This window comes from Gambusia affinis, linkage group LG12, assembly GCF_019740435.1.
Source record: "Gambusia affinis linkage group LG12, SWU_Gaff_1.0, whole genome shotgun sequence".
Taxonomy (NCBI): Eukaryota; Metazoa; Chordata; class Actinopteri; order Cyprinodontiformes; family Poeciliidae; genus Gambusia; species Gambusia affinis.
Genome location: NC_057879.1, coordinates 27,149,257 through 27,206,460, shown reverse-complemented (window position 1 = coordinate 27,206,460; position 57,204 = coordinate 27,149,257). Strand labels below are relative to the sequence as shown.

General features: G+C 41.7%; 5 protein-coding genes and 1 long non-coding RNA gene across 9 annotated transcripts; 3 read left to right on the top strand and 3 right to left on the bottom strand.

Moving 5' to 3' along the window:
- Positions 1-3,619: 3,619 nt before the first annotated feature.
- ift57 (intraflagellar transport 57 homolog (Chlamydomonas)) lies at positions 3,620-7,295 on the top strand. The gene is made up of 11 exons (XM_044135270.1): positions 3,620-4,124; positions 5,014-5,188; positions 5,289-5,407; positions 5,488-5,578; positions 5,679-5,747; positions 5,828-5,950; positions 6,034-6,105; positions 6,348-6,479; positions 6,548-6,610; positions 6,808-6,874; positions 6,958-7,295. The coding sequence occupies exons 1-11, from the start codon at positions 3,970-3,972 to the stop codon at positions 7,137-7,139; spliced, it is 1,248 nt and encodes a 415-aa protein (XP_043991205.1). The 5' UTR covers positions 3,620-3,969; the 3' UTR covers positions 7,140-7,295.
- Positions 7,296-11,852: 4,557 nt separating this feature from the next.
- On the top strand, positions 11,853-17,290 carry tmem71 (transmembrane protein 71). Its single transcript, XM_044135327.1, has 8 exons — positions 11,853-11,943; positions 12,400-12,609; positions 13,537-13,790; positions 13,868-14,080; positions 14,173-14,239; positions 14,550-14,611; positions 14,871-14,920; positions 14,994-17,290. Exons 3-8 carry the CDS (start codon positions 13,640-13,642, stop codon positions 15,015-15,017), a joined length of 567 nt encoding a protein of 188 aa, XP_043991262.1. The 5' UTR covers positions 11,853-11,943; positions 12,400-12,609; positions 13,537-13,639; the 3' UTR covers positions 15,018-17,290.
- A 76-nt stretch (positions 17,291-17,366) lies between these two features.
- Positions 17,367-20,988, bottom strand: LOC122841721 (zinc finger protein 135-like). 2 transcript variants are annotated; one of them, XM_044135280.1, is made up of 5 exons: positions 20,537-20,988; positions 19,982-20,076; positions 19,652-19,730; positions 18,792-19,573; positions 17,367-18,742 (listed from the first exon to the last, which is right to left on the bottom strand). In XM_044135280.1, the coding sequence occupies exons 1-4, from the start codon at positions 20,844-20,846 to the stop codon at positions 18,834-18,836; spliced, it is 1,224 nt and encodes a 407-aa protein (XP_043991215.1). In that variant the 5' UTR covers positions 20,847-20,988; the 3' UTR covers positions 17,367-18,742; positions 18,792-18,833. The 2 variants fall into 2 exon arrangements, with proteins under 2 accessions (XP_043991215.1, XP_043991214.1); XM_044135279.1 differs by having other exon boundaries at positions 17,367-19,573.
- Positions 20,989-24,010: 3,022 nt separating this feature from the next.
- Positions 24,011-33,208, bottom strand: si:dkey-7l6.3 (B-cell lymphoma/leukemia 11A). The gene is made up of 7 exons (XM_044134691.1): positions 32,750-33,208; positions 31,273-31,346; positions 31,086-31,197; positions 29,636-30,321; positions 27,276-27,656; positions 25,628-25,688; positions 24,011-24,963 (listed from the first exon to the last, which is right to left on the bottom strand). The coding sequence occupies exons 1-7, from the start codon at positions 32,982-32,984 to the stop codon at positions 24,011-24,013; spliced, it is 2,502 nt and encodes an 833-aa protein (XP_043990626.1). The 5' UTR covers positions 32,985-33,208.
- A 1,103-nt stretch (positions 33,209-34,311) lies between these two features.
- On the top strand, positions 34,312-54,802 carry dnaaf11 (dynein axonemal assembly factor 11). 2 transcript variants are annotated; one of them, XM_044135250.1, is made up of 15 exons: positions 34,312-34,372; positions 34,830-34,997; positions 35,643-35,720; positions 35,791-35,963; positions 36,499-36,659; positions 36,797-36,934; positions 43,590-43,667; positions 43,803-43,868; positions 44,104-44,173; positions 45,097-45,192; positions 45,609-45,694; positions 47,845-47,982; positions 51,818-51,965; positions 53,325-53,452; positions 54,242-54,802. In XM_044135250.1, the coding sequence occupies exons 1-14, from the start codon at positions 34,363-34,365 to the stop codon at positions 53,331-53,333; spliced, it is 1,419 nt and encodes a 472-aa protein (XP_043991185.1). In that variant the 5' UTR covers positions 34,312-34,362; the 3' UTR covers positions 53,334-53,452; positions 54,242-54,802. The 2 variants fall into 2 exon arrangements, with proteins under 2 accessions (XP_043991185.1, XP_043991186.1); XM_044135251.1 differs by lacking the exons at positions 47,845-47,982; positions 51,818-51,965; positions 53,325-53,452; positions 54,242-54,802 and having other exon boundaries at positions 44,104-44,168.
- Positions 37,314-47,075, bottom strand: LOC122841800. Of its 2 annotated transcripts, XR_006372453.1 has the most exons (4): positions 46,097-47,075; positions 45,874-45,990; positions 41,565-41,648; positions 37,314-37,546 (listed from the first exon to the last, which is right to left on the bottom strand). It is a non-coding gene; the product is annotated as an uncharacterized LOC122841800 (long non-coding RNA). The 2 variants fall into 2 exon arrangements; XR_006372452.1 differs by lacking the exon at positions 37,314-37,546 and having other exon boundaries at positions 41,377-41,648.
- Positions 54,803-57,204: the final 2,402 nt, after the last annotated feature.

Below are 57,204 nucleotides of genomic sequence, written 5' to 3'. Positions count from 1 at the left end.
CTACAGGAACTGGGAATCTTGCAGTCACAAGGTGAACGATTAAAACCAAAATATTCTAGAGTCAAACATGAATCCATCCGATAACAGAAACCTGGTTTCTGTGTGGCAGTATTGGAGCCAAAATTAAGACTGTAGCGCCCCCAGTGGTCGCTACAGTCCAGCATCGGTAACTGATCAGCCGGCGCTGGCAAACGAGAAGAGAACTCTCTTGGATTAGCATTGCACCACTGAATTGCCTTCATCTTCTGCTGTCCATTAGCATGGATATAATAACATTAGTCTTGGATAGGCTAGCTTTAGCATTAGATATGTTAGCATTACCCTTGGATAGGGTAACAACTATAATGCCTAGGCTGACTCATACGGTTTTATAATATTTTTTGGTTGTTTGTTTTGTTTTTTTTGAAGAAGAAATTGGTTATATCTGTAAGTGACCTACATTAAATTTTTCTTGATAAAGATGTGGGTGACCAGACTAGGCATGCTAATTGTTAGCCGACTCAATGCTAACACTAGCATATCTAAGGCTTGGACAGGCTAGGCTTGTGAATAATCTCCTTCTCATTTACCAGCACTGGTTGGCACCAAAAAAACCTAATAGGCACAATTCTGTCCAAATTTAATCAGGGGATGATTGATGAGAAATGAATGACACTAATTAATTGCTTTTAATTTCCGGTCACATGAATTTCCAATTTCAGGTGCAATCAGGTCCATCATGTGGCCTGATTGGACCCCTCCCCCAATCAGGCCACATCATGCCTCCAACCCCCAGGCTGTCTCATGACTTCAGCACACTAACACTGATTGAAGAAAATTACATGATCTTACCACAATAAAGATTTGAGTAAAGAGCTCATATTCTATTGTTTCTCAAAATCAATGTGCATAAAGGTTTAATATACAGCCTCCTGCAATGATAAAGAATTGATTTCCTGAAGACCTTATATTTCAATTGCCCACTGTGGGGATTGAACCCTTCACCTTGGCATTATAAGCCACCTACTCTGACAAGCTGAAAACCACACCTTGTCCAGCTGAGCTAACATCAGCTGGACAGAGATTTCCTAAGTACAAGGTTACTCATAATGTTGAGTTTCCATGGATTTAAAAAAACTTACATGATCTTACCACGATGAAGATTTGAGTAAGCAGCTCATATTCTACTGTTTTTCAAAATCAATGTGCATAATGGTTAAATATACAGCCTCCTGCTATTTTGAAGAGTTGATTTTGTTAAAACTTAAAGTTTCAGATGGTCAGTGTAGGGATCGAACCCATGACCTTGGCTTTATGAGTGCCACACTCTAACCAACTGAGCTAAGCAGCCACACATAATCTTACATCTTCGTCAATATTATAAAAACTTACATGATCTTTCTACAATGAAGATTTGAAGAAATGCTGTAACGTTTTTCAAAATCAAGATGCTTAAAGGTGTATTTTCCGGCAAAATTTTATCTTGAAGTATTGATTTTATTTTACACCATTTTTTTATTTTCCACCTTTTTTGATTTTGAAGTGTTGATTTCATTTTCCAACCTTTTTTATTTTGAAGTATTTCTTTTATTATACAACCTTTTTGATTTTTAAGTGTTAAATTTGTTTTTCACCCTTTTTAATTTTGAAGTTTTGTTTGTCTGAAAGACTTTAGAGTTCCTTGACCGGTATGGGAATTGAACCACTGACCTCAGCGTTATTAGCACCACACCTAGGAAAACTGTCCAGCTGAGGTTAGCTCATGGTAACTCATTTTGTTGAGTTTCCATGGATTCAAGAAAACTTACATGATCTTACCTCAATAAATATTTGAGTAAAGAGCTCATATTTTATTGTTTTTCAAAATCAATTCTTTACCTCTTGCAATGATAAAGAATTAATTTCCTGAAGACCTTATATTTCAATTGCCCACTGTGGGGATTGAACCCTTCACCTTGGCATTATAAGCAACCTACTCTGACCAGCTGAGTTAACCAGCCACACAAAATGTTGAGTTTTCATTAATGTAAGAAAAACTTACACAATCTTGACAAAAAATGGGAAATTCTAAAGTTTTTTTTTTAAAAACAAACAAACAAAAAAACATGATTAACAGTTTAATTTAAAGTCTCCTGCTATTTTGAAGAGTTGACCTTATGAAACACTAATTGGCCAGTGTGGGGATGGAACCCATGACATTGGGATTCTTAGCAAGAAGGTCTGACCAGTTGAGCTAACCAGTCTTACATAATGCCCTATCGGCAATTTATTTAAAAGTAAACACATAGAAATTTTTATTGTGAAGTTAAAGAAATATATTGTATATATTTTTTTACAATTTATCAGTAAAACTGAAAAGTTCTCCATTTGTGTACTGTGCACTTGGATCGATAAGCTGTCAAATTATTTTGCTGTTAGTGTTTACCTTATGGCTTCAACATCAATGCAGATCTAGAGACTACACTTGCCCATTCTTCATTACAAAATAACTGTAGTTGAAGTGCTTATATAGTTTTTTTTTGGCACCACTCAGTTACTGGTGCCAACCTACCATGATCTGCTGTTAGCTTCAGATTGGCTATAGCCTCCTGCCACAAGGATATATCCGCAGCTGGGTGCGCAAAAGTCTTAATTTTGTCCCTAATACCACACCATAGACTCATATGGCTGACATTCTCTCTCCAAAACGTCTTAGTTGAACAAAAACAGTTTCCTGATGTAGCTTGGGCTTCAAGCTGGTTATAACTCTCCCCAGTAGGGGGCAGTGTTTTCACTGAGCTCCAGAATTTTAGGTTAGATTTGTTTAATCAATCATTTTTACTGCGTCCAGTAAAAATGCAGGACCCTGGGATAATTTTTCTCTTTTTGTGTGTGTCTCATCATCACCCCGCTGGGTGAGGCTGCAGCTCAGTAGGCGTTGTCAGCGAGGCGGCGCTGCTGTCGGGGAGCCTGTCAATAAAAGCTCAGACAAGCAGGCAGGGAGCAGCGAACAGATAAAACAAACACCCCCTCCCTCCTTCTGCACACCTCCTGCTGCACCGCCAGGGGAGGAGGCATGAATTATTCACCGACACACACGTGAACACACACACTGAAGGAGTGAGGAATCACTGGAGAATACTTTATAGAAGGAGAACGGTGATGCTGCAGAATAAAAAAACAACAGAAATAGAAATAATAAAAATTTGAAATCCAGACATAGTATGAAAAATAACAACAGTTAAGGCAAATTTTACAACAGACAAAAACATGAAAATGAATGAACAAAATCGAGTGTTTTGATAGAATTAAAATTACTTGCAGTCAAATTTCAATCTCCTTTCATCTCCTTTCTGAATTTTAGCATGCAGTGATTAGCAAAATAATATCATATAACTTTATTATGTACCCTTCCAATTAGTTATAAAACTGTATTGTGAAGCATTCAGACATTTTAACATTTTTTATTTCTAGTGTAATATCAATATGAGATAATCTATGGAACAGTTGCAATGTTTTTTAATAGGACAAGTTTTTATTTTTTCTTTAGCTCTTTATTGTTATTAAAGTGAAATTTTACTCTTAAAAGATTAAGGACTGTCGTTGCACACTCCTGCACAGCAGGCGGCGATGTGCAGCTTCAGTTTTTGCAACCCGGCAGTAAAACAAGAGAAGAAGAAAAAGGAAGATTGTTTACTTTCTCCGCCGTGTCAAACTGGTGTCTTTAAACGATTCTGAGTCTATTATTAGGAACACATATATACTGTTTAGACTTTTAAACATTTTCAAAACAAAAATATTTAATATATATATTTAAAATTAGACCGAAATATTAAAACGGGTAGCAGCTAACTGCTAGCAGCTAACATTAGCCACATCCACAGCTGCGTCGGTTAGAGCTCTGTTGCCCTGGCAACGGATAAGAATAGCATCAAGGAGGCCACGAACCGACTCTCCGGATCTCATTTAGCTGTTTTTACCATTATTATTTTTTAAACAAAAGTCTCCGGGATGGCTGAAGAGGGAAGACGCGGAGAGGAAGAGGACCGGGGCCCCGGAGCGGCTCACCGGGTGTTTGTGATGATGGAGAATCTTCTGGAGAAGCTGAAGCTGCTCAACTACGAGGAGGAAGTTCTGGTGAAACACAACATGAAGAGCCTCACCAGGTGAGACGGACAGGTGTACAACAGCTGATGAAGAGCAAGTTTCTTTTTATTTCAGGAGTAAATAAGCAGATAAAAGGTGTAGATGAGAGAAAAAACATGGAGAACTGGAGAGCATAATGACATTTAAATATTAATAAACATGAAGCAGCTCTGTTTTTAGGTTCGTTAGAACATTAAAACATGATCCAGAAAGAGATCCTGTATCTACCACTTTGGAAAACATTTTGATTTGTGATCTTCTCAATTTGTCACTGAATTATCGATGATTCGTGGATTTTCTTCTTTTTTTGTTTTTGTTGCAAATGACTATATTGTCAGAAAATGTCTTTAGTTTTATATTATAATTTTTAGGCATAAATGAAGACGTTAACAAGCAGCTCACTAAATTAACATTTTCTTTCAGACGTTTTCTCTTTTTTTACATCTGTTGTCATTGTTACTTGGCCTGTTGCAATAACCAATAAATCAATTAATCACATGAAGATGTGATAATAAGTGAAGATGAACTTATTCCAATTTGCATAATTTATTGTTTTTTTCTTTTCTCTACCGAAAACTGGATGACAAAAGTCTTCAGTCTCTCTGTTTTGTTTTTTTAATATGTAACATGCTAACAAATAAGATGCACTATTATATTATAAATATGTGAAATTAATTTGGAAATTTCTGAGATTTTTTGCATAAATTTACTCCTCTGTGTCTACATAATTTAATTTTTTGTTCTGTGATCTACATTAACCCTAAATTTAGAAAGACTAAGAAAATTGTGTGAAGAAGTTCTGGTTCTGGACTGAATTTGGAAATGATTGTTATCATGTTAATGTGAAGCTCCAGGCTCTGTTTCAGTTTCCTTCGGTTTTAATCGTGTTCGGTTCGTCCGTCCTGCCAGGCATTACTTCGTCTCCAGTCCCTACCTGGCGTCCAACACAGGTGAGCAGTTCTACATGTTCACCATCATCGCCGCCTGGCTCATCAACGTGGCGGGACGGCGGTTCACCGAGCCGCAGGAGTACGACGAGCCCAACGCCACCGTGTCCCACATCCTGGCAGAACTCAGAGCCTTCGTAAGTCCAGCAGATTTAAACGATGGGTTTTGAAAATGATCGGTCCGGGTTTGTTTTTGTTGCCGATTTGAAGAGGTTTTGGACTCTCTGTGTCCATCAGGGCGTGAAGGTGGACTTCCCTCCCTCCAAGCTGAAGTCGGGCTCCGGTGAGTTCGTCTGCTTTGTGTTGGACCGTCTGGCTGAGGAGGCGCTGAAGAACAGAGGCTTCACCTTCAGACGGTACCGACCGGTCCTGAAATCCACCAAACCTTTGACCCGACAGGATGTGGAAGGGTTTCATTTCCTGTTTTCTGTTTCAGGCCAAACTACCCTGCAGAAAACACAGAGGAAGAGTCGGTGATGGACGACGACGCGGAGCTGACGCTCAGCAAGGTGGAGGAGGAGATGATTGTAGGTTTATTCACCAAATGGTTCTGATGAGTCAGAACCCAGTACTGCGGCAGGTTCTGTCAGGAGGGTCCGACGGGTCTGACTGTGTCTCTGACCTCAGGAGGAAGCCGACGATGAGGAGGAGAACGTGATGGACCTGGAGACGTTGAAGCTGCGCAATGCTCACGCTGTGAGACCAGAGAAGAAGAAGAGTTTCCTGTCAGTCTGAACCCGACTTCCTCCCTCTGATCCGGTTCTGTGTTCTGGCAGGAAGCAGAACCGAGCTCCAAGCCGGACGACATCCTGGAGTCCACGGTGGATGCCGCCGAGTGGAGGCTGGAGGTGGAGCGGGTTCTGCCGCAACTCAAGGTCACCATCAGGACCGACAACAAGGTCAGAACTCATCTGAACTCACCTGAGCCGCAGCCGACCCGTTCGGTTCTGGTGCTGGTTCTGACTGTGCTCCGCTTCTCCAGGACTGGAGGATCCATCTGGACCAGATGCATCAGCACCGAGACGGGATCACGTCGTCACTCAAAGACACCAAGGTGGGTTGATCCAAACGGACCCGACTGGTTCTGGACAGATTCAGCTGGTTCTGGACAGATTCAGCTGGTTGGACTGTCAAGCTGGTTCTGGCCGGTCCAGCTGGTTCTGGTTGGACTCAGCTGGTTCTGGGCGGTCCAGCTGGTTCTGGACAGACTCAGCTGGTTCTGGACGGTCCGGCTGGTTCTGGACAGTCCGGCTGGTTCTGGTCGGACTCTCACCCCGCCGTGTTTTGCCTCTGCAGAGCTACCTGGACAAGCTGCAGGAGGACATCGGGAAAACGCTGGAGAAGGTGAGCAGCAGAGAGAAGTACATCAACAACCAGCTGGAGGCGCTGATCCAGGAATACCGCAACGCTCAGGCCCAGCTCAGCGAGGTGAGACCCACAAACACAAACCAGAAACCGTCAGCGGTACCGGAACTGATCGGACTGTCCTCCACCAGGCGAAGGAGAGCTACAGGCAGGCGAGTGTAGGAGTGATGGCGAGGACCAGAGTCCTGGCTGAGGTCAGTGAACACACCGTCAGTCAGTGAACACACCGTCAGTCAGTGAACACACCACCATCAGTCAGTGAACACACCATCAGTCAGTGAACACACCACCATCAGTCAGTGAACACACCACCATCAGTCAGTGAACACACCATCAGTCAGTGAACACACCATCAGTCAGTGAACACACCACCATGTTTTGTCTGTTTCAGATCAGTGAGGAGTTGGAGAAGGTGAAGCAGGAGATGGAGGACAAAGGCAGCAGCATGTCTGATGGAGGTGAGGCTTAGGCAGCCGTTTCCCTCCCCAACATGTCCGACTCATTTCCTTCCTGTGTCTCTGTGTCTCTGTCTGGTCTGCAGCTCCGGTGGTGAAGATCAAGCAGAGCCTCACCAAGCTGAAGCAGGAAGTGGTGCAGATGGATGTGAGGATCGGCGTGGTGGAGCACACGCTGCTGCAGGCCAAGCTCAAGGAGAAGTCCAACATGACGCGGGACATGCACGCCACCAACATCCCTGATTCCACTGCCGGAACCTTTACCTAGAACCGCTGAGGTTCTGCTACTCACAGCGGCACTGGGAGTCCCAACAGCTCATCTGTCAAATACGTATTTTATTGCATACATACAGATATTTATTGAATTGCTTTATATATTTGATACTTTTTTTGTTTAAATAAACTGAAACATCTTTTTTCTAAATGGCTAAGCTAGTTATTATACAATATGTCCATTAGATGTCACTGTTGCTGCTTCCAAATCAATATTTCAACCTGATAAAAGCTGAAAACAAAGGAATGAGAAAATTTCCTCAATATTTCAGCTGGTATTGTATCGGAAAGTCAACCAAATCTCCTCAAGACTCCTCAGTTACTGCCAAAAGAGGATGCTGACACCTTCAAAATAAAACACCTGCTCCACCAAAGTAAGAAATAGTTGTGGGAGATTTTAAAGATACACATTTTTATGAGAAAAACATTATGTAAAATGATGTCTACAAAAATATGCTTTAAATAATAAAATTTGTATGTAATGAGAGTTTGAGATTTGAGCAGTATATAAGTAGAAATATCTTCTTTGTCTTGGTGTGAAACCTGATTTAAATATAAATATAAGCATGCAGATTCAAACTGCATTAAGGAAAAACAAAAAAATAAAAGCAGGAGGCTGGACTATAGGAGCAAATTTGTAACATAAGAAAATAAGTAATTTATTCAAACGTTTTAAGGACATAGCACTCATAGAAAATTCTCTGGGCTTTTACTCTGAAGATTCTGACCGGAAGCTGGATTTGTTTTTCTATGAGCATCTTCTGTTTCCGGTGAGGCGAGGCAGCGACAGTCAAGCAGACAGACTTCTGCTCGGTTTGATAAAACCGAAACCTGGTTAAACATCATAAAAACCAAATAAAACAACAAAGGAAACAAAGGGAGGAGGTTTTTACGGAAGGAAGAGGATTTATTTGAACTTCCGGTGAGGAACCGAGAGGAAAAACAAACCGGTGAGTTCAGCAGAGTCCCGTTATTTTCTCTTTTGTCTCGATTTGAGCAGCAAATTCAACAAAAAAATACTGAAAAAATCATGAAAACAATTAAAATACATTTAAATAAGTACTCTTTAATTTTTATTAAACAGAAACCGCCTTCAATAACTTTAATTACTTTAAAGAGTTATATATTTTCACAATTATTGCTTGAATAACAGCCTGATCTTCCCCTTTATCTTCAAAACCCCCCCCAAATATATTTTTTTTCTTTATATTTCCGAAAGGAACATTATTGTAAACTATATTTACAAAACAAATACCAAAAAGACTTTATCATGGAAATACTGACAGATGCAGCTAAAAATAGCTTCAAACCATGATTATTATATTATCCTATATACAAAATATAGGAGTATAAAATATTTTAGATGATGCACTTAAACATAAAAACTATAAAAAGCAGAAAAATCATCTTAATTTCATCAGTTTGTTTAAAAAACATTAACAAAGTGTAAATAAATAATTAAAGATTCGTTAATCTAACAGTAAACACGTTAAATGATCAGCCTCGTTTATTCTGAAGCTCCAGAGTTCGAATGGACGCCGGTTCTGGTGGGAACTGGAATGGTTCGGTCCAGCTCTGGGTTTCCTGCTACGCGTTTTCCTCCAGCATCAGCAGCTCCCAGCCTGATGCTGCTGCAAGGCATGCTGGGAAGCTGCGATGGGAACAGTCCAATGTGAAGCACAGAGGAAAACGAGCTGAACAAGAGAAACTGCAGAAAATCAGAGTTCCGACCGAATGTGGGTCAAACGTTCATGTTTGACTCCTGAATGATGAAGAACTCAGAGTTTAATCCTGATGCACGTTTGAACTCCTGACTGTTCGGTTCTGTTTGCTTTACCGGTCCAAACCCAGAGCAGAGGACAGAGCTGCTCTGAAAACAGGAAACGGGATTCAGTTGGTGAGGAAGTTTAGCGTTTCACAAGGAAGATGAGAAAAAAACCATTCAGGGTTTTTCCTCCTTGCTTTTAATAATCTGACAAGGAAGACAGAAAAAACTCAGAAACTTTGAAAACAATCAGGAATTTTGCGTTATTTTTTATTTCATGATATGCAGAACCACAGTGACTTTTACTTTAAAGGAAACTTTAAACTGGACTGAATGCAGCAAGTCTAAAAATGTTTTTAAAAGAAAAAAACATTTTAATGTAAAAATTAATTTCAAAATTTAATGATTTTATTTTAATAAAGTAAATGTGAGAAATATTTTTAAAGCTTTAGATCTGCAGTGATTATCACATTCCACTATTTGTTTAGTTTATTTGGTTAGTTTATTTGGTTAGTTTATTATTACGTTTTAAAAAAATCACAATTTTACCATTTTAAAAAACTCTGCTTTCTTTTCATTGATGATTTTGAGCCACATAAAAAACGTTTGGACTTCACTCCTTCAGAGCTTCTTCAAAACAACAAAAATAAAAAAATGAAATAATTTTCCAGTTGGGCTCTGAGCTGAAGGTTCATTTCAGTTTTCTGAGGAATCTGAGTTTCATTTTAACATCGAAACACAGACTGGACTGAACTTACTACTAAATCAGTCTTACTGTAAAACTTTTACTCTTTTTGTGAATCAACAGAAAAAGCTGCATCTACTGCATTAGGACTTCTTTAAATGAAGTTATTAAACTGAATTAATAACTAGTATTAATTCAGTTTTATCTGTAAGCTACAGATTTTGAGGAAAGTCTGAATTAAACTGAATTACTCAGCTTTTACCGTTTAAACTTTTAACCTAGTTGTAAAAAGATAAATGGGTATTAGAAAAACACAAAACCTAAAATTTTACCTTATTTTCTTCTCCTGAAACAAGAGTGTTGCTATAAGTATCTAATATAAAGATGAAATGTATAACTGTCAGTTTCCATGCAAGGGTTAACGTGACGAAGCCGATCTGTTTGCATCTCTCAACATTCTGAATCTTCAGAGTTAGTATTTATTTCACCGGCCCAGACGAAACTCTGCTGGAGGTTCATCAGAGTGTCTGTAGCTTTGTTGGAGTCAGAGAAACGAGTTTGTGACTTTTGTTCCCGGCTGATTTTGTTCCCGGCTGGTTAACAGGAAACATGAGCTCAGAGTCACGGCCTCCTTCTGTTTCTCTGCTTGTTTTTCTGCAGCTTCGCCTCTGCAGGATGTGAGAGAACCGCAGCAGATAAACTTCTTCCTTCTCAGCCTCAAGGTAAAAACAAACTTTTTAAGAATAAGCAGCTATTTAAAAAGCTCCTGTGACGGACTTGGAGTAGATTCTGTTAATCCCTGCAGCTCTTAGTCTGATCAGATCTGCACAGATTAGCTCATCTGTCAGAGAGGGAAGAAACTAAAGACTGTCCTGCTGCAACTCACTGCAGATCTGGGCTTCATTTATTCCCACTGAATCATTTCTGCTGAACATCCATTAGTCTGAGCCTGAATGTTCACCTGTTCACACTGAATCTGAGAGGAAACAGAAGATTTTCTGTTCCCTGGCTGATAAACGGTTCAGGAAACATCTCTCAGAGTCACGGCCTCCTTCTGTTTCTCTGCTTGTTTTTCTGCAGCTTCAATCTGCAGGATGTGAGAGAACCGCAGCAGATAAACTTCTGTTCCTTCTCAGCCTCAAGTAAAAACACACACACACACACACACAGATACACACACAGACAGACAGAGACACACACACACACACACACACACACACACAGACACACACACAGACAGACAGAGACACACACACACACCAACCATTCACATTGTTGTAAACAGACTCCGGCGTGTTGGTGGGTTAAATTCAATCCCCTCATCCTTTACCTGAGATGCTGCCTGATTCATAAAACCCCATTTCATGGTGCTGCCACCACCGTGCTTTACAGTGAGAGTTTTATTTGTAATTAACATTTTAATTCTGATAAAATCTACCATTTATTGCTGACAGACGAAAATAAAATGAGTGAAATCTGTTGTGAATCCGCCCACACCATAATCCTTCCTCCTCCGTGCTTTACATTGTAGAAAATGATCCTTTAGCAGAATTTATAGCTGATTAAAGACAGAAGGATATAAATTATCTGGAAACATCTGAATGTGATCACAGGAAACTCTGAGCCATGTTTACATTTTCACTCTCAGCTGGATCTGTATGGAGTTATTATTGATCTGTATGGAGTTATTATTGATCTGTATGGAGTTATTATTGATCTGTATGGAGTTATTATTGATCTGTATGGAGTTATTATTGATTTGTATGGAGTTATTATTGATCTGTATGGAGTTATTATTGATCTGTATGGAGTTATTATTGATCTGTATGGAGTTATTATTGATCTGTATGGAGTTATTATTGATCTGTATGGAGTTATTATTGATCTGTGTGGAGTTATTATTGATCTGTATGGAGTTATTATTGATCTGTGTGGAGTTATTATTGATCTGTATGGAGTTATTATTGATCTGTGTGGAGTTATTATTGATCTGTATGGAGTTATTATTGATCTGTGTGGAGTTATTATTGATCTGTATGGAGTTATTATTGATCTGTATTATTGATCTAAACCTGCCTGTGAGTGAAGCTCCTGAGTCGACCTGCTGATATTAGTTCAGTTTTATCTGCTGGTCGTTTCTGTAGGAATGTTTTTCTTCCCACTGTCACCAGGTTCTTAACCAGATGGTTCAGCATTAGTGCTAAATTATTAATGATTTAAGGTTTGTTTTAACTTCCCTGAACTGTTCAGCTGATTAAAACCTGCTGGTTCCTGAATGTAACCGAAGCTCTTCTGTTGTTCAGGTTCCCCGATAAAACGGCGGCTGCGTGGGAATCCCTCCGGCCACAGGTCAGACAGTTTCCTGTAAACACACCGGACTTTAAAACGAGTTCAGCTGGACGATAAACCGTCTCATTAGTTATCAGGATTAAAGATAATGTTGTTGCTTTGAGACCATTTTCTAGATCTACAATGCAAGAACTCATTCACAACTTTAAGTTCTAACAAACATTTAGTACTGCAACTGGAAACATCCTAAATAAACAAACAACAAATAAAATTAGTTATAAAGCCTCTGAAAACCAACGAGTTGAGTCCAAATCACCAGACTGAAAACTTTTACATCCAGTAAATCTGTGCTTGTTGCGACAGATCTACCTCTGAATATTTAAACAGTTTTCTGAGCCCAGAAGGGAAACAGAAACAAAATGTTTCTACTTGTTGGAAGTTAAATCCGGTTTTCTTCTGTTCAGACTTCAAATTGAATAAATAAAATTAAACTCCAGACATTTCGTCCCCCTGCAGCCCGGACGTCTCCCTCCTGTCCCCCGACTCGTCCTACGTCTGCTACCCGTCTGCGCACGCCGGCGCCCCCTGCTGCTGCCGCCGCTCGCCGCGCCTCCTCACCAACGGTTACTATGACGTCACAGAGGACAGCTTCTGCCTGGACCAGGACGGAAACGTGTCTCTGACCGACTGCAGGACCAGCGTGTCCTACAAGGAGAACCTGGTCAGGTGAGGTGTGACATCATCACACAGGTGAGGACAGGTGGGCCGGTTCCTGGCCTGCAGGGAAACAGCAGCAGCCAATCAGAGCAGGTTTCACTCAGCTGTAAATTCTTCCTCAGTGACTTCAGCGGTGATGTCGCTGACGGCTGTTGCTAGGCGACCGTCAGTGTTATGGGATGTTTGTGGTTGTTTCAGAGCTGCTGGCCTGAGTGAAGGCAGTGCTGCCCCCTGCTGGAGGCTTTTCCACCTCTGATGCTGCTGATGTTTTTATGAAACTTGTTTGGTTTCATTTTGTTTCCTTCATTTCAAAGTTCTTTTTGTTTTGAAAGCAATAAGGTGTGTATTGAAGATAACAACTTGGTGTAAGGGTTTAGAAAGATAAACCAGCATAAAATGGGAAAATGTATAGGTAAATATTAGTAACTGTTACTTCTGACTTCTGGTTTTGATGCCAGCTGTCACCTTGACGTCTCTGGGGTCTCTAGATAATTTGTGTTTGTTGAGGATTCCTGTTAAAACTGAAGGAGCATCAAGATGTTCTTTTTATTTGCTTCTTGGTTGCTTTGTCTTCTCTTTTATTCATTTTCTAATTTTTCTTCTTTCTAAAGATTTTTAACTTCGTAGTTTTTGTTGTGAAGCTTCGTTTTGTCATTTTATATCCAGATGTTGACAGTTTTTCATCTTATTATGGATGTTTGGCGCCACCTTGTGGCCACTTTATCATCCTCTTCATCATTTTTGAATGTTTTTTTGTGTCTTGCAGCTTTTTTCATCCTTTCAGAGGATTTCTCTCTCATTTTTTTCAGTTTTTTCCTCTCTGATGGTTATAGATGTGTAGAAACTCCTCTGTTGGATCCTTTTCCTGACAGCTGTTGACCTCCAGGCGTTGCCTAGCGACAGTGCGGTGACCTCGGCGTCTCTTTGCGTCCTCAGAGTTTTCCGGCGCAGGCGGAAACCTCGCAGCGCTCTGGTCTCCCTGCTGAGCGGCGTTTCAGAGAGCTGCCAGTCATGGCTGGACCAGAAGGTGTTCAGAGGCATGCTGGGAACCGGACTCAACCAGGACCCGGACCCGGACCCGGACCCGGACTGGGCCCTGGTCGGCCAGGGGGCGTCTCCGTGTCGATTGGACGAGTCTCTGTGGGCGGGGCTAAACTCCGATCTGGACGACGGACGAAGCTTCACCTACGGTGAGTCTGCAGAGCGGCCCGGTCCAACGCTGCCATCATGAGCCGCTGAGATCACATGACTCTACTTCCTGGTTTAGATCCCACTGAAGCCCCGCCTCCTCCAGACAAAGAAGCCCCGCCTCCTCCTGATGAATTAGCTCCGCCTCCTGGGAAGCTGCTGATCCAGGAGGAAATCTGCTCTGAGATCAGTCAGTCCACGCAGCGCTTCACCCAATCACTGAGCGGCCTCTCTGAAGTCCCGCCCCCTCAGGCCTTCTACAGCTGCTGCCAGGCGGCGCCTGAACCTCCAGGTGAGCCGGGAACACCTGGGCTACACGTGTGACCCAAACCGTCCGGTTCTGACTCTCTGAGACGCTCAGGTTCCTGAAACTTTTTATTTCAGGGCTGACGATGAAGGCTCTCCTCATCCTCATCTTCAGCATCTTCATCATCAGCGTTCTCTACTCAGGGTGAGACTTCAAACCAGTTAAACCAGTAAAACCAGTTAAACCAGTAAAACAATTTAAACCAGTAAAACAATTTAAACCAGTAAAACAATTTAAACCAGTAAAACCAGTAAAACAATTTAAACCAGTAAAACCAGTAAAACAATTTAAACCAGTTAAACCAGTAAAACAATTTAAACCAGTTAAACCAGTAAAACAATTTAAACCAGTCAAACTGTTTAAACCAGTTAAACCAGTTAAACCAGTTTGTTTTACCATTCATGATGATCTGAAGATCAAACCAGATGATGAAAACGTTTCTTCCTTCCTGCAGCTCCTGCTGGTGTGGCGCCATGGTAACGGCCGCCATGTTGGCGACGATCTCAGCCGTGATGTGTGAGTATGACTGGGCTGCTGCGGTTCTGGTTCTGGTTCTGGTTCTGGTCTGGATTGTTTCATTATTGTTTAGAATTAATTTGTTCATGATGAGTTTATTTAGTTTTCAGAGTAATAATTACATTTTTGGAAATCAGAACAATAATAAAACTTTATTTTTTAATTTTTTTTCAGAATAAAGACTAAAGAAATGAATTTATAGTAAAATAAGAAAGACTTTAATACTTCTGATTGTTAAATGAAATGTTTCATGTTCCAGTCGTGACGAAGTCGGGTCCGATGGGCGAGTGGAGGAGAGCGAAGACGGAGGTGAGTCCGATCTGAACGGGTCGCCGATGAGCTGCAGAGAAAACGACTCTAACGTTTCTCTTCTGTCCCTCAGGACATCACATCCAGGAACGAGTAGGAACCCGGACAGAACCAGAACCTGAACAGAACCAGACAGGATTCTGTAGAAACCTTCCTGCTGGTTTTTACCTCGGTGTTTGAATCCAGCTGGACAAAAAGGTGAAACTGGTTCTGAGCTCTGGAGGCTTTTAAAGCGAACCGGGTTTGAATTCACAGAAAGAAAAAAATCATGGCTGACAAGAGAGGAAAGTTATCGACCTGAGGAATCAATAATCAATCAATACTCTGACTTTTACCAGCACATAATGAATAAAAACTACTGTTGGTTTTAAAATGGCTGAAGGAGCTCAGAGTCACAGTGAGAACCGTTCAGTTAGCTTAGCATCACGGAGAGCAAAAATCAACTGGGAATTTCTGTGGAGTGAAAGAAACCAAACAGTTTTAATCAAGTTCAGGTTTTTATTTCACACAAAAATCACCTGGAAGATTTAATATCTGATTTACAGACGAGGAGCGAAGAGTTATGACCATTTATTTAAAAATAAAAAAATAAATCAACCACAACTTCAGGGGAGACGCATGAGAGCAATAATTAAAAAATATTCTGCTGTCGTAAATTTAAATCCAGTAAAATCCTGAAAATTATAAATATTATAAAGGATCTGTTTCAAAATTCTCAGAACTTAAACTTCAGATGAATCTATTTTTAAATCTGAGGTCAGGTCCTCACTGCTGGGCAAGGCTTTTATTTTGAAAGGATTCCTCTCTTTGTATTGTAGTGCTTTTAATCTCTGAGCTAAAAAAGATACAGAGATGGATAAATAAAATTCACCACATGATAAGCTATAAGTGAAAGCAAGACGTTTTAAAATAAAAATTAAAACTAACAAATCAATTAAAATACAGTCAAACGATAAAGTATAAAAATCTGATAAATGAACAGATTTGCTCCATAAATTCAGCTGTAAATATGATATAATTTAGTGCAAAATAAATAAAGATTTCTTGTTGATAAAGAAAACTATTCTAGTTAAATTATGACATATTTAATTATTTTTTGTGACGTTCCCCCTTTTTCACAAGCTTTTATTTTGAAAAGTATCTATTCAAAGTCTTTTTTTTTTTTTTGCATTAATATATTTCATCCTGTTCAGACAGGTTAATAGGAATAAAAATTTGATGTTGATGAAATGTTTAGATATTAAAAAATGTTTAATAAAAAGTTTAATTCTTATTATTAACGAGCAGGGCGTAATAAATCCTTCATGGCTGCAGAAAAACTAAACCAAGCTGCTCCAAAATTCAGCTGTAAAAAATTGAGAAATGGGATTTCAGAAGATAATTTTAGAAGAGCATAAATTTATTTATTTCCAAGTTTTCACTTTGTTGCAATCTTTTATTTTGAAAGGGACTTGCCTCTGTAAGGAACTCCTGAAGTGCTTTTATTTTTAATTATAGTGTGAGATCCACTCAAACTATAAATAATCTCACACTTCAGAGGCTCCATGTTGATATTTTTATTAAAATGAAAAAATGTAAACTGTACTGTAAAACTTTCTGATCATTTATCAGAAATCCAGAGCTGAGCTTCGGTTTCAGGTTGAAGCAGAGCCGACGTTCCTCCTGAGGGAACCGTCAGGAAGGTCGTGATGCGTTCAGGGCTCGCAAAATTAAAAATTAAAAATCATGCTGTGGTCCGAAGAGACGACAGAAACTTTTTTATCAAAGTGCCAAATTTTTTATCCAGAAACAAAACGATATTTTTGATACTGCGCTCTGCTTTACTTTGTTCTGGAAGCTTCCTGTTTATTACTGGTAAACATGTTGTCCTTCAGCTCTTTTTGCTCTGTTTTTATTAGAGAACAAAACTCTGCTGCCCTCTGCTGGTCGGAACCAGACAGTGCAGCTTAAGAACGTGTGGTTTTTAAAAATCACATTTAACTGAAATTTGTGGAAGTTTTTTTTTTTACTTTCTAAGCTTTAGATCTGTGAAGCACTCAGCCTCACACTCCTCATGTTCTACTGTTTGTATTTTGATTGAATGCACTTGGAAATGTGACACTGCGCTTGTGATAGCACTTGTTTTTTAGAAGCAGTCTGGCAGCTCAGCAGGAGTTAAATATTAAATGTGAAACAAAAGAAAAATGTGGAGTTTAAATTAAATTCATGTGAATCTGAAAAGATTTCCTGTAAAATGAGATTTTTAGGGATTTCAGAGGCGTTTTTGGATATCTGACCACTGGGTGGCGCTGTGACGTTACATTTAACTTCCTGTCTCCTGCCTGTTGTCAGACTGTTTATTATCAAGCTATTAAACCACATTAAAGACAATCTGTGGTTCTGCGTTTGTTTAAAAAATAATAATTCCAGTTCTTGTGTCCAACTTCTTTTAAGTCTGTGACCTTTGACCTTGGGCCCTGAAGGCAACACAAAGACAGAGATGATTCCACAAACAGTTTCAGTCTAAAAGAAACCAAAGAAACAATCGAGTCATTTTATCAAGAAGTGACATAAAAACTTTAATTTTGACTCAAAAAACAGAATATTTATTTTGTTCATCATCACTGAGTCACAATAAACCAGAAAACACAAAGTTTTCCAGAAAGCAGCCGGTTCTCCTCAGAACTGAACCGAACCGGGTCGGAGGAGGACCCGCCGCTTTGAGTCAAACTGAGGAAGAAGAGCAGCAGCTCAGAGGAGGAAGATGCTGAAGCGTCACAGTGGATTTAAAACTCATCCTGTCTGATTTTAAAGAATCCTTCCTGTAATCTGCTGAGTTTCTCCGTCGCGGTTCTCCAGGTTCTCTGGAGGTCGTTCAGGTTTCCTTTGGACCAGTTAAAGGAACTCAAGATTCAAAATCCACTTTCAGCCCTTAAATACCTGTTGTGTCCTTGGCATCTCTAGGAGAGCAGAAACGTTTCATTTAGTTTCTCCTGGTGCTGCATAGATACCTTCATATTCTGTCTGGGTCCGAAGTTTCAATCCAACACTGGTTCTCTGCTCCATGTTATGTTTTTTTTTAACTATTACATCACAGTATTTGCTGTGAAGCTGCTCAACAACATCACAGACTTCCAGGTAGCCAATTTTGCAAGTCAAAAGTCGAACAACGTTGATTATTCCCTCTCCTGACTCACCAGCAGGGGGCGCGTGTCTGAGATAGTTTTAACCCTCCACCGTCTTAGTGCGATGAAAAACAGCACAGTCAGACAGAGGGGGAACGGGGCGTTGTTATGGTCTGGATCTAGTACCATAACAAATCAAAAGGAAGCAACGCATGGGATAACTTAAAGTAGGATTTATTTAACAAAAATCATAACTGGGTAAGGAGGAGAGGGAGAAAGGGAAGAGGGTGGCAGAAAGACAGAGAGGACTGAGCTGGGGTGAGAAAAACACGGTGCATCTTAAGCTGGATGTGATGTCATTCTGGAGACACTGGCCAGCTGCCTCCACTTCCAATCAGAACCAATCAGAAATAGGGATATTAACCCAAAGGAAAGGCCTTGGGCCGTAACACCGTCAATTCCCAAAACCACACACGCACACATAAAAACCTTGTAAAAGTGCGACCCCCGCCAGACCACCGGAAAAAAGCTGCTCCTTTAAGTGGGACAGTAAACACAGGGCTGTGATGTAAGCGCCAAGCAGCAGCTTTATCCTCTTAAACTGTTTCTGCCAAAATATGGCAGAATTTTAAAAATGTACAAAAATTTGCACAGAAACACAGTTTGCAGTTTGTGGGAGGATCCTGATGATCCGGACGGTTTCAGGACTTCCTGTCGCTCTGACCCGTCCAGCAGGAAGCATCAGAGCCGCTGCAGCCGACGGCCGGTCTGAAACTCCTGCTGAGTGACGCAGCGTCTTCTGACGGTCGTCACGGTAACGCAGCGGGGAAGCATTTGTCCCCGGCGTGCATGGCGACGTGCCTCCTCAGGTGGCCGGCGGAGGTGAAGGCCTTCCCGCAGACGGAGCAGCGGAACTGGCCGCAGTCCGTGTGGACGGCCATGTGGACCTTCAGCGAGCCGGACTGGGCGAAGCGCTTCCCGCAGTGGACGCAGCCGTAGCGTTTCTCCCCGGTGTGGACGCTCTGGTGGCGCTTCAGGTTGCTGGAGTCGGAGAAGCGTTTCCCGCAGAGCGCGCAGACGTACGGCTTCTCGCCCGTGTGAACCCGCATGTGGGTCTTCAGGTTCTTCAGGCAGGCCAGGCTTTTCCCGCAGAAGCTGCAGGCAAATGTTTTCCCTGCTGCTGCGGTGGCGCGGCTCTGCTGCCGCCAGCCGTCTCTCTGTGGCGCCCCCTGCTGCTGTCGCTGCCCCGCTGCAGACAGATTCGCCTCGCTGTGGCTGAAACTGGTTCTTGAATCGGCTGACGTGTTCCTGCCGGGAACAAACCCGGAGGAGCCGCCGGGTTCTGCTGCTGCAGCGCAGGAGGCTTGCTGCAGCATCATGGAGTCGTAGCCGCTGGCTTCTGGCCTCTGATTGGTCTGCTGGGTGGAGGTGGAGCTCACCTCCACGCTGGTCCAAGAGACGCCGCCGTCTGCGCCGCTCTCTTCCTGCTTGACCAGCGAGGATGAAGCTTCTGCCTCGGGCTGATCCTCAGAACCGCCACAGAACCGACCTGGAGGCGAAACCAGAGTCAGTCTGCCTGCAGGTTAACAACTCACCGGCTAACAGGAAGGCTAACAGGAAGTCTTACCAGGAGGGTCGGACTGGGACCAGGACTCTTCCTCCTCATCCTCCACCTTGATCACCACTGTGGTTTCGGCTGCAGCCGCCTGGAAACGACGCGCATCGTTCAACAAAACAGTTTTTAAATTGGTTTCTTCTGCTGACTGTTCTTCACCCCGTCGATGTAAACATAATCACAATACTTTGACCTTTTTGAATTCTGCACCTAAAAATTTACCAAAGTATGAAAAAACTACAACTACTACTATAAATATTAGAAACTAAACTAAAACTAAACCAGATTTACATAATTAATACTGAATTAACCAATAAAACTGCAGCGGCGGCGGCGGCTCACCATCTGTCCTGTAGCTGCTGGTTCCGGTTCTTGGTGGGTTTTTCTGCACTGAGAAGTCTGCTGATTGGACGACAAGGACAGCTCTGCTGCAACTTCTGCAGAAGCAAAAACAATGATTGGATTTTGAGCTCAGGTCTGGACTTTGACTAGGCCACTGAAAAACACTGATACTTATTCTCCAAGTCCTTCTTGGTGCATTCTGAAAGTGGTTCAAACTAAAGTTTTAAAAATGATTATAGGCTTGATGAAATATGAATGCAGTCTGAGCTCTGTCTCCCTCCACACACACACACACACACTCACACACACACACACACACACCTAATGTTTTCTTTGCCATTATTATTAAATATCTTAGAGATTTTTTTATTTTATTTTGCGGAACTGTTTCTATCTCCAATAGCCCTTTCACGCCGTCATGGATGAACTCTAAGAAAGTGGAATAGCCCTTTAGTCCAAATCAGACGCCAACGTCAACCTCGTTTAATAGATGTGAATTTTAAACCTTTGGATAGTTTCTCTTAGCATGAAGGAAATCTGAATCCTAAAGGTCACCTGTCAGTGTCACGGTCCTCCTCGGCTCGTGGACGCGCTGGTTGGCGCGCGGGCGGCCGCTAGCGGCGTACAGCAGCGCGGCGCCGCTTCCGCTCGCGGCGGCTCTGAGCGCGGCGGACCGCGCCGCCCGCAGCTCCAGGAGCCGCAGTTTCCTCCGCAGAACCTCGTTCTCTTTGCGGCTCCGGCTGATCTCCAGCTGCAGCACCGCGTAGCCGTTGTCCACCAGCTCGCAGATCTCCGCCACCGCCGTGTTGGCCAGAACCTCCATGATGGAGGCGAGCTGGGAGTGAAACGTGGCGGATGGAGACATTTTCCCGCTGGTCCGACCGGAACCGCTGAGAGCTAGTTGGAACCAACAGAACCGTAGTAGAACCTCCGGAGAACCTCTGTTTACCTACCTGAGGCCTCCACACCGACAGGAACGGAAACAATACTCAGTACGCATGCGTGAAGTCACGTGTTCACACATTCTCGGGATAGAAAACCCGGAGTCACCAAAATAAAAGCCGGTGTTTGACCTGAAATTTACAGTTAGTCACTCAGATTAAATTCGGGGTTTTAGAAGTTCAGGAAATATTATTTTGGAACTTTTATGTGAAGAAAATTGTTTTTGTAGAACAATTAAGGAAAAAAAAACATGGAAGGTTTTTATTTTTAAGTATTACTCCTGTCTAATCTTACGTGTCTTGACTGTTTATAAAATCCCTCAGTTTTACTATTATTGTCATTGTACAATGATAATAAATCTAATCTAGTAGGTTTACAGACATTTAAACCCCCAAATACCTGATTTTGCTCTAGTAGTTAGTTTTTCTTTTATTGTAAATGTTAATATGATTTTGTATTCAGAATTAATTTTAGCCTCTCGGAGTCTGACTGCTTTAGTTTGTGTCCTGGTGGGAATTTCCTTCTTTAGGATCATTCTGGTAGAGAGGAACTCATCCTGACTGGGCCAGACTGCAGAATGACCGTTAGGGCAGCTGCCCAGGGCTCCAGTCGATGGGCCACTGCAAATTTTCTTATTTTAATGAAATGATTTGAGATTTTTATGAATATAAACAATACTCAAGTAAATAAAACATAAGAAATTATAAATGTTTTTAACAAAATGGAACTACTACGCAGAGGACTGATATAACCTGTAATACATCAATTCATTAATAAAACTATCTATTATATAATTCTCGTTTTTTTCTGTAGTGGCCAGGGAACCAAAATGTTTCTAGATAAGTTTGGTGAAATTAAGGTTCCAAATCCAGGAGCAGATCATCTGTGGACTCACCTGAACAGGTTTTGGACAAGAACCTGAAAGACTGAAGGATTTTAAGAACATTTCCAGGTAGAGAGAAGAAAAAACGTAAAAATGTTGGAATCAAATCAACCTAAACTGAAATAAAAACTGATTAAAACACAGTAGACAGGATGCGTATAAAATTTAATTGTTTTAGTTTTACAGGAACAAAACATTCAAACAGCAGTAAAATAGACAAACACTGTTTATTGGGGCCTCTAGTGGTCAGGAGTGGTACTGCATGATGGTGGCTATTAGTCTGTAGGAAAGTTTTAGTTTTATGATAAAGTAATAGGACCAGACTAAGAGATTTTTTAAATAAAAAAATAATAAATACAATCATATTAGAAGAATATGCAGTATTACCAGATAAATGTCATAAAATTACAAGAAAAGTTGCTTTAATGAGAGAAAAGCTTTGATAGTTAAGATGTGACCAGATCAGGAAGCTTCTTTATTCAAAACAGACTCACAATTGTTTCAAAGTCCTGATAATTTGATGCAGATGTAAAGGGAACATGCTTTGCAGAATCCACTTTTTGTGAGTGACAAAAAATTTATTTAGGAGTTCTCCAATAATTTCTGTTTTATTCTCCTAATTAAGAAAAACAGAATTCCTGGTCTGGTCCTAATAATCTTTTACAGGACATTAAGGGACACCATTCATCTCAATCCCACCAGAAAGACGAAAACTCCTTCAAACTTCTGCAGCTCCAGAATAAAAGAGGAAATAAAAAGTTTCATCTTCTCCTCTGAACATAAAATACCTGGAACGTCTGAAATCCTTAAACTACAGGTATCATTTCCTCCGGCTCTAATCCGTCTGTTTCATCTCAAAACGTTCAGATTTTTTACATTATTTAGAAAAATGCTACAGAGCTTCATTAAAACCTGAAAATGTAACATTCATAAGTGTTTTTACACAAACATGCAGAAACTATGGAACCGTTTTACTGCCAGAGCCGGAAATGAACTCAGGAGAAGAATCTTGTTTTAATGAGGAAGTTTCTCATTATAAAGACATAAAACGTCTCATTAAATCAAGAAGGTTTTTCATTATGAGACATTTTTGTTTATCTGTTTCCATCTCTAACAAGAAACTGATTTAAAATGAGAGTTTGAGTTTTATCTCCTAAGAAAGCTAATTAACAAGATGAAACTCGTATTAATCTGTTTTTATCTCGTTAAAACAAGTTTCTGATAAACAGAAGAGTTTTATATCTAGTTTAAATAAAATTATGTTCCTCTGACTTCTTAAAACATAAAGGAGTTTCCTCTCTGATTCTTCCAACGTTTCTCCTACATTGAAAAATGAAATTTGTTACAAGTAAAGGTGTTCCGATCGATCGGCCACCGATCATAATCGGCCGATTTCCGTGAAAAAGTGTCTGATCAATGATCATCTGTATCTCAGCCTGTTCAGCTTTTCTCCTCTTTCCTTCACTCTGCAAACACGCAGCAACAAATCCTCAGCAAACAGGGAGGAACTAAAGGTGGAAACAGGGAAAGTTTGCGTGTTGCAACAAAGAAAATACCTCAGAGGTGACGCACGTCAAAATGCATCAACAATATATGACATTTAAAAAACAAGCACTGGACCAAGTTTGGCTACATCTGGAGCGACCAGACAGCAGCTAAAGCAGCACAGCTACCAACAGTCACCCTGACTGAACAGCTGCTGCTTTATGTCTAAATTAGGTGGATTTATTGCCAGATCATTTTTTCAGATTTCATAGTAGCTTTAATACCTAAAGCAAGAAATTAACAGCCAATCTAAATGATCCTCAGTGATTCACAGGTGATCAGAATTGGAATCGGCCACAAAGTCCAGAACAGAGCATCCAGAGTTACAAGTAATCATCAAGTTTATTAAGTAGTTGATCCAATGCTAACATTCCTAATGCTAATAAATAAAGTTGAACAAACATTAGAATAAATGTGACAAATTAACTACATTTTTAAGTTGGAGCTCCAACTGCTTTCATTTTAAATCCAAAGTGGTTTAAAATTCTGACTGATATTTTGGTTTTAAAGAAATATAAATCTGGTTGTGATTAGTTTTAGAGCTCAAAGAGAAACCGCTCCTGAATTCATTTACAGCCTCTGGCTGTTTAACGCTTCGCTAGAAAGGAAAAGATTTAAAGAGTGGAACAAAGTTCTGGAGCCAACCGTTAGGGCCCAGTTCAGGCTCTGTTGTTGGGCCCAGTTGTGCTCAGTTGTTGGGTCCAGTTGGGACCCAGTTCCGGCCGTTTGGGCCCAATCGTTGGGCCCGTTGGGACCCAGCTGTTGGGGTGGCACTTCTTCATGTGCAGCTTGAGGCTGTACTTGACGATGAAGCTGCGGGAGCAGAGCGAGCAGCCGTACAGTCTCTCCCCCGTGTGAACGTTCAGGTGCGACCTCAGGTGGGCCGACTGCGTGAACTTCTTGCCGCACTGGTCGCAGGCGAACGGCCGCTCGCCCGTGTGGATGCGGGTGTGGACCTCCAGGTTCTGCGCCGTGGCGTAGGTCTTGTTGCAGATGGAGCAGACGAAGCGCTTCCTGTGGGCGTCCTCGTCCAGATCCGCGGCGGAGAGCGGCAGTCCGAAGTTCAGCAGGCCGCTGCCGCCGTTTTCAAACTCGAAGGCTGCGGCGCAGTGGTCGTCCGCGGAGCCGGCGATGCCGACCAGCTTCAGGCTGAACACGTCGCCCTCCAGGTTCTCGTTGGGGCAGAACTGGGCGAACGCCATGGAGCCTTTGGGCTGTTTGGACCAGGACGGGTCCAGGTTCAGGTCGGCCCGGTTGGAGGGGGTCTGGGTCTCCGTCAGGGCAGCACTGCTGAAGAACAGCTGCCTGCTGGGGCCCAGCGGCGCCAGGGAGCAGTCCTGGACCAGCTGGACGTCCGGGTAGGAGCAGGCCGAGGCGTCCGGCTTCACCTGGACGTCCTCCGGCGCCGAGCCGCCCGGCTCGCTGCGGGGCGAGTCCAGGCTGTAGACCGGGACGTTCTGCTGTGACCCGCCCGACAGTTTGGAAGACTTCAGCGCCAACGGGTCGCCAACTTCGTACGGCCGACTGCGGCGGCGGCGCCTGCGGACGGACCAAGCCGAGGGGGCGGCTTCGCTGCCGGCTGCCGCGCCGCCATCATGGCGCCTCCGTTCTCCTGGACAGAGAGGAAAAACCCTGGAGCGTTACGGATCATCCAGAGATTTAAAGGGACAGTACAAAGTGTTTTAAACACAAATCATGCCTTTTTACAGCAAATTCTGGAAACTGTTACCTTCAACTGTCATGCTATAAGAAATTTGACTTTGTATTTTAACGCCTTGAATTTGGGCCTCTGTCTCTTTAAAAGTTCCTCCTCTTTCAGAAAATCATCACAACACGGCTCCTCTATTAACCCTTTAATAATATGAAATGAAATGAAGCTGAGTTACGTAGCTAAAACCAAATAAAGTTACTCAAGCCAGTCTTGAGACACAGGATGATTCCCTCAACTTCTCATTTTCTAGTTCAGCTTTTTAAAACATTCACCAGAGGAGTTTCTGATGGTTTCTTCTGTTTCTGCTGCTGGAAAAATACATTTAAATTTGGAGGTATAATGTGGCTGTCAGGACTTTGGCTGCCTTTAAAACCTGCTAGTATTCATTAGAATTATGGGAAATGGAGGCAATTTGTACGAGTCTGATGGAGCAGTTTTGTCTTCATAACCTGTTAAAATAAAGACGATGGTGAAGTGAACTAGTTTGGCATCATTTGGAAATCTAAAAAATAAATGAGTCAATAATTATCCATATGAAGCAGCAGCAGAACGATTCTCTGCTCACCGTCGTCGAGGCTGTCGAACCCGTCCGAATCTTCGTCTTTAATCAGAACCACATCCGGAACCTGGAGGAAGCCACAGAATTTGTAATAAGAGCAGAAGCAGCCATGCAGGATATCAGCTTATTTCTGCATTTACACTCAGAACAAGTGAAAGAGCTGCAGTTGTTTTTAATCACTTCATCCATTACAGATTGGTTCCCCCAGATTAGGAGCTAATTAACTTCACAAAGCAGCTTTCAGCCTGCAGCGCCGACCCAGAGAGGAAATCATCCCCAACATTCTGCCGCTACGGAAACCTTGAACCTCCAGAGCTGGGAATAAATTCAGGAGCAGGATCTCGTTAAAATTTGAAAGTTTTCACATTAGAACCAGAAAACTCTCATTTTAACCATTTATAGGAAGAAAAAGTTCCTCTGACAGATTACATCTTCCCTCTGACTCTCCGTTTTCTTCCAGACGGCACTCAAACGCCCCGCGAGGTGCTGCAGTTTTATGTTACGACCTTTCTCGTTTAAACGAGAATATGCTCTGGTTTTAATGAGATATGAATCTCGTTATAATGAGAAAGTCTCTGGTTTTAACGAGATTCTGCTCCAGTATTTACGTCCTGGATCTGGCAGTGAAACACCTCCGTATGCATGAGGACACAGTTACGTTCCAGTCCGGAGATTTGTTGTTGAAACCCAAAGCTGCCTCAAAACGCCGAGTCATCATGATAAATATCCATTACAACTGAAGACTGCCACATATCACCTTCATTTTCATCTTTAAAGAAACATTTTCTTAACATTTCCCACATTTTGAGGCTCAACGTCTCATTTTTATTTTCCATTTGGAACCAAAATGAAAAGAAATATTATTCTTTATTCCCTTTGAGCTAAAGAATGTTTTTATTCAGAACTGAAACATCTCAAATCACAAAGCAGTATTCATGGGTCTACCCTTTTTATGTAAATATATGCAAATCAGTGGCCCCTTAATTAAATGTTGACATTTATGATACTAGCTGGGGGGAAATACCAGGCCCAAAATTAAAGATGGATCAAAAGATACAAAACTATTTCAAGAGCTTAATCTCATATATACTTTGTCCCGATGGTTTTCTCAAGATAATGAGTTAATTTCAGACAATCTCGACAAAATGGGTAATTAACTCATTATCCTGAGAAAACCGTAGGGAAAAAGTGCACGACCGCTTTTGGCCTCCATATATCTACGTCTAATAAATGAGTTTTATAAAGGCAGACTAGGGCCATTGTAGATAGGAAAAGTAAAAAGAAAGAAGAAATTTCCCTCCAATAATTTCAGAAATTTTCTAGAAAAATCAAGGAATTTTGTTTGTTTCAGAAGTCGACCATTTGTTAGAAAAAACTTTCAGATTAATCTCAAAAATTAAAAAAAAATCTTGGGAATTTCAAAAGTCGATTTTATTTATTTATTTTTACTTTTGAAACTCTGAAAATTTCCAAAAGTCGTAAAATGTCGACTTTGTAAACTAGGGAATTTCCAAGTATTCTAGAAAAAACAGAAACTAGAAAAATGCTTTTATCGACCTACAATGTTCCTAAAACCCGATAATTATTTAGTGAACCTCTCAGGTTTCTCGGTTTCTCTGGTGGTAAATAATTTGTCTGCGGTCAGAACGGTTACCTCCTCCGGCTCCACGCCGGCGGATCCTCCGTCTCCCCCGGATCCTCCGGCGGCGTCCTCTCGCTCTCTGTCCCGCTGTCTATGCGGTGTTTCCGGTGGGACAGCAGCCTCTGTCGCCTCGGTCTTCTCCTCCGGGGCCGGCGCCTGGCTCTCCCCGGCGCCGCTGCCGCCGCCCGGGACCACGATGGACTCGATGAGGTGCAGCTTCTTCCGCAGGTCCTGGTTCTCCTTGTGGCTCCGGCGGATCTCCAGCTGCAGCACCGAGTAGCCCTCCTCCACCAGCTCGCAGATCTCCGCCAGCGCCGCCCTGGTCAGCGCTCCCAGGACGACGGAGAGCTGCTCCTGGAGCCCTTTGCTGCTTAGAACCGACATGCTGGAGCTCTAACAGAACCGGAACCGAACTGAAGCAGCTCCGGACCGATCGTACGAACCCAAGCAGACCTCAGAAACCGTCCGAGACAACGGACACAAGCCTGGCAGAGACAGGACTACAACAGACGACTAAGACTACAGGAAGAAGTCATGGGTTTCATTATTGTTGCGTCACTTCCGGGTAAAATTCTATTTCAAAGTAAAGGTAGGCGAGTCAAGTTTAGAAACTAAAATTACTCTTTTTATTGGTAAACTTACTTTTAACACTACTACGGTATTTTAAATAACTCAATAATTTGGACACCTATAGAGGACCAATACTGCCATAAAAGAATAAATACAGAAACAAATAAATGCTCAAAGATGTGATTAAATGTACAAAAATACAGTAAATAAATGTTGGTGGTAATTAAATTAGACAGCCAGGAGTAAATGTATTCATCTCTTTTCATCAAGTTCTTTAACCTTTGTAAATGCTTTATTATCAATAACTTCTTTTTAAAGTTTTATTTGTGTATGTTTGACTATTTTTGTCTGTTTTATTCTTCCTTTGTTTTTATTTTACCCTTTTCATTTCTCCAATGCTATTTATTTCTGCCTGTCTTATTTTTTTACTTTTCTATATGTATTTCTGCAAAAAGCTAAAATCCCCAAATATTTGAGACCTCCACTAAAAACCATGTTAATTTGCATTAACAGTCAATAATAATGCATCTTGGCATTACTGCACAGCAAAGGATAACATCTACGGTCTGCCTAAATTACAGATAGGTAGCAGATTGTTAAATGATCATTAAAAATAATAACACCTTTTTAAAATGGTTCTGATACAATAAACAGGGGCGTGAAGTTTACTCATACTTTTGACAAATGATTTATTTGAGGAGGATTTCACTGCAACTGCAATAAATTTTACAAATGATAAACAGTTTGAATTTATTATCAGTCAACATAATACACATCTTCAGTATTACTCTTTCACCATCAGTCAAATGTTTTTGTTCCAGGTGTGTGTTTAATTATTCCACCCTCAGAGAAACCTGCTTTTATCACAAGCCTAAAATTAATAACATTCCAGGATTGGTGGATGTAAACACAGCAGGTTGTTCTTCAGTTTCTACATGGCGACAGAAAATCCTGGCACCTGATTGGCCGTTTTTAGTAGAAATCAGAATTTTTTTTAGATTAATTGATTAAGCCTGAACTTTTCTGTAATTAAATTTATTGTTTTGATTCGGTTAGATACAAAATAAAAATGTAATTTTAGAAAATCTTCCTCTAGCTGAATGACACCAAACTTCAGCACCACTCATGCAGCCTTTAAAGACAAAACTAGGTTCCTACTGGAACGTCTTTCTGTTTAAAAGTTAAATAAAAGTGAATGAAAAGACAGAGAGAAGAAGTCTGAGCAGCTTTTCCACTGAAATGTCTTGATAAACAGAAAAGGTCATGAAGCTGCTCGAGGTTCTGGTCCATTAGCAGAGCCGGCCCAAGGCATATACAAGTTAAGCAGCAGTTTAGAGCCTCCACACAACCTATTGTAGAAATGAGATGTGTGGAAGGTGATTTCTTCCTCCTGTTGGGAAAATATAACATGTCAAACCTGTTTACTGTAAATAGTGTTTAAATTGTGTTTAAAATTGTAAATTAATGTTTATCAGCTGATGCTACTTTAAAATATTTAAAACAATTTGGCACACTTAAATTCCACTCAGCATTTTAAAATCTAAATAAAGTTTTTCTTATTACTCCTGTAATGTTAAACTCAACAGCCAAAACAACACTGGTGAGCTAGTTTCAAAAGATGCTAATGTGATGCTAATGTTGGTACGTTACACACAGAGCAGCTCAGGAAGGAAGAATCTGGTGTTGACATGTTAGAATGGGGGGCCCATGTGAAACTCTGCGTTGGGTCTCAAAAGGCTTGGGCCGGCCCTGTCTGTGGATCAGCGGGTCTGGGATCGGTTCTGTCCCAGTCAAAGTGGTACCATGTGATGTTTCTGCTGGTGGATCCGCAGGTTCTGCTTGGCCGCGAAGCGTTTCCCGCAGTGCTCGCAGGAGAAGGGTCGCTCCCCCGTGTGGACGCTCTGGTGTGTCTTCAGGTGGCCCGACTGCGTGAAGCGCTTCCCGCACTGCGCGCAGCTGTACGGCCTCTCGCCCGTGTGCACCCGGACGTGCGTCTCCAGGCTGCGCGACGATGTGAAGCATTTTCTGCAGTAGTTACAGGCAAATCGCTGGTCCCTGCAGAACCGGTTGAGCTCCAGCGGGTCGAGTCTGGAGCCGCCAAGCGCCAGCAGCATGGAGCGGTGCGGCACCGGCATCATGCTGGGCACAGACTGGCTGCTCCAGGAGGAGCCGGGGTCCAGATCCACGTCGCAGGGGACGGACCCGACCAGAGCCGAGCCCCGCTTCAGGTCCGACAGTCCGGGCAGAGCTGCCGGTCCGTCTCCAGACCCCAGCAGGAAGCCGGTCCTGATGTCCGCTGCAGACAGAGCTCCGCTGTCCGACTCAGAGGCCAGGTCAAAGTCCGCAGAGCTGCCCTCACCGGCGCCAGACGGGCCCGGGGACGGCCGCCCGCTGCAGGAGCTGCTCTGGTCCCAACACCGCATGTCAGAGATGTTCCTCCCGGACGGGCCCTCCGGCCCCACAGGGAGGCCCGGTTCCGCCTCTGTACCTGAACACGGATCAGAGCGAAAGGTTTCACTAACTCAGGCCTAGTCCATACATAGCAGGATATCGAGAAAACTGAACAGATTTATCATCCACAGCAGAACTCTGCTTCCATTTCTACTTAACTCTCATGACAGTTGCTATGGAGTTGCTACGACAACAATAAACAAGCCACATTTTCTGTCTCAAACGGGTCGATTTGTTATCCGTCTCTTGCATATCGATCAGGAGTGTCAATATACTTCCTGTTGGTGTGGAAGCCATGGTTTATCTATGCTTTGCTCTGTGCTTGCCTACCAAGATGGCGGTCCAGTGGCATGAATGACTTCTGGCTCAGATGGGAACTATGTCAATATTTTATTCTGGTGTCTGGAAAATGAGTGATTTTATAAACCTTTGAAATATAACGTCACAAATCAGCAGATAATGCCTGTCACCTGGCAACCCCAGCAAAGCTCCACCCATTACCCAGAATCTCAAGTTGAGCTCCAGCACGTTTGGTCAGCTGGTTCCTAACAGGAAGTCGCGGTTCTTTTGAAGGATTCTGATTGGCTGACAGGCGTTAGATTTGCTTCTTATGGGTCTGGTAATTCAGCAGGTTGGTGTGGATCATCACTTTTCTGAGACTGATCCCATGTGTATAATATTATTTAAATTGATGTGGTGCAGTTATGGCTTTTTTTATATATATAAAGAGAAACAATACATGTGGACGAGGCCTAAAGCTGGAATATTTAGAGAAACCCAAATGAACTTGGTTCCTCTCACCGTCCTCCTGCAGGAGCAGCTGGTCGTCCTTCTCCTCCTCTGTGTCCTCTTTGATCACAACAATGTCCTGATCCATTTGGATCGGCTCCTCCGCAGCGACTGTAGCAGAATCCTGTCAGAAGAAACAACATGGCGGTTTTACCTGGGTTAGTTTATTAGTGAAGTAAAGTGATGGTGGATGTCTCACCTCTGCAGGAACGGATCCGTGTCCTCGGAAGTTGGAGGGTTTTATCTGCTGGAGGGACGTTTCAGCTTCCAACTCTGGGTGGAAAAACAAACACAGATAAAAACAGAACTACAGGAAAAAAAATCCAGAAAAATGTCTAATACTTCCAGGACGAACTTTAAAAGGCAGAAATCCCAGACAGAATAAACTGTTATTTTTACTTTCAGATTCAGCCTCAACTGAAACGATCAAATCAGTAAAGCACGGTAGAGGCTCCATCATGGTTTAAAACAAAAATATTTGCTAATGTTGAAAAGCCTCTGAAAGCCCAGACAGTCATCTCCACTGCACTGACTCTGAAGAATAAAAATATCAAACTTTTATTTTAAAAGTTCAGTCTTAAGTTTAAAAGCTTTGATATAAAAAAACTATATTTATTTTCTAGAAAGAATGTATGGTTAAAACTTGTGGTTTTCCAAATCAGGGAATATGAAACTTTAGGAAGAATTGTCATGTTTAGTTTTTTTCCTCATGTTTAACGCTGACAGATTTGTAAAAAAAAATAATATCAGAAAACCTCATGCTGCTGTCATTGGATTAGCTTTGTGACGCTGTAATAAATCAGTAATGTGTGTAAATGACTTCAGTTTCAAAATTATTATTTTCTTTTCTGTCCTCAGAAAGATGGCAGTGTTTCCAGTTTACCCCTGTGCTGCCCCTCCCCCACCTGCTGCTGAGGAAAGAGGTCAGCTACATTTTTTCTCTCTTGAGGAAATCTTATTTAAAACATTTTTATGACTGCAATAGTTGTTATATTAGGTAGGCATAATATTTCAAATAAATACAAACAAATTGTTACAGTTTATAGTCCAACACCAAAACGGGCGATATCTTTTATCTGGGTTCTTGCTCTATGGGTGACATTATAGAATAAAAACATTGAGTATAACTACAGACAGTAGGTTGGTGGTGGCCACACAGGGTTCTGCTCAGGCCTCCACTCACCTTTTAACCGGCCCTGGAAACAGATCAGTTGAACTATAACAAAACAAACCCACTAAATACTTCTCCTCTATAACTGCAGTAACGCAGGGATGTGTTGTAGCTTCCATCCATCCATTTTCTGTTCACCCTTGTCCCTAATGGGGTCGGGGGTTGCTGGTTCCTCTCCAGCTACGTTCCGGGCGAGAGGCGGGGTACACCCTGGACAGGTCGTCAGTCTGTCTCAGTGTTGTAGCTTCCGGTTTCATTAATATGCCGAATTAAAAAGTGACTAAAAGGAAACTCATCCTGCTGAGAATTGCTTCCTAACTTTGTTCCCAGTAGAGCCGAAGCCACTTTATTGCAGTTTTTCTAAGGAAGTTTGGTGGAAACATAAAGCTCTGATTCCATCATTCACAACCAAAATAAATAAATAAATAAATAAATTAATTAATAATAATTAAAAAAAAACAGAACCGCTGATGAACCTTCACTGGTTCGGTTCCGCTGAACTCACCGGCTGCAGTGTCCTCCGGCCCGCCGTCCCTCCGGCGGCTGCCCCGAGCGATGATGGACTCGATGAGCTCCAGCTTCGTCCGCAGCGCCTCGTTCTCCTTGCGGCTGCGGGAGATCTCCAGCTGCAGGACGGCGTAGCCGTCATCCACCAGCCCGCAGATCTCGGCCACCGCGGCTCGTGTCAGCGCCTCCATGATGGACGACAGCTGGGACTGGAACCCCTTCAAGCTGCTCATTCTGGCGGGGAAACGAGCTCAGATCTCAGCAGCAGCAGCTCCGTAAGGCCGGGACGGTGAGATCCAGTGACCTCCAGCTTTCTGTGGGCAACTAAACCGTTTTTGAAGCCGAAGAGCGGCTCACCTGCTCATGGAAAACGGCCGGATGAAGCAGATGTTGTTTGGACTTCCCCTCTGTGTGGGGTGAATTTTCAAAATAAGGGGGGCTTAATGGGATGCTGTATTCAAGAACACACTGTTAATGCGGGCTCTATTGTATTTTTGTTGTTTATATGTTTGACCATTTAATCCTGACAAATGAGTTTAAATGTACATTAAATAAAATATGTTTGAAGAAGATTTTGGAATTACGAAGTATTGGGGCCAGACTAAAAAATAAAAAGTTAATATTACTAGAATGACACTAAAGTTGAAATAAAACGAGAATGAAGGCGTAATATTACCAAAATAAAGAAATAATACGAGAAGAGAGTCGTACGATAATGACCAAGTCATAATAATATAAGAATATCAATATAAGAAGTTGAACCGTAACATTGTTCTCTATATTGCACGACTTTATTCCCGTAATCAATGACTTTATATTGTCGTAATTCTATGGCTTTATTATTCTCGTACTTTTTCTTCGCCCTGATGCTCCGTCTAAAGGTGAAATTAATACTCAAGCAGAAGAAATGTTTTTACGCCAGAAACAGACAGTAAAATGTGTGACAGCGTTTCTGGAGTGTAGCAGAAAATTTAAGTTTAAGTAATGTAGAACCATCACCCCGCATGTCGTGGAGGAAAATTTGTGAAATCAATTAGTTCATGAGAAGTAATTGTGCATTTCAGAACCAATTAAAAAAAAAAAAAATCTAATATTTCATTTCTATTTCTAATTCTAGTTTAAATTCAAAAAATACTTTATTAATCTTAAAGGGAAAATAAATGTTATTGTAACTCCTATTATTTAAGAAAAACTATAGTAAAAACTCAAAAGTAAATTGCATAAAAAAGTAAAGGTTTCTTTATTAGGAGACAAAAAGACAATAAAACAAGCACGAGTTGCTTCAATAAACGTACAAATTCATCCATTATATAAAATAACGATGGTGGAGAATCTACCTTTAAAGATCTAAGCGGAAGTATGAACTGACGTCTGATTTATTGATCAATTTTGACTAGATCCTATCACTTTTGTTACATTTAAAGACTCATTAATACACTTACCACTCAATTGTTTTTTTAATTCTTAATTTTTGACTAGTTTTGTGATCATTTCAAGTTAAGAAAGTAAAAGCCTTTAAATTAGTTTTGAAATGTTTAAAATGTCCTACAGAATTTGAACGTAGCATAAAGTCGGTTTCCACGGCAACGCGTCACAACGACTGAGACGAAGATGGTTTACAGTAAGTTTAGGGGAAAGTACCGAAAAACTAATAAAAATAGACACTTAACGTCTATAAGCTTAATTTTACTGTTAACTTTTGGATTTATTTGACTTTAAATCATATTTCTTTTAGGTTTTTTGTTACAGTTTGTTTCCGGTTCATGGAAAATAAATGCTAGTTAGCTTAGCCGCTCAGTGGCGTTCTTACGTAATGAAATAATAAAGTTCTGGTTTCCAGAACTTTATTATTATTTTTGAAAGACCATGCGTAAAATATAAATATCACTGATCAATAGAAATAAGTTAATTATAATATTCCAGTGGTTCAAAATAGTCTTGTGTTGAATTAATTCATGAGGTTGTAGGTTCTGAGAAATCCTGACATGTTTTAACATAATAATTTCATCATAAACATTCAGAAATGCTCCATAAAGTCACACAGGACTTTGTGAACTCCATGTTTTTTCCCCATCCAGTCACAGAGGAGCTGATCCGGCGGCGGGCCGAGCACAACGACTGTGAGATCCTCTCCCTGGAGGAGGTTTCTCTGCACCAGCAGGACATCGAGCGGATCGAGCATGTGGACAGGTGGTGCCGGGAGCTGAGGATCCTCTACCTGCAGAACAACCTCATCCCCAGAATCGGTACCGATTGGTTTACAGGAGACACGGAAAACACAGTTTATTACAGGGTTCATTCTGTATCATCTGGGGCTTTAAGTGATTTATTTGAACTATTCTCCTAACAGGGTGGAATAATAATTATGCAACATTCAGTAGAAATTATTTTTTAAAAACTGGAGTTTGAATTTATTAACCCAGAAATGGTAAAAAATGACTCAAAACTCCTCAGCTAAGAAACTCAGGAAGTTTAATGTCAGTTTGTTTAGTGAGTTCCAAAACCGGTTCTGATGAGTTATTATAATATAATCGGTCAAATATTCATCCAGAATTATGCTAAAATCATATTGATAGATACACAAGTGTCTGGAAAAGGTGAAACCTTTAAATCAAGCTTTAAAAATACAAGTGAGGGTGTGAATACTTTTGATTAGAGACGCAGTTTTAAAACTCATATCATTTCATTTTATTCCCTTAAAAAATAAACTTTCAAATGACTCATTAAAATCCCTAAATTAAAGCATACGTGTGAATGTATGGAAACCATCTGCTTCTCTGTTGGATACGGCTGATTTTAGTGGTCCACCAGTTAAAGAGCTGCAATTACTGAGTTCCTGTGGAGTTTTAATTGCTTGATCTTTTATAGTTCAGTCTTTTCTGATGTTGCAGAGAACGTGGGGCGCCTGAAGAAGCTGGAGTATCTGAATCTGGCCTTGAACAACATCCAAGTCATTGAAAACCTGGAAGGTGTGCGCGCTGAGCCGACCCCGCAGGCCCGTTTTTCAGAAGCAGACTCTGACTTTGCTCCTGCCTTCAGGCTGTGAGAGCCTCAGGAAGCTGGACCTGACGGTGAACTTCGTGGGTCTGCTGAGCAGCGTGGAGTCGCTGCAGCACAACGCCCACCTGAGGGAGCTCTTCCTGGTGGGGAACCCCTGCACCGAGTTCCAGGGCTACCGGCAGTACGTGGTGGCGGCGCTGCCTCAGCTCAAGGTCACTGCACTTCCTCAAACTTCTTCAGCAAAACCGTGATTTTAAAGAGGTTATGCAAAGTTCACATTTTTTTCCTGCTGCATGTGCTGTACAATGGCTGCTGGAAAACAAATGTTTTGTTGTTGACTTACTATCCTGAAACCACTTGCTGCATTCTGGTTGGTTGAAGCGGATGCTCCACTTCTTCTTTTAGTTGCATGGTTGTACAATTGAACATCTGCTTGCATTTATTTAAATGTGTAAATGTTAGGGGCGTGGCCAGCAGCTGCTTATTTGGACATAAGGTGACAGAGGCCAGAAAACAGCTAACAGACAGGCAGAACTGAACAGAATAAAAGCTAAAAGTATTTGTGCAAAAAAATTTGATTAACAGGTTTTGTATAGGCCATAAACCTACGCTGACCTGTTCCATGAAGCATAATAGCTTTCCTTTAAATACCTTTCAGGATTTAAATCTTGATTTGAAGGCAGTACTTGCAGCTGAAGCTAACTGGTTAGCATCCAGAAGTCCCCTGTCCTGTGTGTCCGTCTCCAGTGGCTGGACGGGACGGAGATCAGCCGGTCGGAGCGGATCAGAGCCTCGCAGGGCCTGGAGCAGGTGAGGAGGCGAGTCAGGGAGCAGGAGCAGGAGTACCTGAGGAGGAGAGAGGAGCAGAAAGAGGAGGCTGCACGAAGAGACAAGGACAGGAAACCAGAGTGAGTTTCAGCAAGTGGAGTTATTTCTATCAGAAGAACAGAGTTTTGATCATATTTCTCCTTGAATTCAAGATCTGGAGCTGAAAGTAAACCTGGTTCAAACTTTCCCAGATTGTCTGAATGTCTGCGTGTTTCAGCTCACAGGACGACAAGGAGAACCTGCGGAGCGCCGAGGAGGAGGAGCAGGACTTCTGGCACACGCCCTGCTCCTTCACCCCCGAGTCCCGGCTGGAGGCGCACCGCCGCCTGGAGGAGAAGAAGAACGCCAACAGGAAGTGAGTGAACCAGTTTCATCCGTTTTATCCTCTAAACGCTTTGACTCCATTTGTGTCAGACGTTGGATTTAACACAGAGAAGAAGAATCCCAGTTCTGTTTCATGAGTCTGACCTACAAATTATTTAGCTTTTCTTTTACAGTAAATTTAAAAGAAAAGCTTTTAAATTTACTTTTCTTTGGCTTTAAAGTTAGAGTCTTTAAAGCCAAAGATTTTAACTTTATTGTTTTGGAAACAGGAAAAATATGAAATTATTTTATGGAGCAATTCTCCGAAACATTCAGAATAATTTTGTTGAGAAAATTGTCAATTGTTTCCCGATCCTGCAGATTATTCTTGTTCTTGTTCCATCAGATTCTGGATAAATAAACATCTAAAACATAGATTTAAAAAACATATTAAATTATGTATTTACACATTGTTTACAAAACCAGGCGTTAAACAGGAACCAATTATCCAACAACTCAAAATATGACCTTTATCTGTTTGGATGTAGTTTAGGATCTTGGCCACAAGGTGTCGCTATAGCACCTGTTTCTATCTCTACTGGTGCAGAAACTCTGAGCAGCTGATGTCACGATTCTTCCTCCCATTTTTCATACTTTCTTCATCCTTGAGGAAAATCAGAGAAAAACTCAGAGAAAAGTTGCAGGAAGGAAGCAGAGATGAAAACAGATTCAGTTCAAACTGGATCAGGATCCAGACAGCAGTATCAGTTTAACAACAAGGCAGAAAGACGGAAACCTTCAGTCCAGGTAGCAGAAACATCTGGACCTGTCATCCCAAACCACAGAACCAGAACTGCTGGTACCAGCTTATAGATTTCTTCTGTTTTGGGTTGGATTCAGATTTATCCAGATTTTAATATCAGACAAAGAAAACCTGAGTAAATACAAAAACCGCTTCCAGGACGCGAGTCTATATCAGATCAGATGATTTTACCAAATGTGATGGTAAAATAATAATTCATTAGCCGAATGCAACCAGATTCGACTTTTCACACAAGTCTGAACGACCCGATTCTTTTCACTCAACACTCTGAATCTGAGCCACTTCCATATGTGGAGCTAAATTGTTCCTTCTAGTTGTCAAAGCGTCGGCAGTCTGAACTCTCATGTCGCATTTTATCCGACTTCTTCTCTGACATGAAACATGCGTCTTAATTTTGCACCAGAAGAAGACAGACGATAAATCAGAGAATTTCTCATCCATTTATTTGACATAATTTGTCTTTTTATGATCGACCAGCCTGCTTCCTGTTGTCAGACGGGTTCTGTTTGAGTAATTTAAAGAAATGCAGCCATTTTCAGTTTAAAGCGAAGCGGCAAAATCAAAGGAGGTGGATTAGCAGAGCTAGGAAACAACTGATGGAGTCTCTGCTGCTGGGATGTTGAGCTGCTAGCATGTCATTACAGCCTTCAGTCAGAAGCCTCTTCAGAGTCGTTGTAAGACTGACTGCTACTGGAGCTCCTTCTTGGCCACAGCATCAACATTCATTCTTTTGTTCATCAATCTATTGATTGATCTTTTGGAATAAATTACAGAAAAAACAAATTTCTTTAAAATAATTTCTTTACACGCTGAAGGTTCATCAGAGGAAGAAACAACTAAATGAAATAAAAAACAAACAGAATAAAATGTTTGTACATGTTGCCGTTGAGCAGAGTGGATGTTTTGCTCAGAACCGAGAGCGGGTCTTCGGATCATGGCAGCATGATGCAGCTGCTGCAGGGAATCGGACCCGTCCGTCCTCAGCAGATGAACAGATGTTGGACTTTAATCCGACGTCAGCAGAACAGATTAGAGCGTCTGCTGCCGAGTCCGCTCAGGTTAATTAGGAGCTTAACGGGCCGATTGTTCTGAGAATGTTCTGGTGACGTCGGACCGAACAGAGACCCGCCGGGTCAGCGGGAAGACAGGATGTAGCCGCTGGACGGACAGAACTGGACCTGGAGTTCTGCTGCGGCCTGCTGGGCCCGGGTTCGGAACAGAACCGACGGGTTTAGAGGTGAAGGTTCTGGACAGAACAGACGGGTTCCAACGGGAAGAAGGAACTGTCCTCTGCTACGACCGACAGGGAGTCGACAGGACAGAGGAGAGAGGAACCGGCAGCAGAGTGGAAACAAAGAGTCGATCAGGTTGATCACATCAATGATCTGATCACATCAATGATCTGATCACATCAATGATCTGATCACATCAATGATCTGATCACATCAATGATCTGATCACATCAGTCATCAGACGTCCAGCCTTGGAGAAAGCAGAGGAGTACTGAGCAGGTAAAGTACCCAAAGTTAATGGCAGCATTAAGTTTCTTCTCCCTGCAGCCAGTTGATGTCCGGGTTGATTCTAGCGTTGGGTGTGTCTGCGTTGGTTTCTCAGGCTGTGGTCAGGAAGGAGTGGTGGCCAACGCTCCAAACTCATTTTGCACCTGGACTGTTGGGCAGACAGGCTCTCTGAAATCTCTCGGTACATTTCTTCATCATGGGTTGGGCTGACCAGTTGACCCTCACAGGTACTGCCTTCGCTCATCCAGTCACGTAAATCAGCCAAAGCACCAGATCACTTGTACCAACACCTGGCTGGGCCTAGATTGTAAAATAATAAGAAGCTGCCCAGACTGTGCAAATCGAGATGAATCTGGACGGGGCAGACCGAGGAAGAACCAGTTAGAGCCGCTCAGAGAGAAGAACCCACAGTCCAATCAGCTGGTTCACAGAGTGAGAACTGTCCCTGCACTGCATATGATTTAAACTGGTTTCATCTGCAGGTCTGTATGATTTAAACTGGTTTCATCTGGTGTCTCTTTATGATTTAAACTGGTTTCATCGGTTGCATTTGGGCCGGCTGTGGATCCATACCAGTGGACGTGAGTCTTTATAACCCCGTGAATCAACCCCACTGAACCATTAAATGATTAGCGGATCAATCCCTCACCTCACTGCTGAGCATTTTATGCTACCTGATGTTGAAGGTGTTCAACCAGGACAGGAAGCTGATAACAGAACCAGTCCTGCTGATCCTGCGCTGTTGGGATTAAAGTATGTCGGCTGTTTCCTCGGTTAAAGGCTGCGTCCGTCTCTTTCTGAAGGTCCGTTGGTGTTATCCGGCCGCCTGGTGGAGCATCACTCTGTTGTTCTGTAACTGGAGTCGAGGGTGTAGCTGTGATTAAAGGCCACACAGATAAACCTGACGGGGAAACGTCTATAGGCTGATTATAAATCCATAAACTCTCTGAGACTGCCGGGTCAGACCGGACCGTCTGTGTTTAACGCCTCCAGACCAACCAACAGACCATCCCACCTCTAACTGGATGATTCGGGTTTCCCGTCAGTCTGCAGGATTGACTCGGTTCTCATGTTTCTGTTTGTTGTTCAAAATAAAACCACACAGCTCAGATTTAGGCTCTAATGGAAACAGGGTCAGAACAAACAGACAGAGGAGAGAAAAAATGTCAAACGGCTCAATTTTTGTTGTGTTTTCTGGCACAGAAAGTCGTTACATCCGCTGTGGTGCAGTTTACCTCTGGATGTCCACTGGTTTGCACACAGAGCCTTCAGAAAGTCTCAGTTTTCAAACTGCCCATGAGGACAGAGCGGCTTCCTGCTGACTCACAGCTTTCAGCTTTCCTGACACCTCAAGCAGCAGAACAGCCGAGCTTTGGCTGATGAATGATCCTGCTGGATTACTGCTCTCTGCTGCTTCGTCTGCTGCCAAAGACCTGGAGGTGTTTCTGATCAGTCCTCCAAATGTTTAGCACTGCAGTCGGAGTTAACCCACACTCTGAAAAGTAAGAGATTTCAGAGTCTAAAAAGAACCACTGACTCCATTCATGGTGTCGCAGGAATGTCAGGAGAGATGAATTTCCTGCTGCTGTGGTTGTTTCTACTGGAAGGTCGACCAGGAGAAGATTCTGTAGAGCTGAGACTAAAAACACAAAGACGCTTCAAGGTCAAAGAAACGGACAGCCTGACTAATGGGGACAGCTAACTGAGCTGCATAGAGACGGTGCAGGTGGAGATTAGCATGAACGGTTCCTCTGAGGTATCATCTGGTCTGCTTCCAGTCCGTGTTGAGTATGTTTGGACCTCTGCAGAGTGAAGTACGCCTGAGACACCTGGTTGGCCTCCGGTCCTCTGACAGTCTGAAAATGAATTCATTCGACCAACCGCTGAACCTCAGACCCGAACCGTACGCTGCCAGCCTCACTTCTGACCGCTCACATCGGTTCAGGACGTCATCGTCTCCACTTGGGGTTTGTGAATAACCAGAGGTGTCCAGGGAGGGAGCCAAGTCAGGACCGGTGCTCTGGGCCTGGTGTCTGGGCCGCCGGACCAGGACCAGGACCAGAACCAGGACCAGGACCAGAACCAGGACCAGAACCAGGACCAGAACCAGAACCAGGACCAGAACCAGGTCCAGGACCAGAACCAGGACCAGAACCAGGACCAGGACCAGGACCTGGACCACTGGGGTTCCCTCTGTCCTGAGCTGGAAGAGCCCGGCTGGACGCCTCCGTCACGTAAAACCAAGCGGATGAGTCGACGAGTCTTCAGAGGACTTGCTTCCAGGACGGACTCGGTCGGCTCATGGCTAACTGGAAACTGTCTGAAGAAATCATCCTCACCTCCTGATCCACTCAGGCCAGCAGAGAGCTGTCACTTCTGATGTCTGCATGACTCAGCTGTTTGAGACTCCTCTTCTCACCCATCTGAGGAAGACATGATGCAGAGCCAAATGTCACCTTGTCAACAGCAGAGAGAAGCTGCTGCATGGACAGAAAGACACCGATGAGGATGCTCATTTTGTCTGGATTCAGTCAAATCTCATTTCACAGCTTTAATCATTTTAAACCTCTAAACCTTCACCCTGGTCACAGACTTCCAAACCTGCAGGATTTGTTCAGGATTTCTGTAGGATTTTGGTTTAATTTCTAGTTCAAGTATCTTAGGACACTTGAAATAAGACAAAACTAACATACAAATAACTTTTCAATAAGATATAGGAGCTTGTTTTAAGTCAGTAACTTCTGACGTAAAAACTTTTTAACCTTTTTTGTTGAGAAAGTTATAATTCCACTGGTTAGTTAACAAAGATATTTTTCTGAATTCCTGGCATCCAAGTAATTGTTTCTGTAACTTCAAACATGAAATTGCGATTCGACGTGAAAAAAGAGAAAACGGTGCAACAAAACAACTTGATATTCAGCCTGGCAGCTCGTTCTTCATCTCTGCGGCTCTGAACTCCTCACCTCTGCGCTGAGCAGACTGAAGGCTGCTAGAGGTCGGGCAGCTGACCCGCCGCAGCGCGCTAAACGCTCACCTGCCTCAGACACCGACGCAGCCATCTGCTGCGCGGCGGGTCTAATGGACGGACGCTTGAGGAGCGTGTTTCACCGCAGCCTCATGCAGCTGAAGGAGAGCGAGGAGAGGCCGACTGTAACGGCAGCAAACACTTTGACTCACGTCCAGCTTCAGGAGGAAACCGTAGAAAAACAGACAGAAAACTATTTATACAGATTCAACCCTGATTGACCTGGACATAGAAATAAAAAATTTAAACAAAATGGATTTGTAGCAGAACTTTGGAGATTAAATTGTTTTCAGATTTCTTTTTTGTTTTTGTAAAGTTTTATAAAAATGTCATATTAAATATAAAGTTATTTTACATTTTGAACAAATATTATAAAAAATGACATGTCCTCTTCAGTCTCTAGGATAAAACCCAGAGTAAAAATCAGCTTTTTAAAGTTTAAAACAGGCATGTTGTAATATTACAACAGTTTTACGGCGTTGATGTGGAAACGTCAACCAGGAACAGAAACTGAATTAGTTAGGATGAATCCATGACCCGTTTTCAATGTTCCGACTGATTTAAGAAGATTGTTTTAGATTTCATGTAACTTCCAGTTCACCGACAACTTAGAGAGACTAAACCCAAAATAAATTTAACTTACTACAACTATAACTACTATATTTATGTTTCTGTTCAAATTGTGACATTTTAGTGTAAATTTTATTTAATTCTTAAATATTTTTGCCTGAAATCATCTCAGTGCTGCCCTCTGTGGACTAAAGTGTGGCTACTGCAGTTAAATGTTCCTATTGGTTGAACCCGACTTCAGGTTTAAAAGCATCAGAAACACGCCCCCTGGTGTACGAAGCTGGAATAACAAGCACTGCTGACGCTGATTGACAGCGTTTCTCAGCTTTGCATTGTGATTCATTTGCGGTGTGAACATGGAGCGGACTGGATCTCCTCTGCTCTGACTGCAGTGTTTGTGAAAGGGGCGGGGCTTCACTCAGTTCCTGCAGAGCCACTCCTGTTTTCAGAGTCACTTCTGTGAAAAAATCACCAGCTGTGTAAAAAGTTGCCAATTGTAGCAACACAGTGATAAATTGGCAACAGTGTACTCATCCTGACTGCAGCCCTGCTGACCCACTCGTGGCCACGCCCCTCTGTGTATCTTGGCTCCGCCCACTTCGGAGGGCTTTTCAGATGAAACATGGCAGCCCCTTTCCATGGCTTTGATTCTGGATCTGAACTTTCTGGGTTCTGGATCTGAAGTTTCTGGGTTCTGGATCTGAAGTTTCCCGTCTGCTCACTGAATCAGAGGTGAAGTGTGTCTGGATGTGGTTCTGTTTCTCTGCAGGGAACCAGAGAAGAAGAACAAACCTCCCAGGACTCTGATCACCGCTGACGGACGAGTCATGAACATCAACGAACCCAAGTAAGAAAGTCCGGGTTTTCCTTTAAAAGCAGTCAGAACTTCACATCTGGTGCTTTGACAGGTTCTGCTCTTTTCTGGATAAAATCTGACGTGACATTTGACCTGCATCCCTCCGTCGGGTTTCTGATGTGTCAGGTTGGCCTTTTCTCTGACTGAGGATGAGGAAAGCAACGCTGTTGTGTTGGACCTGGCTGTTTACAGGTGAGACCTGCTGGCAGCTGCAATATTTAAACTGGGTTTTAATTCTTTTATTTTATTTATTCTGATCTTCTGGGGAAAATGTCTAAAAACATAGGATGGATTAGAAACAGTATCTCTATCAGATCGTTTCTTGTTTTCCTAATAAATCTGATTTAATTTCACTGAAAACTTCAGTTTGGAAACTTGATCTTTATTCACTTGAGTGTAAGCTGACCTGGAGCGTCTCCTCCCTCAGACACATGGACACGTCCCTGATGGACGTGGACGTCCAGCCGACCTACGCCAGAGTCAGCGTCAAAGGAAAGGTGCTGAGACAAAACAGTTCAAGTTTTCACAGAAAGACTGAACTTTACAACAGGAAGCAGCCTGTTAGTGCTGAGTCATCGTTTCCTCTCAGGTTTGAAAACAAAAACTGATTAAAAGCAGCTCCTTTGGTTTCTTTAATGTTCCACCTACTGACTGTGGAGGTCCAACAAAAACAAAGTCATAACATTCAGCATAAAACAATGTGATGACAGCTTCTGTTTGTTCCACATGTTTATGAGATTCAACAGAAATTAGAGTGAAAATGTGGAAAATATTTTTATAAAATGTACTTCTAGGTTATTTCAGCAAAAAGAACAGAAACGTTTTCATTCTTCAAATAGAATAAAAAGATTCATCTGAATATGAAGAACCAGATTAAAATGATTTCATTGCTTTGTCCAGGTGAGTTTGTTTATTTCTGGTTTGTGATGTCATATTTCTCTCAGCAGCTGTGAGGAAACCAACGCAGCGCTTTAATCTCCCACTGATGATGTCAGAACCATCAAACATCTGGATGATCATCAGAAACTTCGCTTCTTCCTGCAGCAAACATTTCAGACGCTGCAGGATTTATGTGGGCTTGTTTTATGCCAGGAGTCGTCCTGGTGGGGCGGGTGGGGTGATTCATGCTGCGATGCTTCACCTCGGGCTGTCAAAAAATCTCCTTTAATACGAGCTGGAGGAGGTTTCCTGTCTGCCCACAGATCCCAGTTAGCCTCCCAGTCTGGAGTTAAACCAGTTTGTCCTCCAACCTGAATCCTGTTAGTTTTCCTGGGATTTCTCTGCTGAGATTGATTGTCGATCTATTCTGGAAGTGCGTCTATGAAAGGCTGGAGTAATGAATGAAGCCACCGGGTCGGCGCCAGAACCGGGTCGCTGCATTAATCTCACTAATTACGGTTCTGAATTATTGACCTTGCAGATGTTCCAGGTGGTTCTTCCTGCGGAGGTGAAGCCCGACAGCTCGACGGCCCGGCGCTCCCAGACCACCGGACACCTGGTTCTGACCATGCCCCGGGTCGGTACTGCTGGCTCTGCTTCTGGTTCTGTCCAGGAACTATGGGGCAAAATCAGGGCCATAAAATTCGCTCATAAGAAAAAAAGTTTTGTTACTGAAAAAAAAAGTTGAATCTGAAATAGTTTTGAACTTTTCCTTCATTTTTCAGTTTAAATTTTTTTTTCAGTGTCAATTTTGTTTCTTTTTTTGGTTTTTCTCTTTAAATTCTGTCCAAAAATCAACAAGATGATAAAAACATAACAGTTTGGATAGAAAATATATTTTTTCTCTAAAGAACTGAAGTAGCTTGATCTTTGTTTTTCTGCTCTCCGTATCGATCACTCTGTTCAGGTTTTATTTGTAAATCAGTAAATCTGTGTCATCTCTCAGACTCACTGTTCTCATCTTCAAACCCTGACCTTTGACCTCTCCCTCAGGCTGAAGGTGAACTCAGAGTGAAGAAGCCCGTTCCTCGCCAGCGCCGAGACGCTCCGAGCCGCGGCTCAGCAGAGGAACAGAACAGGTGGGACCGTGACCCGGAACCCAAACCGGAGCTCTGACTGTGAACTTTAACCAGAACCTGAGCAGAACCGGCTTGAAACGGGTCACCGGGCACAGCGCCGTGTCCAGGAATAACAGGGACACTTTACAGAAACCCAAAGTTTCTTTGTACAGAAGTAACAGGGTACATTAGAAACTTACTGGTTACTTTACTACGTTTCCAGAAGGTGAAGGTGAAGGTGAAGGTCCAGGTCCAGGTCCAGGTTTCTGGAACCGGCTTTTTACCTTCCGAGACGTCCCAGCTTATATTTCCAAGTCCTGCAGTTTTAAAAAACAAAACAGAAAAATGTGACTGTTGAATAGAAAAGGACGCAGCAGCAGACAGAAATAATCATGTTTAAACCTGAAGTGTTTCCTGACTGACCTGCAGATCGTCCTCTGATTATCTGATCAATAATCCATAATCAATCATCCAAAGGATTCACCGCCTCCTGGCAGCATCAGGGTGAACCACAGGCTGCTGGGAGAGCTTCCACCGCCTGGAGCTACTCCCACTATCACACCATCATCATCATCATCATCATCATCGTTTATAGTCGCTTCCTGTCCTTCATCTCTCCCCATCAAACCCCATGCAGGCCAGTCCAGGACCTGCACATGAAACCTGGCGACAGGTTAGCAGCAGCTGCTGACTTATCGCACCATGCAGCCGATCAGAGGCCGACCTTTGACCTCTGGTTCTGCCACAGATCGGACACCAGCAGGAACGGATCTGAAGGACATGATGAGGTCTGAATGGATTTTAGAATAATGGAAAATCTCCCATCATCTGAACCCTGCAGCTTCCTGAAACCTGAAGTCAGACACGATCAGCTCCCGATGATTAACTCACTAAAATGAAAACTGATGTACGGGGAGGGATGGCTCCTCCTCACCAGAGGGGGCAGCAGAGAGGACCACTGTCTGCTCCACCCAAGAATGTTTTTATGATTAGCAGAGAAGCTCTTGGCTCCATTAAAAAACATTATTATAAAAAAGATACCAAATAAATAATTTGAGCTAATAATACATCCTATCCGAACAAAAACAAACTACTCGGAATGGGAACCTGAGCCTAAAACGCTAGCTACGCTAACCAAAAGCGCTAATCATAAACAGTAGACATGCTAATGCTAAAGTGCTAACGTGTATCACGTTGATACTCACCATGAGGAGCCTCTCAAAGCAAACCATTTTTTAATTTATTAGTTTAATTAACAAATGCTGTTGAAAAAAGGTAAAGAGGAAACAGAACTGCTGCATAAACAGACTTCAAAATAAGAGCATGAATATAAACCTCTAACTGAGCGCTTTTCAGTCGATAACCAAAACTTTGACGCAGATGTTGAACTTTATTCAACTAAAGGTTTAAGGAACAGCTGAGTAAATTAAAGCTCCACATGGACCAACGTCTTTTGGACTTCTGCTGTGAAAACCTGAGGTGGTTCTGAAGGCTGGAGGAGGTCCGAACCCGTGAAGTGACCCGTGACTCATCAGATTACAGTCCAGATCAGGAAGTAGTTCAGCGTCTCAGCATCGACCGTCTCTGTCTGGTTCTTATCTAAAGGTGAGCTGATGGACTTACAATCAGATTCCTCAAAACCCGACGGATCACCAGACACTGACCAGAACCGGCCCGTCCAATCAGAACTCAATTACATCCTCATTACCAAAGCTGGAGCGATGACACCGCCACCTCTCTTCTTCTGTGGTTTACCAGGATGTTCAGGAGAAACTCAGTCACAATGTGAGGTTCTGACCCGAAAGCTGTCGAGTTCCTGATTCAGCTTAAACCCGTTTCTCTGGTCCAGCCTGCAGTTTTCCTGCAGCAGCGTTTCTGTTCCTCAGTGAAACGAGTCGGGACGTTTTGTCCTCTGGAAGCCGAATTCCCCTCTTAATAAACCAGCAGAAGGAGGTGAAGAGGTTCTGCTGCTGTTTGCCATCAGCTGCTGCACACGGATCCAACCAGCAGAGCAAAATCAGCAACTTTTACTGTTTCCCTCAACCTGATCTCTGCTGATTCACTGTGGCTGCAAACACAATTAAAACATGGAAGCTCTGATATTTAAAGAGTGTAAAATGCATCCAAACTCAGTTCCAGTTTTATTTCAAAACACATTTCTCTGTTTTCAGAAAGGATAAAATTCCTGAGAGGCTGGACGTTGATCCCAGTAAACGTAAATCTGTGGATATCGCCAACATCGTGCCTCAGCGGAGCAACGGAGAAGATCTTCAGCAGGAACCAGATGGAACAGCAGAACTCCCTGAAGGGTTCGTGGACGACCCCGAGGTTCCTCCACTCATCTGACATGTTTTAAAAAACACTGTTTCACCGCCGTGCTACACAAAATGATGAAAATCCTGGTTAAGTGATTTTAATTGTCTTACAGCAAAACAAATATTAATGTTTATAACAAAACCTCAGAAGATTCTGACAGAAAAAACTTTGATTTCAGTAAAAAGATTTTCTTCTGGACAGTTTTTGGTGTTTTATTCTTTTAAAAAAATCCTTTTTCTTAATCTTAAAGTACTGAATCCATATGTATGCTGTAAATATTAAGACCAAACCAGATTTATCACCTCGACAGACAAAAACAGGTAAATATAACTTCAATCAGTTATACTGACCTTCACCTTTAATTGCTTTTTAATTTGATTGTCTTTAGTTTGTGACAGATTCTCTGTGGTAAACTGGGGTTTTAATATTTTAGTGGTTGTCAGTGTTATTGATCTCAGATCGAAGAATCAGTGGAACCTCTAAAGAGGAAGCTGGCAGCCTCACTGGACGTTCAGAAGAGTTTCTGCAGCTTTTCCCCAAACTTTGAGCTCAGTGTGTGCCTGGAATCATTTCATTTCTCTCTAAAGAGAAACTGTTAAATTAGTTTCTAACTCCTCAGAGGAACGAGGCGTGCTAACTGGACGCTAAAGTTTCCTGTTTCTGATCTGATGAAGGCGCAGAGGTTTATTCGTCTCTGTCAGCGGCTCTTTGACCTTATTGGCCTCAACAGGAAACCTCCAATCTGAAGAAAGAAAATATCGTCAGAGTATCTGTTAGCTCAAATATTAGCTTAGCCGTTAGCTCAGCTGTTTCCCTTAAAATGTTAGTGCTTGTTTGCTTGATTTTGAGAAAGTATAATATTTGCTTAAATATTCACTTTACTCTTAACTTGATCTGTAACTTATTGGTCACTTAAATTGTGATCTTGCCTGAAGGCTAGCTCTTCTATTAGCTTGTCCGTTAGTTTGTCTGCTAACTCAGCTCGTAGCTTCTTCTTCTTTTGGGTTTTATTAGCGGTTACCAAACCAACTAAAGTTGCCCAGCTGTTAGCTTCACACCTAGCTTTACTTTTAGTAGAGAAGTTGTTAGCTATGTAGCATGTTAGCTTAATTATTACATGACTATTAATGCTAATAGCGTGATTGTTTACATGACTTTGTGATTGCTGTCTCACTGTTCAATGTTGCCTTGACTAGCAACTGTTTATGCAACTGTTTGCATGAATGTTAGCATTAGCGTAGCTCAAGAGGTTCTTGACTGTTAGCTTGACTATTAGTGAAATTTTAGCTCAGCTTTCATTCTGTTAACGTGACTTTAATTAGTTAGCTAGCTTCACTGTTTTCAGTGTTTAGAGAGCTGTTAGCTTACGCGTAGCTTATATTGGCATGACTGTTTCTTAAAATGATGGAGTTAACTGTCATGCTAACAGCCATTTGTCTGAGTGCTACCCTGACTGTTAGGTCAAAGGTCAAACATGAGAATTAATGAATTAGAGTGTCACTAATAAGGCCGAAATGTTTTCAAGACAAAAGTCCAGTTATCTTCCTTTTAAACTTTTACCATGAGGTTAGCATTAGCTTAATAATTAGGGAAGCAGTTAGATTTAATATTAACTTAATTGTTGATTTTGCTGTTAGCTCAGCAATTAGCTTGACTGATGATTATGTGTTGCTAGCAGTTAGCGTAGCCTCTCTCATACCTGACCTTTGTTGACGGATGTTTAGCTGCAGCTGGTCGACCAAAGTTAGTTAGTTTCTTCTTTAAGTGAACACATTCCTCTCATTAATTCATCAGCTACTAAAATCCTGACTTGTTCTCTTCCCTGATTTAATTTTGTGCTGCAGCTGAAGAAAAATCGATGAGCTGTGGCTGTTTTTTTGTTTTTTTGTTTGTGGTTTTAGGTCGTTGTGTTGTGATGCTCGGCCTCAGGTTCGGATCCTCTGCCAGGCTTTGATCAGAAGCTCCTCTCTGCCCAGAGGACTTAAACTTATTCTTCAGCTCGCTCTTCTCCCCTTGAATCTCAGCTGAACTCTCCTGAGTCTTCACTTTCCTCTTGAGTTGTCACCTTAAAAAGCTCCGAGGTCGCTCCTCCTCTTCCTCGCCCTCCTCTTCCTCCTCTGTACGCCTGCAGGAATCGTTCTGCCTTCCTGACGGCTTCACTCTTTTATTATCCAGGCTATATTTGGACTGTATGCGCTGTACAGCAGGATGTTTGTCTTTACTGCAACCTGCAAGTACATCAAACCTCCTGCAGCCTGGAGCTGAACTCTGGTAATTCATTTCTCCAGATTTACTGGAAAACATCTTTATTAGTTATTGTAACCCAGAAATGAGTTGATAACTGATAACCGATCAGGTCTCTGCTGGCGTCAGATTTCTGATTTATTGGTAATAAATGCCCTGCTCTGTGCAGTAACTCAGTGTGCGCTTCCCACTTCCACAGCTTTTCAGAATGTTTATTTATAGGAAATGTGTTGCTCATCATTTTTATCAGGACTGAGAGGAAAAAAATTAAATCAACTTCATGCAAATAAAGTTTACGGCTCATGGAAAACATCAGCTGTAGGTTTCTGAGCAGTTTTAGGAAATGTTCAGAACAAATTCTTCGGTTAACCAGGAGACAGTTTTGACTTTGAATAGGCCTTTTTTTTACATTCTATTTCCAGATATATGATTATGATCTAATTGGTTTAAATATTAACATTTTTCTAGATTATCCTGAGATCATCAGGGCATAAATCTTGTTTTCTAATAAGTTAACATAAAATTAGTCCATTGCCTCAAAAATGTAACATTTTTCAAACTAACTCCTTTTGCACTGATTGAGATTTTAAAGGTTTTATGAATATCAAGGATTTGATGTCAGTGTTAAATTAGATAACTTTAATGTTTCCCAGATTGAGTTGGATGAATATAAAACAATATAATCTGTAGAGAATTATTTAAAAAATCTGAACAAGAATCAAACCCTGGAGAATTCATTTCATTCTGGGTTTTGGTTCATTTCAGACATTTAAATCTGTATTTGTACTGTTTATGGTCTATTTTCTCCCTGATATTCACCTTTAAAGCAGATTTAATCTAATCTTGTGGGGTTTTTTTTCTGACATGAATCAGCATCGTTGTTAAATCTCTGTTGTTCCCATAAATCTGTAAATTGTTCATCAAATTGTCTGGAAGCAGCTTAGAAACCATCATCAGGGGTATTTAACAGCTGATTTAACTGGTATTTACTGTCACACTGGGACCATTATGTCAGGGTTAATGGCTGAGTGCTTTGCTCATCCTGACTGACTGGTTTTTGTGGTCACACTGGTTGTAATGGTTGGTTTTCTTCCTGTCCTCAGTTTTGAATTAAACTCTCTGTTGTTTTATTGTATTTTCCTCATATGATGATTTTTCTCAGTGACCCAGTTCTTCGGCGCTGCTGGGTGATTTTTTTTTTCTGACTTTTTGAGGAGCGTTTCTTCAGTCAGACGGCGAACGCTAACGTCTGCTAGCTTCTCTTCCACATGAAAAACCCTCCAGCTAAATGTATAATTCAGGCTGAATGTCTCTGGTTGTCTCTACAATCATCCCGGAGGTTGGAAAGACCCATCAGATACGTTGCTGTAGAGTCAAAGGTCTTGATTATGGAGCCGTGAACAGACGATGGCTCCTAAATATGTGATACAATCTCAGATATTTACAGCTCATTGTTTACCGCTGCATGACGCTTCCAGATCTGTAAGTATTCCTCAGTCTTAATCTTTGTTCATCTTCCTGTTTTATCTTCTGCTATTTTCTTTCCTCCGTCTCTGTGAGATGAATTATTTAACCTGCCTTCAGGAACCCTCCCTGTCTCCATCTTTGCGTCCTGAACTGCAGCCAAGGACAGATGTGGGGTTTCCTCTGCAGCAGCGCCATCAGAAGCAACCAATCACAGGAGGAACCTGACTCCTGCTTTCGTTTTTATGAAGTGCTGCCACAGCAAAACGTCAGTAAACACGCAGTGAGCTCCGCTGTTGCTTTTACAGCTAGCTGTAACAGTTAGCTAATCATTCTGAAGTTCAGTTTCAAGTTAAGCACATTAGCATCCTAGCGTTTCGATTAGCATGCTGGTGTTTTTATGCAAATAGTAGCATTAAGATGCTATGGTTAACATTTTGATGCTAACAGCACCATTAGCATACTAAGCTTTCAGTACTGTCTATAAGTAGCATGCTACCACTAATATTTTATGCTAATGTTTTAAGGCTAGTACAGAAATTAACAGACTAAAGGTGACATAACAGTTGGTTAATATTAATAGTCTGAAATTATGCAAAAATAAATGTTAGCACGCTTACATTTATGCTAACAGTATTAGCCTGTTTCCATGCCAACACAAAAATTAGCTCACTGACATTAGCATTCTTTCCTAGCAGTTTGCTAATAGAAAAAATAGCACACTAACGGTAGCTTTCCAAGTGATATTGATATTTCTAATGTAGGTTATGGAAATATTAGCTCACTGGATGAACTCCTGACTCAACTGTTCACATCTTCTAGTTCTAAATCCAAAAGCAGAAAGTTCTCCAGTGAAGTGGGTCAAATCATTTTCAGACAGCAGCGGTTGTGAAAACTGAATAAATCCCCTCACATTAAAGGAATAATTTCTGCATCCTGCCAGCCTTTATTTTGGGTTTTTAAACATTGAAACATGTGACCCGCAGGTTCTGTCGGTTTCCTGCTGCATCCATTAATAATGACTGAACAAAAAGTACAGCAGCATGTTTGCTCACTTCCAGCTGCATTTATTGTTAACAAACACTGAGAGCAGAAAACTGTCTGTGAAGAGAAAGATGGCAATGTTGAAACTGGGAGAAAATGGAAAATCAATGTTGACCAATCCATAAACATTAGGACCGTCTGGAAGACGGAAAAACTGAGCCGCCGACCGCTGGTTGGAGAAACGCTTTGAGAGCCGGGAAAGAGTGGAAGCAAAGACTCTTCACCTTCTGTCTTTGTTTTATTTTATGTTATTAGGAAAATGATCCTATTTCATTGTTGCTTCAGAGGGTTTCTAGGCTTCTTGGTGCAGTTATTTTTAGATTTTCTTCTACACTTCTGAGCTCTGATGTAACATGAAAAAATGAGATCAATAACAGTGAAGGTCTGAAAATATTTGATCAAATTGGTCAAACTGATCCTCGCTGCTCTTCAGATCGAAGTGATGAATCTCCTGGAACCTTCTGGGTTCTGGTTCCAGGTTTAGCTGCGTGTTGTGAACCTGCCGATGCTCTGAGGTCACATGTTGATTTATGCCGCTCGGTGTGAGATTGATGTGTTTGTGTTGTTGTTTCTGCTGACTCAGCAGATGTGATCTTGTGTCAGTCCTGCAGAAGACGACAGCTGGACTCATTTTTCATGGGAGCAGTTTGATTCATGGCGGCTTTACGTCGATGTTGGGCTCCACCAGGAAAATCCACCGATCATCTCAAGGTCAAAACCAAATGAAATCTGTTTGTTTCTACCTTTAATTTATAATCTCTTGTCTAGAATCCAATCTCTAAACCAAGAAAATGTTTTATTTTTATATTTGCTGCATAATTAAGCCTAAACAGTCCATCAGATTTTATTAAATATAATGTGATGAAACTTGTAAATCATATTTAGATCAAAATTAACTTCCAGTGCAGCTACAAGTGGTTTGATGATGTTTTTCTAGCAGAACGAAACACAAAATGATGGATTAGACCAAATCTCTAACAAATACAGACAAACTACATTAAATTAATGAAGCAAACACTATTTTTAAAAATGCATTAAAGTTAACCCAAACATAATACAATACAAGAACTGTCATGCATGCTAACTAGCACACTAATTAGCTAGCTAGCATGTGTAAACCACTGGCAGAAATCTGAATGCTGTTGCATTTTTCAGTAGCATGAACAACCAGGCATCAAAAATCTGGATGCAGTTAAATAATCAGGATCTGCAGCAGCACTGAGCTGGATTTGAACCGAAGGTTTTTAAAGCTAGCTTAACTCAGGCTAACAACTCCTCAAGAACGCAATAATGTCAGATTCATTTTGGGTTTTTACCAAAGTGTGAACGGTAATATTTCCAAAATAACAAAACAATACGACTTTAAATAATCTCATTCAGGGTTAAACACAAACATCATTTGTTTGTCTTCCAGCTGTTTTGTAAAACCAACCTGAACTTGTTTCAGTTAACCTCACTCCCGTCTACAATGAGAGGATTTCCTCGCCATCTCCTCCTCAGCTGGTCGTGTTGCTGAAGTCGTCTCCGTCTTTGTGTCTTTTAACCCCGCGCTGTGAAAGTTGGATGAGCTGGATGAATAAAACATGACGGCTGAGGAGTCGACCACGTCATGCAGATATAACGCAGTGCCTTCAATTATTCACCAGCTGGATCTCTGACAAAGACCCAGGAAGGATCCTCAGTCTGGGTAAACAGGAAACAATACCTGCAGTCCAGCCAGCAGCAGCATGCTAGGAAAAAACACACATTTTACTAAAACGAGATTTCTTTTGTCTCATGATTTGTTTTGGTTTTTTGAACTTTGGTTTAGTGTCGCTGTAATGAAGTCTGAATTCTACAGCCATGAAATGCCAAAGCCTCAACATTGATGATAGAGATTATGATAAAACTGAAGTCATGCTTTTAGCATTTTGTTGCAGTTTTCAGACTGAAAACATTCTATAAAATGAAACCATTTTGGTTCGTTTTCCACAGTTGTAAAGTAACACGTCTGTACTTGTTGCATAACTAATACTATGCATTTTAAACTTCATCTAAATAAAAATATGTTTTTAAGTCTTATACGGTCTGTTTGGGCATTTACCTCTACTTACCCACTCAGGGTCACTAAGTCTGACTTAGCATTTAGCAATCAAGTCACCTAGCTTTCCAACAAGGCCATTTAGCTTAACCTAGTTTAGTAGCATGTTACTTTAGCAACAATTTGTAGCTTTGCAATCTGTTAGCTTAGCTTTGCAATCTGTTAGCTTAGCTTTGCAATATGATCAACAACCTTCGTTGATCAATGACACCATTTAGCTTAACCTGGACTAGCGACATTGTCAGTTAGCAACAATGGATTCTGTAAAGTTTGCCAGTGGTTATTTAGACTTCAAGAACGTTTGTTTAATTCTAACAATGAAATTAAGAAACAATTGTTTAGCGCTGCTCCTCCTGCTTCCAGTGAAGTTTATTCTGGTTAAAATTGGGCCGATTTTAGACGTTATTAAAGAGCTCCTGAAAAGTAGAAAGTATGATCTTGCTGAGTCTTTTAAAGTTTTTATCCTGCTCAGGTTTGTGTGAGTCATCAGGGAGGATCCAGCCGGTCCAGTCAGGAGTCTCTGGACTCTCCTGTCACTCCGATGTCCAGCTCAGCCTCAACGTCCTCGCCACTCAGCCGTGAAGCTTCAGCAGAATAAAACTTTCAAAAACCTTCTGGTACAGGACAAAGGTGACGAGGCGAGAAAGCAGGAAGACCTGGAAAAACCCAGAGGGACTCCGGTTCAGATCCGCTGGTTCTGAAACACAAACAAATCACAAAACATCTTACACAGGAAGTGACATCAAAAACAAAGTGAAAAAAAACAGAACATATGGAAAATATGCTTAAACTGCTTCAAAATTAAAGTCATATAAAATATATATTTAAAGTTGTTTAAAATATGTATTTTGTAAGTTTAAGAAAAAACTTTGAGCCAAAAGTTTGGAAAGTTGGAAATTCAATTCAATTAAATATTTTTAATTCAGCTTAAAAATACAATAAACTAAATATTCCCTTTGCATAGTTCTAGCAATGATAACGTAGCTATGCAGTATGCTAACTTAGCTTAGGTTAGCAAAATGGCGGCCTCACATTAGGCTAATGTAGCCTAGCTTAGCATAATATCAATAGATAACTTACTTTAACTTAGCAAGATGAATACTTGTGTACTCAGTTGTCTTTATTTAGTCAGGTTAAATACACAGCTAGCGTAGCAGTGTTTTAATGTAGCTAGCTTAGCAATATGGTGACTCAGCAACATTTTCTCTTAGCTTAGCAGCAACAGAGTCACTTACCCAATTTAGAAATGTTGTAACTTTGTTCAATTTAGAAAAATAATTACTTAACTTAGTGTGGCAGATTATTTACTTTTCCTAATTTGGAAAAATGGCACATTAGCTTAAAAAAGGGGTCTCTTATTTAACATCTAAAATAAGAAGTCTGGAGGGTTTTTTTTTTACAAACTTACAACATTATAGCCCCTTCTGTCTTTTTGTCTAATCAGAAAGTCTAACATCTTGTTTTTTTAAACCAGCTTTGAATATAAAATACACAAAACAGTAATTAATAACCGGTTGCATGTTTTTCAGTGTTACATAAAGTCTATTTTTTGCAGTGCACAAACAAAAACATTTTCTTTGGATATTTAAAACAGTTTAAAACTGCAGAACCCTGGAATGTAAACAGAAACAACCTCTCTCCATCTCACTGTTAGAGGAACCCAGATTATGATTTGTTTTAGAAAAATGAATTTTTACTCATTATTGTGTGAAAAAGGAAGAAAACATAAAAGTCTGCAGAAGGTTTTATGTTCCCGTTATTTATCCAGACTTCACAAAGATGCAGGAACTTGAAGGACATATTTAACAAGTATGAAGAGAGCAGAATTTGCTGCAGTAAAGTCTAAAAAAAGCCGAACTCCAGCAGGAGGATTGATTTTTATGAGCAGCTATAAGAAGCAGCGCGGACTCTGAATCCCTTCTGTCCCTGGGAGGCGATTCGGAGCCGCCGTGACTCACCGGATCGTCCTGTACAGCAGAACCAGCACACTGGCAAATCATTGCTTTTTCAATTACAGATCTGTCCGGCCGCTTCTCATCCAGATAATTAGTCAAATCCACGACCGGCAGCGGTTAAGTAGCTAAAGGGCAAACAGACGTCAAACCAATCTATTTTAGGATTTCTCTGCTCCTCTGGGTGAATCCTGGTGCAGACGACAAAGAAAACATTCTCACATGTTAGGAGGGAAATAATCTGACAGTTTTTAATTAATAGGAAGGAATTAATGACTCAAAACCAGATCTTATAAATTCATGAAACATTTGAAATTACTTGTAAGTTAGTTTTGTTTTATTTAATGTGTAATTTAAGATCTTTTCACCAGAAACTAGACAAAAGTAGTTGGTAAGATTTTATGTTTTTACAGTGCAGATGGGCTTTCATC

Excerpts from the sequence above, each read along its gene's own strand:
- ift57 (XM_044135270.1), top strand. The coding sequence starts at position 3,970 with ATGGCTGAAGAGGGAAGACGCGGAGAGGAAGAGGACCGGGGCCCCGGA. Across the intron at positions 5,579-5,678 it reads AGGTGGAGGAGGAGATGATT|GAGGAAGCCGACGATGAGGA; the intron begins GTAGGTTTATTC and ends CTCTGACCTCAG. Across the intron at positions 6,106-6,347 it reads CGTCACTCAAAGACACCAAG|AGCTACCTGGACAAGCTGCA; the intron begins GTGGGTTGATCC and ends TTGCCTCTGCAG.
- tmem71 (XM_044135327.1), top strand. The coding sequence starts at position 13,640 with ATGCTGGGAACCGGACTCAACCAGGACCCGGACCCGGACCCGGACCCG. Across the intron at positions 14,081-14,172 it reads GGCGGCGCCTGAACCTCCAG|GGCTGACGATGAAGGCTCTC; the intron begins GTGAGCCGGGAA and ends TTTTTATTTCAG. Across the intron at positions 14,612-14,870 it reads GACGATCTCAGCCGTGATGT|TCGTGACGAAGTCGGGTCCG; the intron begins GTGAGTATGACT and ends TTCATGTTCCAG.
- LOC122841721 (XM_044135279.1), bottom strand. The coding sequence starts at position 20,846 with ATGTCTCCATCCGCCACGTTTCACTCCCAGCTCGCCTCCATCATGGAG. Across the intron at positions 20,077-20,536 it reads GAGGACCGTGACACTGACAG|AAGTTGCAGCAGAGCTGTCC; the intron begins GTGACCTTTAGG and ends TTGCTTCTGCAG. Across the intron at positions 19,731-19,981 it reads CAGCAGCTACAGGACAGATG|GCGGCTGCAGCCGAAACCAC; the intron begins GTGAGCCGCCGC and ends CGTCGTTTCCAG.
- si:dkey-7l6.3 (XM_044134691.1), bottom strand. The coding sequence starts at position 32,984 with ATGAGCAGCTTGAAGGGGTTCCAGTCCCAGCTGTCGTCCATCATGGAG. Across the intron at positions 31,198-31,272 it reads ACGGATCCGTTCCTGCAGAG|GATTCTGCTACAGTCGCTGC; the intron begins GTGAGACATCCA and ends TTCTTCTGACAG. Across the intron at positions 27,657-29,635 it reads ACCAGCAGAAACATCACATG|AGCTCCAGCATGTCGGTTCT; the intron begins GTACCACTTTGA and ends CGGTTCTGTTAG.
- dnaaf11 (XM_044135250.1), top strand. Across the intron at positions 36,935-43,589 it reads AAGAAGAACGCCAACAGGAA|GGAACCAGAGAAGAAGAACA; the intron begins GTGAGTGAACCA and ends GTTTCTCTGCAG. Across the intron at positions 45,695-47,844 it reads TCAGCAGAGGAACAGAACAG|AAAGGATAAAATTCCTGAGA; the intron begins GTGGGACCGTGA and ends CTCTGTTTTCAG.